General features: G+C 42.9%; 5 protein-coding genes across 9 annotated transcripts; 1 reads left to right on the forward strand and 4 right to left on the reverse strand.

The window, feature by feature from the left end:
• Positions 1–3848: 3848 nt before the first annotated feature.
• znf668.L (zinc finger protein 668 L homeolog) lies at positions 3849–7750 on the reverse strand. 4 transcript variants are annotated; one of them, XM_041577826.1, is made up of 2 exons: positions 7691–7750; positions 3849–6159 (listed from the first exon to the last, which is right to left on the reverse strand). In XM_041577826.1, exon 2 carries the CDS (start codon positions 6145–6147, stop codon positions 4510–4512), a length of 1638 nt encoding a protein of 545 aa, XP_041433760.1. In that variant the 5' UTR covers positions 6148–6159; positions 7691–7750; the 3' UTR covers positions 3849–4509. The 4 variants fall into 4 exon arrangements, with proteins under 4 accessions (XP_041433760.1, XP_018097576.1, NP_001088108.1 ...); XM_018242087.2 differs by having other exon boundaries at positions 7577–7715; NM_001094639.1 differs by lacking the exon at positions 7691–7750 and adding an exon at positions 7318–7344.
• Positions 7751–8149: 399 nt separating this feature from the next.
• LOC108705279 (zinc finger protein 646) lies at positions 8150–21459 on the forward strand. 2 transcript variants are annotated; one of them, XM_018242095.2, is made up of 4 exons: positions 8150–8287; positions 13573–13649; positions 14298–16775; positions 16926–21459. In XM_018242095.2, exons 3-4 carry the CDS (start codon positions 14483–14485, stop codon positions 20804–20806), a joined length of 6174 nt encoding a protein of 2057 aa, XP_018097584.1. In that variant the 5' UTR covers positions 8150–8287; positions 13573–13649; positions 14298–14482; the 3' UTR covers positions 20807–21459. The 2 variants fall into 2 exon arrangements, with proteins under 2 accessions (XP_018097584.1, XP_018097583.1); XM_018242094.2 differs by having other exon boundaries at positions 14298–21459.
• Positions 21460–28269: 6810 nt separating this feature from the next.
• Positions 28270–32377, reverse strand: LOC108705278 (cardiotrophin-1). The gene is made up of 3 exons (XM_018242091.2): positions 32096–32377; positions 29745–29872; positions 28270–29053 (listed from the first exon to the last, which is right to left on the reverse strand). Exons 1-3 carry the CDS (start codon positions 32109–32111, stop codon positions 28625–28627), a joined length of 573 nt encoding a protein of 190 aa, XP_018097580.1. The 5' UTR covers positions 32112–32377; the 3' UTR covers positions 28270–28624.
• A 5747-nt stretch (positions 32378–38124) lies between these two features.
• LOC108705277 (apoptosis-associated speck-like protein containing a CARD) lies at positions 38125–46295 on the reverse strand. Its single transcript, XM_041578693.1, has 3 exons — positions 45903–46295; positions 45500–45543; positions 38125–38489 (listed from the first exon to the last, which is right to left on the reverse strand). The coding sequence occupies exons 1-2, from the start codon at positions 46166–46168 to the stop codon at positions 45534–45536; spliced, it is 276 nt and encodes a 91-aa protein (XP_041434627.1). The 5' UTR covers positions 46169–46295; the 3' UTR covers positions 38125–38489; positions 45500–45533.
• A 7969-nt stretch (positions 46296–54264) lies between these two features.
• Positions 54265–54609, reverse strand: LOC108705274 (histone H2B 1.1-like). The gene has a single exon (XM_018242089.2). The coding sequence runs from the start codon at positions 54599–54601 to the stop codon at positions 54317–54319; it is 285 nt and encodes a 94-aa protein (XP_018097578.1). The 5' UTR covers positions 54602–54609; the 3' UTR covers positions 54265–54316.
• Between the last annotated feature and the right edge of the window lie 8986 nt (positions 54610–63595).

Raw genomic sequence — 63595 nt, forward strand, 5'->3', positions numbered from 1 at the left:
CAGAAACACTATCCAGACTGGGACGTGCAGCATCATTCTCCCATACTTATTTATCATGGACTGGTCATCCCATGCATTATCCTTGTCACATGTGGGTGCAATTTGTTAGCTCTGTAGCACAAGCTGGAAATGGTTTAGTGTTGGTCATTGACATACAGAGAAGCCTCTTTCATTTATTCATGAACTCTCTGCAGCTGTCCATTGTGTGAGTGCTGATCAGCTCCTTATCTATGGCGCCCCCTACTGGCCACTTGTTTCTCACTAGCCCCATTGCTTATGGCATTGATAGGTATTGAAGGTATTTAACGGAAATGCACTGTTTATCCAAGTATGTGTTGCGGGTTAAATAGAGGGTGTATAAGCTGTATGTACTGAGAGATACATAGACTGACTATAATCACATAGAGTGCCTCCCCTGTACCTGTCTGCATGAGATGGAACAGAGAACCTGCTCCTGTTCAAAAGGGGGAGGAAGGAATTCTACAGAATGACAGATGGTACATCTCTGATCGGGCACCCTAGGGTCAGCTGCATATTAATGTGCCAGCATTTCTTCTACAGACATGGGCATAACATTAAAGCGTATAAATCAGGGGGCACAATGATTCATTGTCAAAGTTCTGCCACCCAGCGCCCCTGTGATGGATGGTCTGTGATTAAAGATAAGGAATGGAACGAGACTGGATTTATAATCTGATTGGGAGCCTCTAGTATTGTGTGAGCAGTCGCTCTCGGTTATATTTAATGGGAAAAGTCTGTTACCTGATGTTACCCTGCCAGCACATATATATATAATATATATATATATATATATATATATATATATATATAACCCTGTGTATCTCCTATATATCCCTGAGTGTTTCTGCTATATACTCAAGTATATCTCCTATATATCCCTGAGTGTATCTCCTATATATCCCTGAGTGTATCTCCTATATTTCCCTGAGTGTATCTCCTATATATCTGAGTGTTTCTCCTATATACTCGAGTGTATCTCCTATATATCCTTGTGTGTATCTCCTATGTATCCCTGAGTGTATCTCCTATAATTCCCTGAGTGTATCTCCTATATTTCCCTGAGTGTATCTCCTATATATCCCTGAGTGTATCTCCTATATTTCCCCGAGTGTATCTCCTATATATCCCTGAGTGTATCTCTATACACACGGCCACAAACAAACACAAATTTGTAAAGTGCCACAGAGCCAAACCTGCTCAGGACAATGAGCCAAACATATAAAGAAGCAATGGCAGTGGGTTAACAATGTGAAGAAACAAATACCTAAGAGTGTGTATTGATATACAGACTGGTTTACAGGGTAATGTCATTTACTCAAAGCCCTGATATAACCCAACTGATAATATGTGGGCCAATTAGAAAACAAAGGTATTCAGACATCATTTCACATACCCAAAGAACCTGAAAGAAATCAGCCTGAAAGAATGCGCCAAGATCGTTCCGAAATAAGGTGCAAAACTGATGCCTACTGGGGGATTGAGGAGTCAGAATGGCAGTGCTTCCCATTCTCCTATTGTTTCTTTTTTGTTTGTTAGTGTGAGTATCTCTCCTCTCTGTCCTACAGCACCGGCTGCTCTCTCAGCAATTCACTGAGCTGATTAATCACTGTAACAACCTGCAGACCCAGTACAGAGATAACAACGTGAGTGCGATGGACTTCAGACAATTGTGTGTGAGACACGTATTTGGTAAAGCCTGCTCCATTCGTATGCATTGGCGAAAAACGCCTCGAAATTCAACGTAGAGGGCACTTCTTTACAACACACAAGCTTTGGAACATGGTGAGAATCATTATATAAAGATTCCATTGTATTGTGGGGAATTGTAAGGGCTGAGTGGGAGAGGGAAAGCAATAATACTGCTTTGTACAAGATCCCATGTTGTAGCCTGTACATTAAAGGAGAAGTAAACCTTTAAAATTGATGAGGGGGCTATTCTAAGCACTTTTGTCATTTACATTCATCATTTATTTTATTTTTTTTATTCCAAGATATTAAGGGATACATGTGCTGTTAATATGAATGAATTTTGTTACAACAGCGCCACCTGCTGGTCAGTTTCCCACCAGTCTGACCACCAAGTAGTCAAGGAAGTTGTCAGGAGAAAGAAAGAGGCTGCTCTCATGTTCTTCTGCTTAGGAAAGATGTGAGAAAGGTTTCTAGTTTTATTCCTAAGCAGAAGAACATTATGTGACCAGTCAGACTGGAGGGATGTCATGTTGCACAACTGCCTTCAGCGCAGATATCACCTCCAGAAGCCCTGGAACCTGCAGCAGCCATTGCAATCACTATCTGATAGGTTCTCTCTGCACAAATAATACCATTAAATTCTCATGCTCCAGCCTACAGGGAATGGAAAGTGATTGGTAAGTGCACAAATGTTCCATTTCACACGTCCAATGGAATGCGACTGGACAACTAACAGGTCAATCATGGGTATAGCTTTCTTTAGAAAACAAAAGCACAGCTCTCATTGGTTGCTATGGGCTGAATCATCAGTGAAGTTTGTCTCCAATGTTAATAAATGTGCCCCCTATAGAGACCATTAGTATCTCCCACGTCCCACTGCTGCTTATGACTGTCACGTCATGTTCTCCAACATTTCTATTCATTCTCTTCCCCCCAAATTATAAATAAAAATGATAAACTCCATTTAAACATTGTAAAGATCTTCTGTCACCTTAAAGGGATTCTGTCATGATTTTTATGGTTTATTTTTTATTTCTAAATGACAGTTGACATTGTAAATAATTCACTCTACCATTTATAATGTTATTCTTGAACCAACAAATGCATTTTCTGCTCTAATATTGGTGTATTGTGCCTGATTTGAGCTTTGAGAAGGAGCCAGGACTTCAGGGTGGAACGTCTTTGAGACAGCAATTGTTTCTCCTCTTTCCATTGTATTTATGATGACCTAGGTCGTGCTCCCCACCTTGTGGTAGACATGAGAATAGCACCCAAGCAGGAAAAAGCAGCACCTTTAACAATGAAAACAAACCCTTCAGTAGAGGTGTCAGTGATCTGCTATCTGGTTAGTTACGTACCAGCAGCTTATAATACATGAGTGATACTCAGAGTTCCCTGTATAACTCAGCCTGCAGCCTTGTGCCTTTATATGGTCACAGAACAACCCCTCAGTGACTTCTAATATCCTTATCATTTACAGTAGGGGGTACATTATCCCTTATAATACATGAGTGATACTCAGAGTTCCCTGTATAACTCAGCCTGCAGCCTTGTGTCTTTATATGGTCACAGAACAACCCCTCAGTGATTTCTAATATCCTTATCATTTACAGTAGGGGGTACATTATCCCTTATAATACATGAGTGATACTCAGAGTTCCCTGTATAACTCAGCCTGCAGCCTTGTGCCTTTATATGGTCACAGAACAACCCCTCAGTGACTTCTAATATCCTTATCATTTACAGTAGGGGGTACATTATCATTATAATACATGAGTGATACTCAGAGTTCCCTGTATAACTCAGCCTGCAGCCTTGTGCCTTTATATGGTCACAGAACAACCCCTCAGTGACTTCTAATATCCTTATCATTTACAGTAGGGGGTACATTATCCCTTATAATACATGAGTGATACTCAGAGTTCCCTGTATAACTCAGCCTGCAGCCTTGTGTCTTTATATGGTCACAGAACAACCCCTCAGTGACTTGTAATATCATTAGAAGGTACAAAGTGGCTCCTATGAACTCACCAATGTACACCTACAGTTGTCACCTGGTACAAACTATTGCCCTTAGTCCCAGCCTGGCTGAGAGTCCGTGTGACAGTTGTGAATAAAGGAGAAGTTGCAATTGGACGTGGGTTTTGCAGCTGAACAGTTGCATTTATTTACACAGTGTTGATGCAGAAGAAACACGTAACATTGTGATTAAACAGGACACAAAGCACTTGGCAGGGAGGAAGGAGGAGCCAAATTCAGGTGGGTGCAAAAGCTGCCCATAGTCTCTCATTTGCTGTCTCTGCCTAATGCCCTGCCTTTTGACTGACAAAAAGGGATCATATAGAGGCGGAAGTTCCACAGAGGCTGGATGAAGGCTCGGGGCAATTAATTCTTCTTCCTCTTGCACCTCTTTGCTGTGCGACTGGTGCTTTCCCAGGTCGGAGGGAACCAGAAAGCCCTTCCCGCAATTGGAGCAAACAATAAGGAACAAGTCGCTTTGAATCCACTGATGTTTCTTGAGTCCCGCCTTGTCCACGAATTCCTTCTTGCACTGATTACAGCGGAAGGGCCGCAGTTCCGGGTGGGTTTTCTGGTGGTTGCGCAGGTCCATCATGCTGGGGAAGCTGAGGCAAAATTTCTCGCAAGTGGTGGTCTCTTCTTGGTGGCATCTTGCTCAGGTTTCTGGTGGGTTCTCTCGTGCTTCCGTAGGGCACCACAAAGCTTTTCCCGCACTCTGGGCATTTATAAGGTCACACAAGGTGACAGTTTTCCCGAATGTCCCCCATCCAGTCATAGAATTCAGTTTGAAGGAGAAGGGTCGATCACCTCCATATTTCCCTCTGCGACCTTCTCCAGGAAGGACACCAAGGGATCATAGAGAGGAGGAGGTTCCACAGAGGCTGGATGAAGGGTCAAGGTGGTTATTTCTTCCTCCTCTTTCACCTCTTTGCTGTGCGTCCGCTGGTGCTTTCGCAGGTCGGAGGGAACCAGAAATCCCTTCCCGCAAGTGGAGCAAACATAAGGGCGCACATCGCTATGAATCCTCTCATGTTTCTTGAGTCCCGCCTTGTCCACGAATCCCTTCTCGCACTGATCGCAGCGGAAGGGGCGCAGCTCCGGGTGAGTTTTCTGGTGGTTGCGCAGGTCCATCATACTGGGGAAGCTGAGGGAACATTTCTCGCAAGTGGTGGTCTCTTCTCTCTTCTTGGTGGCATCTTGCTCAGGTTTCTGGTGGGTTCTCTCGTGCTTCCTTAGGCTGGAGGACACCACAAAGCTTTTCCCGCACTCTAGGCATTTATAAGGTCGCTCTCCGCTATGAGATCGTTGGTGTTTACTAAGCCCAGAGCGCTCTGCAAAGCCTTTGCCGCATTCTTGGCACTGGAAAGGTCTCTCACTGCTGTGGGACAACCGGTGGCGTTTCAGATCCCATGATGCCACAAAGCTCTTATCACAGTCTGGGCAGCGGAAGGGCCTCTCGCCCGTGTGGATGCGCTGGTGCATTGCCAAGTCTGCCGGCTGCCGGAAGGGCTTTCCACATTTGTCGCACTGGTACGGTTTGACTCCCTGGTGAGCTCGTTGGTGCCGGCGGAAACTAGATGGGTCAGAGAACATTCTGCCGCACTGGGGACACAAGTAGGGCTTCTCCCCGGAGTGTGTCCGTTGGTGGCTCTGGTATGAAGACAACTGGGTAAAGTCTTTGCCACACGTGGTACACTTGTAAGGTTTCTCTGCGGCGTGGATGCGCAGGTGGCACGTGAGCGAGGATGCCCGTGAGAAGGCCTTGCCGCAGTCCGAGCACAAGAATGGTTTCTCTCCAGTGTGACTACGCTCGTGGTTTTTCAGATCTTTGAGCTCACTGTAGGACTTGTCACACAGCTGGCACTGAAATGGGCGCAAGCCTGCATGGCTGCGCATGTGCTTGCGGAAAATAGAGGGGTCGGCAAAGCCCTTCCCACAATCTGGGCAAGAAAAGGGCCGCTCTCCAGTATGAAGTCTCTGGTGAATGCGCAATTTGGAAGGCGTAGCGTAGGCTTTCCCACAATGCTCACAGGGGAAGGGCAGTTGCCCACTGTGGGTCGCCATGTGCACTTTCAGGCAGATTGGCTGCATAAAGGAACGTCCACACTCCTTGCAAGCAAATGGTTTCTCCCCTGTGTGGCTGCGGGCGTGGTTGCGCAACAATGATGCAGACTTGTAGGACTTGTTGCAGTGCACACACTGGTGCCTCTGCTCGCACTTCGTTGCCCGTTTCTTTGTATTCGGAGAGCTGGGGTCTCTATCGGAATGGTTGGCTTCACAGTGGCGCTGGGCACGGGGCTGGTTAGGGAAAGTCTTATGGCAGGTTAAGCAGCGGTAACGCCGACCGGCCAACACAAACTGGGGGGCTTCAGGCTCATCCTTCACCTCAAGGAAGGTCTCGTTATTGGTGGACGTCATTGTGTAAAGGCTCTGTGGGACAAAAGAACATCAAGTCATTGTTTCTTCCCACCAACTGCATGAAAATTCCCCATCAAGGAAGACTCTGCATTAAATATCATCTGCAGGGATAGGTCATCTAGTGACCAAAGGGAAAGCAAAAACCCATAGTAACATTTCCCCACAGCGACCCAGAAACCTATAGTAACATTTCCCCACAGTGACCCAGAAACCTATAGTAACATTTCCCCACAGCAACCCAGAAACCTATAGTAACATTTCCCTACAGTGACCCAGAAACCTATAGTAACATTTCCCCACAGCAACCCAGAAACCTATAGTAACATTTCCCTACCGGGACCCAGAAACCTATACAGGGTAGTAACATTTCCCTACAGCAACCCAGAAACCTATAGCAACATTTCCCTGCATCTACCCAGAAACTCATAGTAACATTAAATTTCCTTACAGCGACCCAGAAACCCATAGTAACATTTCCTTACAGTAACCCAGAAACCTATAGTAACATTTCCCTGCATCTACCCAAAAACTCATAGTAACATTTCCCTACAGCGACCCAGAAACCCATAGTAATATTTCCCAACAGCGACCCAGAAACCTATAGTAACATGTATTAGTAACATTGTATTAGTAACATTGTATTTGTAAGTCACACCATGTGACCACTGCACTATAGCTGATAAAGCAGGTGATTACATTAGGTAGAATATTAAAGGGATGCCGTATGACTATATTATAGTGCAATACAATAAGAGAATAGAGCAGGGCAGAGGACAGCCAAGGTATAAATCAGTAGTAGAACCTGCATTGTACTTGGTACAGGAGCTTACAATTAAGGGAGCACTCAGCTTCTATGAATAGTCAGCTGTTTGTGGCCCAGGCCAGACTGGGAAGCTCTTCTATACAATCTCCCAGCTGTACCATGAGGAGAGCTCAGTGTGTAACCCAGGAGCTTACAATTGAATAATAACCCCCTAGGAAATAGGCAGTTGAGCCCCAGGCTGTGATAGAGCCTCAGTTACACATAATCCCTGCCCATCCCCAGGAGCTTACAATTGAATAATAAATGGGGCCCTTCCCTGCTACACACACAATCCCTGCCCATCCCATGAGGAGAACTCAGTGTGCAACACAGGCTGCACAATTTAAGGAGACATCCCTGCTACATACCTGGCTCCTGTCACTGCCCAGTCCTGTGTGTAGGAAGGAGACAATACTAACATGGCCGGACCTAGGACCCTGGGGGCGGGAGGCGGGGCAGACACAGGAAGTGAGCGGTGCCACCGGATAAAGCGCTCTCCCGCTACAGAAAATGCCTGCACAAACCCGTGACTCGCGCTTCCCACTGTGCAGAAGATGAAGAAACCAGATAACGAACACGGAAAGGAGCGCAGAACAGAATTGCCGCTTGTCTGCGGAATGTGATCACCTTTGCTATCCTCCCGCTGTCCATGTTGTGACTGGCAGCCAGGCCTAAATCTTCCTTCCTGGCGGCCATCTTGAGACTGGCCGTTTCTCAGCATGGGATATCAATCTCAAATACCTCTTCCGACCCGCTGCCTCTCTTCCGCCATCTTGCAAGCTGGCAAGTCTTCCCTGTCTCTTCAAACCGCGACCGCCATATTGGAAGCGGGCAGCCTTAGTCATTGGGGAGGATACCGCGCCTGGAACGTGTAGAGCAGATTGCAGGGGAGGAAGGGATTCCGCGGCGCACATTTCCTGTTTCCTAGCAACAAAAGGAAGTGTTTTGTTGTGCTGAGAGAGATGCTTTAAATTCGTTTTCTGACCTTTCGCCCCCTGTCGCTGGGGCTGGGAGTCTGTGTGTGAGGATGAAGTTCCCTTGCGGGGCGGAGGATCCCTGCTGTGGGGGCTGTTCTGACCGCCAGTGGGTCCCTCCTCCCTCCCAGGCCTGTGCCTCCCTCTGCCCCTCAATAAACCATTCATAGCCGCCAGGGCCTGTGTATTGGGCTCCTCTCTCTGCACTGCCAGGCGCCCATAGCAACTCACTGGCTACATCTGTCTTCATTTCTTTCCCTCCCCTCAAGCTCTTCCCTGGGACTGACTGGAGCCCTGGCCACACCTGCGTTATTCCACCTGCTGAGGATTCTCCTGCCCTGACTGTCACCTGCCATAGGAATGGGTGAGTATAATCATAATAATAATAATAATAATACAGCTATGGGCACATCCCTGAACTACAATACCCACAATCCCACCTGCACTTGTAGTTCAGCAACATCCACAGGCTCCACATTTAGCTGCCTCTTTATTTCACTGCTGCCCAGTTTTATTTCTCTCTAGAATAACTTCTTCTTCTGACACGTCTGAGACTTGTGGGGCAAATTCAAGGGGAATTCCTCCAGAAAGAAAGAAATATACATCAAGTATAAATTCATCTCTCCCTCGTTCTATAGTGACTTATAAGTGTCATTGCTCTTAGAGGAGACATATAAGATAAATGAAAAAACCCTAATTTTGTAGGCAATTATAAGTAATAGATGGTGTTGCTTTTACCTGGTGCTAAACATTAATATTATCTGTAAAAATAGCCCCTTTATTGGAGCTCCCTATAGATGTTCTCTGGTCCCTGTCTGTGTTTCACATGAGGGGTGGGTGTGTCCCTGCCAGAAGCACAGTAGGAGGGGGACAGCCAATCACAGCCCTGCAGTCACACAAGCACAGACAGGCTTCAGTTCCCTATCAGGTCCTGCTAGCTGCTGATTGGTTCCTGTCCTACAGTGCAGTGAGCTGAGTGCACAGCCTGGGAATTCAGGGAGCAGCAAGTGGAAGAGAAGGGAGGGATTATTAGGGTTTTTGCAGAAATATTCAATAAATCAGCCAAAAACACTACTTTTTTAAGCACAATTCTTCTATATCTAAATGAGTATAATGCACTGGTACATTCTTATTTTTTACACAAAATGTCTCCTTTAACATTAATTAACTTTATTCCATTAAACGTTTCCATTACTGAAATATCCCTTATCCGGAAAACCCCAGGTCCCGAACATTCTGGATAACAGGTCCCATACCTGTATAAGCTTCATCTCACTGAAATAAGAAACTTTCTAAATATAATCAACTAACAATTCGGACCCATTTACTCATCACTTTCCTCATCTCGGCATCCATTTCTCTACATTTTTTTCTTCACAAAGGAGCCTGATTTTGATTGATAGTTAAGTCCAATACAGTCTTTTGGGGGTGGGGGCTCCTTTTGCTTAGACAATGTATTCAAGCTCATTCTTTTAAAGCCACCAGACACCAAGGGGCCGATTCACCAAGGGTCGAATATCGAGGGTTAATTAACCCTCGATATTTGACTGGGAATTAAAATCCTTCGACTTCAAACATTGAAGTCAAAGGATTTTAGCGCAAATAGTTCGATCGTACGATCGAAGGATTATTCCTTCGATCAAACGATTAAATCCTTCGAATCAAACGATTCGAAGGAATTAAATCCAACGATCGAAGGAATATCCTTCGATCAAAAAAAACTTAGGAAAGCCTATGGGGACCTTCCCCATAGGCTAACATTGAGTTCGGTAGCTTTTAGATGGCGAACTAGGGGGTCGAAGTTTTTTCTTAAAGAGACAGTACTTCGACTATTGAATGGTCGAATAGTCGAACGATTTTTAGTTCGAATCCTTCGATTCATAGTCGAAGGTCGAAGTAGCCCATTCGATGGTCGAAGTAGCCCAAAAAAACACTTCGAAATTCGAAGTTTTTTTACTTCGAATCCTTCTCTCGAAGTTAGTGAATCGGCCCCCAAATCTTGTTTCCCTCCATGAAGGGTTTGTGCCAGAGTCGGTTATTTTGTTGGAGACGGTTGTTTGAGTGAGCTCTAATCTCCTAACAAAGGAACCCACCCCCTACTATAAAATATATTGGATCTGTCCATGAATATCTGACACCCAACTCCTGTATGAAGACAGAATGAAGCAAAACTGATGCAGAGGGAGGGATAGTAAAGATAAACTTGATTATTTTAGAAACGGTTGAGAATCTTAACTGTATTTAAAGTTTCTTATGATGATGAGGCTTTTATTCGTTTTTCATTTTCGCAATAGTTCCACTTTAAGGGCTACGCATTACTCATATGAATGGGAAAGATCAATGGCCTTTACATCATATAAAAAACAGTGCTGTCTAGTGCTCCCCATATGTACTAAGAAGACTTAAAGTGGACCTGTCACCTACATATAAAAAGCTGTATAACAAAAGCCGTTTGCAAATTAAACATGGAACTCATATTGTTTTTTTCATTAACGCATGTATTAAAGGCGTTATAAAGGTGTTTGAATATCTGCACTGTCAATCAAATATTACCTGCCCCGCCTCAATTACTTTCACTTTCCATTCAGCTCTTCCTACATGTCACTGCTCTCCTCACATTCCCCTTCCTCCTCACACTCTGTAATTGTGTAGGGCAATGTGTATGGCCATTAGGTCCCCCATTTTGGCGCATACACAAGATTTTTATGTGATACACAACTTGTCTTAATAAGTGTCCACAAAATGGCTTCTGCCTTCGAGCTGTGATTGTGTAATTCCAAGACGGAAGGAAACAACATTTAATAAATATAGTGTAAGTTTTATTTTGCTCAACTAACATGATAAAAAATTATTTGGAATTATTTCTAAGGGTTAGTTCCCACGAGGAGATTCGGGGAGATTTTGTCGCCTGGCGACTAATCGCCTCGTCTTCTGAGCGACTATCTCCCCAAACTGCCTCAGCGTTTTTTCCCTGTGTGAGGCAACTTCGGGCGACTATAGAAAACGCATCACCGCGTGTGCTTTAGCGCAGGCGACTTTTCATTGTAGCCTATGGGAAAAAACGCTGAGGCAGTTCGGGGAGATAGTCGCTCAGAAGATGAGGTGATTAGTCGCCAGGCGACAAAATCTCCCCGAATCTCCTCGTGGGAACTAACCCTAAGGGTGACAGGTCCCCTTTAAAGGGCAACTGTAATACTAGGAATTTGTTTTGTAACCAGCAAATGGAACCTCAGGCTGCAGTGAAACAAACACCCCTCCTTTAGGTTCTTAAGGCACCGTCTCTTTGTTCTGTGACCTGACCCCATGTAGTGCCTGAGGCTACAATAATCACACAGCTATTGTGTGGCCCGTCACTGCAATGGGCTAAATGCTGGGATTAACAGAGCTTGCACTCCATCTACAGCCAGTCTGTAGTGATACATTGTACCAGCCAGTTATGGGTTTAGCTCCTGTGATTAGTGTTTATTTCTATGGGATGCCAATAACCCGCCATTATGAAAATCATTTGCCCACTAGAGGTCACTGTTTCATTCACTTGTTTACAGGAATACGAGAAATGTCCCAATAAAGTTTATTTATATAAATGTGGTATGTTTTGTGTAAAGGGAAAGTGTAGCTGTTTTATGTGCAGGACAAATAGATTATTCACTAATAATAACTAAGGATGTAATCTCATTTTATATTAAAAAAGAAAAGGTTAAAGGGGACCTGTCACCCTAAGGCATAATTCCAAATTCTTATCTATTGTGCTTGTTAAGCAAAATAAACGTTATTTACACTGTATAAGTTATTTAAATCTTGGTTTCAGTCAGCCTTGAAATTCACCACCGCCAGCAGCCATATTGTGGACACTGTTATTAAAACAAGCATTGAAACACTTCAGAATCTTGTTTATACATCAGAATCAGGAATGATGTCCATGCCTTTGCATTGGCTACACAATTATTGACTGTGAACAGGGAATGTGGAGAGTTCAGCAACATGGAGGAAAAACAGAAAGTAATTCCAGTAAATCTTTTAATGCATTTATAACAAGTTTGGATGTTTTAATGGAAAAAAATATTTGTGTTTCATGTCTAATTTGGAAAGGACTTTTTCTATACAGCTTTTTATGTCTGGGTGACAGGTCCATTTTAAGCTAATATTTATTTTACTAGCAGGCTGTATATTTGACACTGGGGTGTGGAACAGACGTACCAAGCCTGTGGCATTTCTCAGACAGAGCAGATATGGATCTGTAGTACAAATGCAACATATTCCATCCCCGGCCCGGTGGAACTTCAGCTGAAAGGACCAGTAATGGGAACAAATGGAAGGGATTTGTATGCGTTGGAATAGAATGTGTTGGGAAGGTGGCAGTTTGTATGTATTGGCTGCCACTCAGATATAGGGCACATGGTTACATAGCAGATAAGTGGTGTAGAATGCAGCCATCTTTGTTTGTACCGGTGCAACTCCTTACAGTAACCAGGCTGTGCTGATGCAAGAAAGTTCTTCCTTTACTGTCATTTCCTATAAAGGGTCTCAGGCTTGGATGAGCTGCCAAGAGACCCCTTTAGATGGGTACCAGAGCATGTGGCCTCCAACTGATCTCCTACTGTCATCCAGTTTACAGTCTTCTGCACTTATACACCTAAGCTCTATTATGTGTTGTCTCTTACTTTGTTCTACCCTCTGATGATTCCTATCAGCAGCTTGCCTACAGAATTATAACCCGACTGTGCTCTTCAAAGGATCTGCCAGCAAACACAAAGCCGTGTCTTCTCAAACATATCACCCTCAAGCTTTGTTGGTTTTCCTCCATGAAGTTGGCTTGTTTGCTTGATCTGCCCCCATCTGTGACAAGGTTCTGAGTGGGGCCTGTGTGCCTGACACTTGCTCTGTTTGCATTTTGTCTGCTGAGATTACTGTACGGGCTCCAATTAGTGTGTGTTTGCTAATTGCTGGTTGTATTTATTGTATTGGGTATGGAGTAGGATACACTGTGCAATACTAGTGTTATTTCTTATTAGAGAGGGCAGCCATACTTGCTCTGATGAGGTAACTTCTTCTTAACATGCTTCTTGTTACGATGTATCAGCCAACTAGTAATGGACTGGTCAACACAAAGTCAGCCATTGCCTCAAACACACCTAACGAGCCATCACTACTGATACACTGGAGTCTGCCCCCCAGAGCTATGAGCTGCAAATAAAATGTACACTGGCCCATTAAACACTTCAGCCAACATTCTTCTCAGGAAGCAAAGCCTAAAGGGAAGTTCATCTTATAATACAGCTTATATGTAGGTTGTGGGGTTCAGTGATGTGCCCAAAATATGTACTGAAAATATTTCCCAACACAATATATTACTACTGTACTTCATTCTGCCGTTCCATAGGGCACAGAGCAATTATGGGTTTTTATTAGCCCAAAGCTCCCTAACCTGCCCTAATCAAACCCGTGTGGGATTCCCATAAATCTCATTAATAAGACACTTTTGGGCATTTCTCCCCAAAGTCTGAGCTGCAAGAAACACAATTCCCTCACAGGAATGTCCCATTACTGTAAGATGGACCATGGATAATAAGTAGCAGTGTGCCTGTATATGTGTTACTAATTACAGTTACATTGCGTGGTTAGTAAAAATGATTTTTTTTCTATATTTAGGGAAAGAACTGTGAGACTGACTTCTTAACAAATGTATCTGGTACAAGAGGAATCCGACATGCTGCTTTGGTGCTCAGGTAATACGACATGCCAACGTTTCCCTTTTGCTTTACTCATAGGGTCAAATGATGATGATAGGGCCGTTACTGCAAACCCCTTATTTTGCTTTAATAACCGCTCTTCATTGGGGCCATGTTGGCTGCCTTCAACTGATCTGATAATGGTCACATGACCTCAAGACTGCCTTACCTACTCACAGAACTAGTGCTTATCCCCAGGATAGTTTGGCCCTGGAATTTCACATACACAGAGGCTCAAGCAGCCCCTCACAACTTCAATAAACAGTGACTGTCAACTGGCATTTTACTGCTGCCCTTATGGCATTTGCCAGAATTTGCAGACTGGCAGTTTGCAGGAATATTTACACAGCATGCTCTGGAACTCTTCCATTTGTGCTGCCATGACTTGTGCTTGAATTTTGCTGTTGTTGCATCTGTATTGATAAGCCAGCAGGAAATTGCTTCACCGTTTTATTCCTATAAGTGAAATTGGACTAGAATGTATGATGAGTTATGCAAGAAACCATTTTGTTTTAGCATTATTGCCCATCCCTAAAATTGATTCTAAAAAAAATGGAATTAAAATTTAACAGATTTTTTTTTATTATTTTTGTTTAAATATCCCTAACTTTTTTTTTTATTTTTTATTTTTTTTTTTCATTCCAGGTCACCAGAGATGCAAATCCAGGAGAGTTCGAAGTGTCATCTTGAAAACCTGCTGAAAATGCACTTTTTCTACCTCAATATTATCGTACCTGAAGTTGGTGACTGCTATATCCTCAGGGCTGAGCAACTGCCTCCGTTGACTGGGAAGGGTTCATGTTAAACATCTAATCTATTCCATCCTCAGTATGAATGAAAGACATTTTGGGTCGGACCAATCGGATGGGGCATCTGACAATCCAATCAACTTCTCTAGCATGCCAGAGCTAGAGAGCCCCCTGCAATCGCCCAAGGAAAAGAGACCTTACAAATGCAACCAGTGTGACAAGACGTACCGCCATGCAGGAAGCTTGGTAAATCATAAAAAGACCCATCAGATAGGACTCTACTCGTGTCTCATCTGTCAGAAAGAATACTCCAACCCGATGGGATTAAAAAATCACCTGCGTATTCATTCGGAGGAAAAACGTTTCAGATGCAGTGAATGCGGAGAGTGTTTTCGTATGGCAAGGGAACTTTCCGCTCATAGCAAAGAAGCCCATGCCTTTAACTATGGGTCCAATGGAGAAAATGTTCCAGGCAGTCAAGAAAGCATGGGCTCCGGTACACCTGTAGTGGCAGAAAACAGCAGCTTGATTAGTAACATAGAGAATTACATTGCAGAGTCCATGGTGCCGGGAGATTTCTCACAACTTATTTCAAAGTATTACCCAGATGTAAACGGTGAAGTGGAGTGTGAAGAAAGCCACAATGAACAACTAGAAACTGCCACGGAGCTAAATGATGTACAGATAACTGACAAGAGCTCAGAGGAACGCCGGTACACATGCAAACAGTGTGGGAAGGCCTATAAGCATGCAGGTAGCCTGGCCAATCACAAGCAGACCCATAAAGTTGGAGTCTATCAGTGTGGCATCTGCTTCAAGGAGTTCTCAAATCCTATGGCAATGAAAAATCATTGCCGTGTGCACTCAGACTCAAGGAATTCAAGGCTTTTTAAATCACCCTATTCTACATCAATGCTAGCTGACCATGCTACATTAAACAATACAGCACTTGCAAAGCCACAACCAGCCATAAATAATTCTAGGCATGTGCAAGAGAAGTGTGATGAACAGCTGGCAATGTTGGATGGTTCAGAAGGCAGCATGTCTGAAGAAGAAACACTAAAAGCACCTCTTGACAAACTTTGCAGTTTGCAAGATAGTCCTCCAAAGCGATCAAGTCCCTCTGGAAAGTCCAATGGGCAACAGACTGGTATAGACACAAGTATAGACATTGGCCTTAAGGATTCATGCAACCATAGCACAGCTTGTGATGATATGAGTGCAGCAGCTCTTACACGTTCTTTTAGACCAGAGGATAAAGCTAGCCAGAGCCAATCAGAGCAACTTGGACAAGAAGGTACAGATGAAGAAGAAGCTAAACCAGGGGAGAGCTTAGAAAACCGACCTTTTAAGTGCCAAGCGTGTGAAAAGACTTATAGGCATGCAGGAAGCCTTATTAACCACAAAAAAACTCATCAAACAGGAGTGTATAGTTGCTCTGTGTGCTCCAAGCAGCTTTTTAACATGGCGGCCTTAAAAAACCATCTCCGAGCTCACTTCAAATCCAGGGTAGGAAGGCGGTTGGGAGACAGCTATTTTGAACCCGCTAGCTTTTCTGATGAACTCTTCCACAGTGCAGAGGAATCTCATAAGTGTGAAGTGTGCAATGAAATATTAGTGTCCAAGAAAGATTTCTTGCAGCATCAAGTGTTTCATCAACAAGAGTGCATAAAAGATGCCTGCAATGATGTCGCTAAGGCAGAAGTTGACACTACCATGGAGAACTGTTGGGGTGAAAATCTCCAGAGTTCTCAAGGCAGCAGCGCACACTCTGCTTATTCAAGTGCCCCTGTTATTCTAGATGTAATCAAGATGGAGATTGAAAATCTATCTTCTCAGCAGCCATTAGAGCAGAGTTCCCATCAGGGCACAATAGAAATGCCTGGTGAAGGCTTTAGGAAAGAAAGTATAGGTGACGGTTTCAAGAATACTTTGGCATGCTTTGAGCAGTCTTCAGAAGATCAGATTATTTCAAAAGAGACAGACTTTTCTGGAGTGGAAGAACATGACCCAACATCTGATGATCGGCCTTATAAATGTGAAGCCTGTGGAAGGACTTATAGACACAAAAGTAGTTTATTGAATCATAAATTAACTCACCAGACAGGAGTTTATAAGTGCTCCATCTGCCCCAAGCAATACTCCAACCTAATGGCACTGAGAAACCACCTCCGTTTCCATTCCAGACGTTCTTCCGGAAAACAAAGTAGCACTTCCCTACAAAGTCATCAGTTTCCTCATCACAAGTTAAAAGAACATCAGAATATGGGAAGTCCTACCCATGTAACATCTTTACAATTGAGTTTAAATGAAGAGGAGGCCTACACAACTCCATTAAATGAAGCTGATGTAGCCAGCACAGAGCAAACAGCAGGTGAGCTGCCCATTCTTTGTTCTTGTGGGAAGTTCTTTAATTGTGCGAAGAGCTTTCAGACTCACAGTCAGTTCTGCATGAAAACAGTGGCTGACTCTAGTTCTACAGTAATCTCCACAGAGTTAAAAAGTGAAACATTTCTGCTTTCAGAGGCCGTTGTTGAAACAAAAGAGGCAACCGAGGCTCATGGAAACATTCCAGAGGCCCAAGAACAACAAACTGGAAGAAAGTTGTACGAATGCAACCTTTGTGAAAAGTCCTATAGACATTCAGGTAGCTTAATCAACCATAAGCGGACACATCAGACAGGAGACTATGTGTGTTCTGTTTGCTCCAAGCATGTACATAACTTGGCTGCCTTAAAAAATCACCTCAGAATTCACCACAATGTTAAAAGAAGACAAGGAGAAAGAAGTGACATTTCTGGGGTTCTCTTTCCTGATATGTATTTCTCCCAGGGAAACCAGGAAATGTTTATCTGTGGGAATTGTGATGAAATGTTCCAAAGTGAACAAGACCTTCTGACTCATCAGGAGATGCACCTTCAGCTGGGGGATAGTTGGGATCAGGGGCAGGATTTAGGCATGATGGAATTGAATGCGACAAGTACAGAAGAAAAAGAATCCAGTTTTATGGGTTTTGAGGGCTATAATGACTGGGAAAGTTTAAAGGTCTCAGAATCTGTTAAGGGGACAGATCAAGATCCTGAAAATGAAGACCTTGATTCTACAGAAAAGGAAAATTGTTACTCCTGTGACGAGTGTGGAGAGCAGTTTAGAAGTGCTGTAGAATTAACTAATCACAAACATACTCATCAGACAGGTATATATCAGTGCTCTTTCTGCCCCAAAGAGTATCCTGACTTGTTATCCTTAAGGAATCATTTTGTGTCCCACACAAAGCTCCAGGTTCTCAGGAATGGTAATCAAGAAGCCTCCGATGGGTCAGAGGATCGGGAACTTGTAGACAGCCTTCCATCATATGATAATCGTTATGACTGTGGTCATTGTGGAATGATTTTCTCAAATGAAGCAGATTTCCATCAGCACCAGGTTGCACATGAAAATCAGGTTATCAGTAGTCTCCCTGGTAACTCTGTTGAAGACGATCAGTTACGAGAGTTTTCGTTCCCTATGCACACATCAGAGCAAGAGCTGTTAAGAAGCATAAATAATGAGATGGAAAGTGGGGAGTCCGGTGATGTGTCTGATGGTGGCCCTCACCTATCCCATATATGTGGCTTCTGTGGCAAAACCTATGATGATTTGGCAAGTTTAGAGGTGCACAGTTTAAGTCATGCTGATGACGTACCTCCTGCAGATAATAGCCACATTGGTGCCGAAGTGGATTTAGTGGATACAAATATGCAAGCAAACACAGATACAAAGCAAGAAGAAGAAGAAACAAATCCTGTTGCGCATTCCAAAAATGACGAAAATCAAGAGTGTCGTCCTTATACTTGTGATAAGTGTGGAAAGTCTTATCGCCACGGGGGGAGCTTAGTAAACCATAAAAAGACTCACTTAGTAGGCAACTTTAAGTGTTTTGTATGTTCTAGACAGTACCCCAATTTAGCAGCTTTTAGAAACCACCTGCGCCACCATCCCAAATGTAAAAAGCAGGCATCATACAGCAATATTCAGGAGCTGCAAGCTCAAAGCCCAAGTGATGGTACACATTCTGGGGATAATGGAGAGATTGTGATCAGTTCCCCGGCTTCTAGTGTCCCTTTACCAGATCCTTATGCTTCCCAGGAAAATGCTAATGAATGCTCAAACCCACTATATAATAATACAAGTTTACAAAACCACACCTCAGTCCACCTTCCTTCCCAACCCCACAAAACCCGTTACAAGTCTTTAAGTAGGCATGGTGGAGTCAGATCTGCAAGAATATCTGGCAGAAGGAGGAGACTAGTTGCAAATCGCAGCTTAGATGATTCTGTTCAGAACTCCTCAAAAAAGGATTCTCAGAATGCATCAGAGGCTTTGGACAAACCTGTTCAAATATGTCCGTTCTGTGGCAAAGTGTTCCTTTTTGTTGATGAGCTCTTGAAACATCTTTCTGAGAGCTGTGATAGCTCCAAGTGCAATAAAGAAACAGGGTCTACAAATACTGTAGACCAAGTGGACATTAAAGAAAAAGCTCCCTTGTCTCTCTGTAGCGTTGGTCAGAATAGGGAGACAGAAGAGACATCTCAGCAACGTCCGTTCCGCTGTGAAGTGTGTGGAAGGAGCTATAGGCATGCGGGTAGTCTTATTAATCACAAACAAACCCACAAAACTGGTATTTTCCGTTGTGCCATTTGTCAGAAGCCCTTTTTTAACCTTATGGCTATGAAAAATCACAACCGCATCCACTTTGAGCTGAAGAGGCACAAGTGTCTGGACTGCGGCAAAGCTTTTCGCCTGTGCAAACAGCTGGAAACACACCAAAGAATTCACAAGGAAAAGGCTTCAGCTAAAAGGCCTGGCCGACGTAATGGTCGAGTTGTCCGACCTCGTAGAGGCTCTGCATTACAAAAGCGAAAGTCACTGTGTGATGATGTCCCGGCTTCCAATGTTAGTAAAGATTCTTCTGTTAAAGACAAGGAAAGAAGAGACCGAAAGAGTCTTGGTGCTTCAGCTAAGAGGGATCCTGACGCCCGGCCTTACCAGTGTAAGGAATGTGGGCGTTCTTATCGGCATGCGGGTAGTCTTTTTAACCACAAGAAAAGCCACACTATGGGACACTACTGCTGCTCCATTTGTGGCAAAACCTACCCAAACCTCATGGCAATGAAAAACCATCAGCGAACTCACTATGAAGCAAAGAGGCATGCTTGTGGAGAGTGTGGTAAGACTTTTAAGTGGAAGCGGCAGCTGATTAGACATCAGCGTGTCCATATTAAAGAGCAGATTAAACAAGAAAATGGCACTTCAGCATTAGAGTCTGCTGCCTTAAGCACAGATCTTCCAGGAGCAATTGTAGCATTTACACAAGAATTTGAGGGCAGTTCCTCCAAAGCTTTTACGGAAGCCACATTACAGCCCAATTGTACCCATTGTGGAAAAGTATTCAGTTACAATGACTTAGAAAATCATGTGTGCATAGAAATCAGTGTTACTGAAGGCCCAGTAAAAGTGGAAAATTGCCAAAATGAAGTGGGCAGACCTCCAGATTCATCACAGGGACATCAGGCAGAGGAGCGGCCTTACCGGTGCAACTTGTGTGGCCGTACATATCGTCATGCTGGAAGTCTGCTGAATCACAAGAACACTCATAAGACTGGGCTGTACAAATGCTCTGTCTGCCTTAAGCAGTTCTGTAATCCCATGGCGATGAAGAACCATTGCCGTACTCACACAGCAGAGAAACGCTTCCAGTGCCTTGAGTGTGGCAAAGCATTTCGCTCTTCCAGAGAGCTAATTTGTCATGAGAGAGTCCACACTAGTGAAAGGCCTTTCCATTGCCCAATCTGCAACTGTGGATTTAGCAGCAAGCTAACCCTTCGGCATCACCAACGGAGCCACTCAAAATTACCTTCACTTAGTACTCGGACTGTTCCTTCCTCACAAGCTGTACCAGCTGAAGGTACGAAGACCTGTGAGGAGGATCCCTCAGGCTCTGCCGAAGTTGCTTCTAATATTGATTCTTCAAATGGCCAAGAGGAACGTAGGTTCAAGTGCAACCAATGTGATCGCTCTTACCGACATGCAGGTAGTTTGCTTAACCATCGTAAAACTCACAGCACTGGGGTCTACCAATGCCCAGACTGCCACAAAGAGTTCTTCAACCTCCTTGCTCTGAAGAACCACCTCCGTATCCATCGATACCCATGTCCAGACTGTGGTAAAGCCTTTCGTATTGCCAGCCACTTAGCCACTCATCTTAAGATCCACGAGCAAGGAGGACCATTCACCTGCCAACATTGTAGCAAACGTTTCTTCTGCCTCTCCACTTTTGAACAACATCAACTCACCCATAACACCCAAGACACGGACGTGCTAGAGCCGCCACCCATGGGCAACTTGAAGGTGGAAGTCACATAAAGGCAACTGAAGCTGGTCAAACACTCATATAAGCGCACACCTTCTGACTTAAAGACTGAGGATCCTGCTTATTTTTTTGTTTTTTCTTCACGTTTATCGTGCCATAAACACTTTAAAAGACTGTCCGCCTGTAAATAAGAAAGCTTAGTAATGAATGGACACCAACACTTACTAAATTGTAAACAAAAGTGGTACAGGTTTTCTTTATTCCTTCACTTTACTGCTTTTCTTTTACATTTTTGTTTTTTATAAAAACTGCAAAAAATAGGGAAAAAAATAAGGAAAATAACCTTTTGAGCAGATGCACTTCTGTGAAATATAATGGTGCTTTAACAGGACTTTGGACACTGTTCGGAGTGTCTCTTATAGAGATAGGACGTAACACATCAGCCCTTTCCCTAGTTAGATGATCACCGCCCCTTTTACTAGTATTATAAACATTCAGGTGGGGGATAAACTTTAGGGGCAGCATATTAGCTTGAAACGAGTTACACCACCTAGCTATAAGGCTGTTATTGGAACTCATTCCCAGGGCAGGCTCAGCCTGCAGCACTGTGCAGCCATGGGGTTAATTTATCTTGTACAGTGTTCTGGGAACATGTATGCTCACAGTGAGGGATGGGGGTGATACACATAAATTAATATTGAAAGTCCATATGCGTGTGCTGTCTTCTTCTTTCTCTCCAAAAGGAGTGAACAAGCTCTGGTTTGGAAATGTGTGTGTAAGTGGGATGGTATGGTCAACAACCTTCTTAGTCTTTCCTCTCTCCTGGGAACTCATGGGCGGGGCTAGTGAAGGTGATCATTTTTTTTTCTACTGAATTTGTCCCCTCACTTTGCATGGGAAAGTCCATATCTTATACCAGTGATCCCAACCCCTTGGACGTTGGTCCCAGTGGCCTCAAAGCAGTTTCTTATTTTTGAATTCCAGGCTTGGAGGCAAGTTTTGGTGCATAAAAACCAGGTGCACTGCTAAACAGAGCCTCAACGTAGGAAGATAAACAACATAGGGGCTACCAAATGGCCGATCACTGCACTTATTTGACACCCCAAGAAAATATTTCATGCTTGTATTGCTCTTCAAATCCTTTTTCTTCTGAATGTTGCTCATGGGTTCAAAAGGTTGGGGATCTGCCTGTTTGGCAAGGTCACCAAATGAGTGGACCTTTTTCCTCGACATGCTCACCAAAGGTGATTGGATTACAACAACCGAAATAGGGGCTGGTGCGGGCAAGGACTGCATCAATGAGTTGAAGCAGTAATCATGAAAATCAAATCTGGATGATTTTTGGTCAGTGATTGGTTGGCTGTAAAACTCTACTTGGCCTTTGTGGACCCCACATTCCTTAGTTTCATCAAACATGAACCCACAGTGCAAAAAAATTCTGCTTGAGAATAAAAATGGCAGTAGAAGAAGAGGTAGGGTTATTGGGTCCATTTAATGTTCATCTTTCCTTGGCCTGGAAGGGAGAGTAGCAATTAATTGATCTCTCAACCATTATGGTACATTCTAGTTGTATTTTAGGTTTCAGCCCCTTATTCTCAATGATGGCGCAGAACATGAAAACATGAAACTCTTCTTCCCAATTTGTTTTAAAATGTCATTATTATGTGCATCTATTTAGCTTTTATTTCCATCCAGGCAGATGCATTGGGAACACTCCACATTCTATTCCAAATCAAAACATGAAGAAAAAGGTATCACATTTGTGTTATTCCTTTACAGAAAGGGAAGAAAAGGGAATATTAGGCTGTTCCAGAAAAAATAGTAGTCGCTACATTCTTCTTTACAAACTCAAACATTCACTGTATAAACTGAAACATTTTTCTAGATGTTTTCCTTTTAATGAGGGAACTAATATTTAGTTGTATAACATTGTTTCTATGCTGCACATCTGTGTTGTGTGGACTCCACCAACTTCCAACAACCCACAATTCTTCTGCATTTCTTGCTTTTGCCTCACAATCACCAGTTTTCATGTCACCCCACAAGTTTTCTATTGAATTAAGGTGCAGGGATTGGGCCAATCTTGTTGGTGTGGAGCTGGTTTACCGGTGTTTGGGCTCATTGTCTTGTTGAAACCCCCATTACAAGGGAATTTCGACTTCGACATAAGGCAACATGAGCTCTTCATGTATTTTGATGTATTGAAACTGATCCATGATCCCTGGTATAAATTGATAAATAGGCCAAAACCATAGTATGAGAAACATCCCCATATCACGATGCTCGTGCCCCCGGCTTCACTCTGTACTGGGGCTTCAATTCAGTGTTTGGGGGTCGTCTGACAAACTGTCTGTGGCACCTACACCCAAAAAGAACAATCTTGTTATCATCAGTCCACGAAATGTTGCGCCATTTCTCTTTAGGCCAGTCAATGTGTTCTTTGGCAAATTGTAAGCTCTTCATCACTTTTTTTTTTCAACAATAGGACTTTGCAGGGGCTTCTTGCCGATAGCTTGGCTTCACATAGTCACGTCTAATTGTAACAGTATCACAGGGAACTTTACTCCTTCTTTCTGGAGCTGATCATTGGCGGAGTCTTTGCCATTTTGGATATTCTTCTATCCATTCCAAAGGTCGTTTTCCCCTTTCTTCCACATCTTTCAGGTTTTGGTGCCATTGTAAAGCATTTGAGATCATTTTAGCTGAGCAGCCCATCATTTTCTGCACTTCTTTATATGTTTTCCCCTCTCCAATCAACTTTTTAATCAAGTCCCCTGTTCTTCTGAACAATGTGTGGAAGGTTGACAAAGGGGATCACACCGAAACGTTGCATCACGCAAATAAAATACAGCAAGGGTTGTCCCTGCTTGCAAATAAGACCTGTGTGCCGGTAGAATTACTTATTCTGAAAGTTTGTGGGTTTCCGAAGCCCTCTCGGCCGGGCACCGGGCAATATACGATTTGGAGAGCCAGGGTGTGCAAGCTGGTAACTATATCTGTTTCTACAATGTGTGGAAGGAGCCATTTGAGTAAGTGTTTCAGAGAGAAATACACTATAACCAGCAGCACAACATTTGCTCTTTCCTTCCTTAAATAAGGGCCCCAATTAACTCCTGTTTTTGAGCTCACTAATTGACTCCACACTGCTATTATTATTATTAGGGTTATTATTATGTGGGACACTGATATTATTTGGAACAAGCCTGAATGAATGATTTAATGACACAGAATCAGCAGCATGTCATGACTGTTAGGTTTCTATTACTCTACTACAACTACTAATAAATTATTTGCCATGTAGAAATAGAATTTCAACCCAAAACAAAAGTGATTGATCAAGTTAGTGATGTATATATGGAAAGCCCTATAGGCAGTACTATGTGGTGGAACTGGTGGTTCCCTGAGTACCTATGTACAAGCCAAATCATACATGGGGCTAGTAGTGAAAGTGTTCTCTTCTTGTTCTGTAAATATAAATATATCCGTTTTATACTGAGATGGGAAGAATTGATCATGGCTCTTTATGAAGATTAAGACGATTAAACATGACTTTCGAGGTACAAACCTTGGAGATATTTTCTCCTGTAGAATGAAGAGAATGGAGACCAGTGCGGGGAGCCCAAATGAGTTCATGCAGAGCAATGTGAGAGTTTATATTCCTTGGCCAGACTTTAGCCGAGAGTAATGGCGGCTGCTGATTCATAGGCAGGTCCATCACATGATACAGGTGCCTAAAGGGTTTGCCAGTAAGTCGTATCATGGAGTGGCCAGTGGATACTTGGAGCTATGGATCCTTCTTACAGTTGGTTGGAATGTATATGGTTTTCAGTGCAAAAGAATGGATACTTACCCAAATTATGAATGTGCCACTTAAATGAAAAAGGGTCGTATGTTACGCCTTTATTTGGATAGTCCAGCTAATGAGTGGTAGTCTCATCTTTCCTAGAGACACTGTTGAATGTCGATATCCTACGGGGCTTCACTACAAATCTGGAAGTAGCCACGACTGCCCCTAAATACGCACCCTACCCAGTGTTACTGGCTGTATTGCCCACAGGAGATGCCATCACTCACCCCTAGCAATGGTTATATTGATAAGGCTTATGTGTGCTCCTTACCTTTGGCCGCGGAACTTTGCACCTAAGGAATGGTTGGCTGCAGAGCTTACAATCCTGTGTCATGCGTGTCTCATGGGTGATGGCACAGACCAGTTTAAGCCAATGCAAGAAGCTGATGCCTTGGGTTTATGAATGGGAATCTGGTGCCTTATACACCTTATAGGGATCATAGAAAGAGGGTAACCGGGCAATGACAGAAAGCTGAATGTTGGGGTACATATATCATATATGGATTCTCTACTACAGCTCTGTTCCTATTCTGTAGCAGTTCATGATGAACATCTGTATGGTTATAACAATATCACAATCTGCCAGTTGTGCCAACTGCCTGAATACACTTAAAGGTGTTGTTTAAACATTAAATTAACTTTTTAGAGAGGGATATTCGAATAAAGTTTGCAATTGGTTTTCATTGTTTATTATTTGTGGTTTTTGAGTTATTTAGCTTTTTATTCAGCAGCTCTCCAGTTTGCAGTTTCAGCCGTCTGGTTGCTAGGGTCCACATTACCCTAGCAACCATGCATTGATTTGAATAAAAAACAAATCTGAATAGGAGAGGCCTTGATAAAAAGATGAGTAATAAAAAGTAGCAATACGAATACATTTGTAGCCTTACAGAGCATTTGCTTTTCAGGTGGGGGGGGGGGTCAGTGACCCCAATTTGAAAGGTGGAAAGAGAAGAAGAAAGCAAATAAATAAAAAAATTAAAAAAACAAACAAACAAAGACCAATTGAAAAGTTGCTTAGAATTAGCAATTCTATAACATACTAAAAGTTAACTTAAAGGGGAACCACCCCTTAAACTGATATAAATTATCACTAGAGATACACGTCCATTCCGATTGCCACCACTAGGGGCCACCAGTAGGGCAGCGCTCAATCAAAGGACAAATTATCTGGATTTTCGTGTGCTGGGAACACCGTGATCCCGGAATCTGCTTTGTTATCCATAAAAGAGGGAGATTCCCCACTTGTCCTTGTTCTTACACAGCCGCTGCCTTTGTACTTAGCCACATTCCTTAGTCGCACCTTTGTAAATATTTATCTCCCTATTTAATGAAATAATGCGCTGTATATATATGTAACAAAGCCTATTGCAGCATCAATCCAACTCTGTACTATAAAGAACATCATAAAATAAGTAGTGCGTGCATGGAGCTGCCTCCCGGGGTGGGAAGGATAATCACTGCAATCGGAGGCTTTCATGCATAGGACAGAGGCAGGAGGCTTGTGTTTATAGGTTCAAGTGATAAGTGTTCAACCCTGACTGCACATTGGGGGTCATTTATCAACACTGGGCAAATTAGCCCATGGGCAGTAACCCATGACGACCAATCAGATTGCTGCATTCATTGTTCTGCTTGCAGCTGGCTTTAAAAAGCCAATCACTGATTGGTTGCTATAGGTAACTGCCCAGGGGGCAAATTTGCCCAGTGTCGATAAATGAGCCCCACTGTGAGCTAAAATCACAAGATTTCGGGCAATCCCAGAAACTTCTATAGTAGATGAGGTTAAAAAAAAAAGAGACACTTGCGTCAAGTCCATCCCTTGGCTGAAAGGATCCCTGCAGGGCTTCCAGGGGAGAGAAGCGTTTTGGCTTTGGTTCTATAGTAGTATCGGCAGGTGCAGGGAGGGGTTGGCTGCCAGCCTATCACACATAGATAAAGTCCCACAATAAAACATCATTTCACAATGGATCTTCATGCCGGATACGAAATGAATCTGCTCTGCGCCCAGGCTCTGCTTATGCCTTACCTTCCTACATGTGCCGCTACTAATGGGTTAATCTATTGCCATTTTGTATCTACCTTCACTCCTGGATGGTCTGTAATAACGATTAACTGCCAGCTACACTACAGTTCCCAGCATCCTCCAGCAGTCAGTAGGGAGGGTGCTGAAATGAAAGAAACTATTTCCTGGTTACTCTATACAGGGGGGTCATAAAACAAGACATGGGGCTTTTTATTGCATCTTCCCAATGGCCGGCTGCACAGTGACTGTCAGCTATGGGAGACGTCAGCCCGGGTTGTGCAACTGCCACTTAGGGGAAATACGGAGTGAAGCAGAGCCAAGGGTTATACAATGGCTTTATCTGGAAATGTTCTGCCCCAGATGTCTTGCTGCTTTGCATATTGGGGTTATTGCGCCAATGCAGAACAAAGTGAAGTCATATATTAATAGAAAATATGTTGTGGTTTTTTTTTTTATTTAGGAAAAAATAAATCTAAAAACAGCATTAAGTACACAGATAAAGGAGTGTGTAAATACATTTCTGTCCCTGGCAGGGGATGCTGGGAGATGTAGTCTAAGAAATTTTGGTTCGTCAAATCCTTCTCCTTTGGTGTTTTAAACAATCTACAGTCTTTCAGGTGTCGTTGGCCTGCATCTCCCAGAATCCCCTCACAGCCACTGGCAGCTGCACTCTAATCCAATCTGCAACAGAGCTTAGGAGTGTCCTTTGTAAAATTGCTCAAAGTGCTGTTCTGAGCTTTTTTTTGCACCATACTGAGCTTTTTTACAACATTCATTACTTATATTTTTATTTTTTAATTTTCATGATATTAGCAGTTTCTATACTAAACTCTGTCTCAGCTTGACTAGACGGATACGATTGAGCAGAGGAGCATCCGGAAACGCTTCCTGCATCAGAAAACTAAGCTTTTGCTCTCCTGTCCTGTCAGTACCTGAACAGAACAGCAGGGGTCAGTCCTGTCAGCATTCATGATATTGGAAGTTTAAAAAAGCGAAATTCATGAAAACAAAATTCATATCAATTGCAAAAATTAGGGATGCACCAAATCCAGGATTCGGTTCGGGATTCTGCCTTTTTCAGCAGGATTCGGTCGAATCCTACTGCCCTGCTGAACCGAATCCTAATTTGCATACGCAAATTATGGGTGGGGAGGGAAATTGTGTGACTTTTTGTCAGAAAACAAGGAAGTAAAAAATGCTTTCGGCTTCCCACCCCCAATTTGCATATGCAAATTAGGGTTCGGTATTCGGGCCAAATCCTTTGCGAAGGATTCGGGGGTCTGGCCGAATCTAAAATAGTGGATTCGGTGCATCCCTAGCAAAAATGCTCAGAAGAGCAACTTGAGCACTTCCAGACTGGAGTTGGAAATGATGTTAGACAGTCACTGTATTATGCTAAAAGTTTATAAAAGAAATATTTCACCTTTCAGCAGGCATCTCTGGGTCTAGGGTCACCATCACTAGAAACCAGGCAGGGGTTGTATGACCATCTGAAAGATGAATAAAATAGGACCAATAGCATAATATTCACCTCTTACATTATGATCCCAAACCAGGGGCCAGTGAAAGCCAAGGCCAGGTCTGCTTCCAGTGAGCATGCTCCACCTCATGGGGGAAAGTGGTGTAGGGTGATCAGTGTAGAAATAGTAAAATAGGGTTTACTTCTCCTTTAAGTGAACAATCCCTTTATTAGAAGCTGGTGGAAGCGGATAAATCTGAAAAGTTCGGGAGCTGCCGACATGCCTGTGTCTGTTGGATAATTCGAATATGAAGCCAACGTGGATAAGTTTCCCTTTGAGAAGGTGGTTAAAAGAGCGTTGCAGTTAGTTGGCATGGGGTTCCTTCCAGGCTTGCTTGTCCCTTCTATTCAATGGTGTCCAGTGTTCATATAGCTAAAGTCATTGCTAAAAACAAAGTCCTCTCTGAGGTAGGTTAGTTGTCGCTGGCTATCAGGAAATATTAAAGGAACATAGTGAGGGAATCAGACTCTACTTGCCATATCTACACTGATGTCTCGGCCACCAGGATCTCCATATCTCGCTTGGTTTGTGCCAACCACTCACAGAAACACTGGCACACGGCATAACCAGTGATCTTCTGTGTGAAGACCTGCTTGACCTCAGGCACAGCTTTGGATGTTGGTATGGGCTCCTGTAGGAGTGAGGACAAGCTGGAGCTCAAGACCATCACGTGTTTGTAAGAAGCCTCTAGACGCTTGAGGAGCAGAGGAACTCTTGAATTTAGTTTCCTTTGCCACTTGAGGGTCGATGTGAACCATCCAATCAGAGTGGAGTAGGCCGAGAGGCTGAACACCAAGCTTTTCCATGGGGATGAAGGGAGCCGGGTGATGTCCAACCATGGAAGATCTTTAAGCTGTTGTAACGGGTAGGTGAAGCCATCACGATTGAAGGGGGCACCTTGGTGACTGAGCTGTAGGAGAAGACAGAAAACAGATATTGATCAGGCTGGTCTAAAAAATCTTTGTGTGTGAGGGGGTGTTATAAAGGCCCTCTCCCAGTAGGTCTGCCAATAAGTACTTCAACCTTATTTGGTTACAGCCTTGGCAGTCTATTCTGACAAAGATCTGCTTGTGTGGTGACCTCACCAGACAAGTGGACCATCCAGTATTTGGCCACAAGTGGACTATACAGAGTTGCCTGCAGTACAAACTGCTTTTCTTGGACAACCTACCTGCTCCACTTCCTGGTTTGGTGCAGAGACAAGCCCAGGAGACAGGGGCAGTAAGTGATTGGCTGCATTCTGAACATGGAACATCTACCATTAGCTAAAGTCATTGGTGAGGATTTTGGTAGGGCTAAAAGCAGATTAGATCTCATTCTAATTTTCTTTATGTCTTTATATTTTACACTATCCCCAATTTTTCCTCCAGCCTCTCATTTACACCACTGCCTAGTCATGGGGGCAGCTGTCAAAATTCCAAACTGAAGAACAGCAAGTGCATAAAAGGTGATAGTACTCAAACGCCACCCCTAATGGAGAATAAAAACCGACAGCCGGTTCAGTTCACACAAAGTTAAGCAGAGGTGTGTCCTTAGAATTGCCCCTTCTACTTGCCCTATAATAACCCAGCTAGAGGGGGTGAGGGCTGAATGTCACGTACATATTCTTTCACTAGGCCGTCTGACAGTTCATGGATACTGGTGACCAGGTTCAGGACTTGCTGTTTGGCTGCCAAGGTTTCTTGCTCTTGCTGCATGGACAGAATGTCTGGTGAGGCCTCCACAATGGCTGAAAGAGAAAAGGCTTGGATGAATGCCCATAAACGAATGCAAACAATGGTATGATCCGAGTCAGGGGTGGCCAATCTGAACAACAATGCCTAGTACTGCATGGATAACCGAAGGTCACCCGATACTCTTAGGGGTGTATAATTTAACAATGGAGACAATCAGCAATTAGATTTGAACCGTCACTTTACAAGTTAGAAAACAAAAGCAATGCTATGGGCAACATCAGTGGTGATTTTGGTCTCCAATGTCAATAAATGTGCCCCATAGTAACAGCTGAAACTGTAGTACGTAACCCATTGCTTTGGAACTCGGTCATGCTACCAAAGCATAGTTTAACTGGCACACGGTAAGATTTGGGGGAGATTAGTTGCCCAGCGACATCTCCTCTTCGGGCAACTAATCTCCCCTCAATGCCTTTCCTCCAGCAAGAATGTGAATCGCCGGCGGGATGGCATATGTATCGATTCGTTTTCCTAAGCTGCATCATGAAGAAACTTTGGGCGACTTCAGAAAACCGAAGTGATACGTTTGCCATCCCACCGGTGATTCACATTCTTGCCGGCGGAAAGGCATTGAGGGGAGATTAGAAGCCCGAAGAAGAGGTGATTTCTAGCTGGGCAACTAATGTCCCCCGAATCTTACCATGTGCCACCAGCCTTACAATCATGGTACCCAACTCACTGTTTTGGAACTCTACAATTAGGGTACCTAACCCATTGCTCTGGAGCTCTTTAGCAGTCATGCTACCAACTCATAGTTTAACTGGAACTCTTACAATCATGGTACCCAACCCATTGGAACTCACACAGTCAAGGAACCTTACCCATTGCCTTGGAATGATTACAGTCTTGGAAAGTGGCCTCTTGTTTTGGAATGAGCACAATGATTGAACTTGTTCCTTGGAAGTCGGAGGCATGCAGACTCCGCACGGAAACCAAACATCCCTTATAATGTCCCCATTGATTATGTCACCCTTGAAACCCCCCCCCCCCTCGCCTGTTCCTTTATCTCAAGTGTTGGACTGAGACAGTTCTGTGGGTTTACGGCGTCTGATCCAAGAAATGTCTCTCTTGTTCCTCACCCACTGCCTCATCTTCCAGTAAAGAGCATCACTCCCTACTTGTTCCATCACAATCCCACCCCAGTTCTCTCTTATCAACATGATGATGATGGTGCATTCCTTTGCCAAATTCCAGGAATGATCACTACACGCACATCTCTCACTCTCCCTCTGACCCTTCCATCATAGCCACCTTCTCCAGTAACAATTCTACTCATCTCCTTATGCCCCAATAATGATCCTTGCCCCAAATTCTTGTTATCATAGGAAGCCACTTTGTGTAGGAGTCATGAACTTGTGTTACATAAACTTCCTGGCTCGTCTCTCAATTTCCACAAACTGCCTTCCTCCTCTTTCGAGATTTCCCCAAATTCTCTTACTCTGATATTCCAGTAGCCACCTAAAGGCTAATATTGTAGGCAAGGTCCATGTACCTTCAGTCCCGAGACTCCCCACATGTTCACTACACAAGTGGGTATGACATAGTGACACTGCACACTGTTAGTTCTCTGATCCCCAGCCTGTTCATACTGCTGCACCCCTACTTCTGCTGCACCCCTACTTCTCAATACCCCTCCCATCATCAGCAAGTCACTTCCAGGGTTACCTCTCTGCCCAGTTCATGCCTCCCCCAAGCCTTGCTGGTGGCATTGTGCCCATTAACGAGATTCTAAGTGGCCGTGATAATTACAGTGGCACCTGCTTACTGTTCACATGGTGCGGAGATGCAGCTACGCAGTTGGTCAGCTTTACAAAGCTGCTCTGTTCCCTTTGATCAGGATTCTCAGGCGCTGAGTCAACAATGTGCTGGAAATGAGGGACAGGTGGTGGGTATATTTATAACCAACTAAGGACCCTATACCCCTGGCACTGCCCAGAGTCCTTGCTGTAAATAAGAATAATATTGGCAGAGTATCATTTGATTAAATGCCAGTCTGGGGATAACCCCCACCTCTGATCCTTACACTTGCCCACGTCTCCCTGCGTTGTGCCCGGGAATCACTAGCACTGGGCTCCCAGCGTAACAGTCATGTAACAGTTTAACAAGCACCTGTGGATTCAGCTCCCTATTGGCCAGTGACGTGTAGCTACAGAGAGAAGAAAAGTGTGGCCCCAGGCCCCGCAGTCCCCTATCCCAGAAAGTGTTTGGGCTCCTCTTACCTCTGAGCACTTCCATGGTCTCTGAGCACTTGTGACAAACTGCAGCTCTCTCCTTGTGCTGCTCCTGCTCCTGCTTGTGCTGCTCTCCTCCCCTCGCTCTCCTCTCCTTCTCTCCTCCCCCAGGAGCTTGGCCCACACACAAATTCCCTGAAAGTTCCTTCTCTCTGATGTCAGAGCTAAATACCTTCCCGTCCCCTCCCCCTGCCAAGCTCCACACAAGGCTGCCTCTCACTCCCAGCACCTGTAGCTCTGCTGGCCCCAAGAGCTGGCACTCTAGCCCACATCACTGAATCCCAAGCGCAAAGGGATTGAGGTTATTAAGATTATTTGCAGCTAATACAAGAGAAATAAATAAAAAATAGTGTATTACAGTCATTGAGTTGTAGTTCTGCTGCCTATTCCCATGCGCTGATCACAATTGCATACGAGATCATGGAGTTGGCTGATTAGTTGTATGGAGTTGCTCACCTCACCCATATAGGAACCAGCCACCAGGAAAATCCATAAGCCAACGGAACTTTATTTGTCAATGAGTAGAGTGCACGGCGACAGAGAATTCAGTGCAGGCTGCAGCATGCATTTAAACGAGCTGCTAATTAGCTGTACAAGATGGGGTGAGGGGATCCTTGCACTTGGGGGCAGATCACTGGGAGGGTTGGCCGCTAACCAGAAAAGTGCGGATGCATCTGGTCCTTATCGGGGGCCATAGAGAGCTTTTCTATGAACCGGGGGCCACAGGAAGTGGTTGGGCTCTTTTTTAACCCTTTCACTGCACATTTGTCACCTTAATGCCAGACAGCTTGAGTTCTTACCCAGGAGAGGGAACTACAATTCCCAGCATCCTCTGAAAGCCTATGGCTAATGGTGGGAATGACAAGGCAACATCCAGAGGAGACTGTATGAGCTGCTACTTCATCTTGTCTTATTATACCCACCAGCCAATAGTTACAGCCCCGGTCTAGCACAAAGGCCTGTGGGTTGTAAGGAGATTCTTTTCTTTCCTTGTAGAAAATTCTACTGCTCTGTGGGACCCTGACCCCTCTTTTCTTACAGCAGGAGCCAATAGAAAGCAGCAGAAGCACAAGCTGAACCCCAGATAAGGGACACTCTACAGCTTGTTACTGAAAGGGTTAAAGACGGCTGCCCCGGGCGTTGGTTACGGACACTGCGGATCAGTATTGGGCTGGTGCATTTCATTGGATAACGAGGCTCCTGGGCTATTACATATCTGCCCCACTGCTCCCCACAATAAACTTTATTCCCTGTGTCACATAATAATAATAATAATAATAACAGTAATAAAAATAATAATAACCTTAATAATAATAATAACCTTAATAATAATAATAATAACAATAATAATAAAAATAATAATAATAACAATAATAATTATAACAAAAATAACAATACTAACAATAACAATAATACCATTAGTAACAATAATAATAATAATAACAACAACAATAATAATGATGATAATAATAATAATAATCCACCCCCTTGTGGTTAAGTGAAACCAGCACTGGAATATGATGCAACTCCCTGCAACTTGCCTGCAGCCCAACCACATCCCTTTATTAATGGGGGGGGGGGGATTTAGCAGTGGAAAATCAGATGTGAACTGGCATTTGTCCTGCAGTTTATACAGAGTGGCATCTTTAGGTGTTTAAGGGGTGCAAGAGCAGAGGGTGCCATATTGAGCTTGTGCCATGGGGACCCCTCAGACCTTTGTTTCAATGTTGTTATTCGGTCCAAAGGCAGAATACTAAGGGCCACAGCCTGGCACAGTACCCATGGGTGCCAACTTCAGATCTGCACCTCAATCAGGACCCCACAGGACCCTTGTATCCCTCTGGGTGCCCTCTGTGTACCCCCTGCTTGCACTGAATATTTAGGGGCTGATAATGTGACCCGGAGGAGTTTGGGTGGATTTGGGCCCCGTGTATAACTGTTGGCTCAGCCCAGGCACCCGGGAGTCTCCATTATTGTAGGGAACTTTGCACGACACAAAGAAAGAGTTTTATTGGGATACTGAGCCTGGTTTCCAGTGATACTCACGGCTCAGACAGTCCCCCCCCCCAGTCTTATTATAATGGACAGCAAATATGGCCGACCCCTCGCTGCCTTGTCATGTGCTAATGGGAATCCACAACTCCCGGGCTCCCTGTGTCTGGATCTCTTTCCAACCACATTGTGACCCTCCAGCCTCGTTACATGTCTGTGCTAATGAGATACAACTAATATTGTATTTCTGTACTTACTGTATGTGACTTTGTATAACATCACTGGGGATATGATGTGACAGAATGGGCCTATGGTCTAAACAGGGACCCAGTGGGAAACTGATAAACACTTTCTATATCTCTTTATGAAAAATGAGGGGCCCTAAAATCAATTTGTTGTGGGGCCCTGTAACTACTAGTGACACCACGGCCTTGTTGTACAGAAAGTGCCTTTATTTATTTGTTAAATCCATCATATTGCCTCCAAATTATATTTATTCACTTGAATCCCTGGTATAACTAAAGCAGTGAAATGAATAGTAACATAGATGCACAATGAAAATGAATTGTAAAGTGAACTTCCCCTTTAAACGTTGCAAAGCAGAAACACATGGCCGGGCTCTACAATAACAAGGCCCCTCCGGGCATCTGTACAGCTGCTGCTAATCAGCAACTCCCAGAATTCTTCTCAGGGGTTGCTGGGAGTTGTAGTTCAGCAACTCCTGGACTAGGTCCCCTGTGCATATGTGGCATATAAGTGGTGTGTACGGCTCACTGAGAGGAACAAGAGTAGGGCACAAGCTTTGCCCCCAGTAAGGAATAATAGAGGGGGTTATCCCTCCGGAATACACCAAGTGGGTGCTGGGACAGGGGTGGGAGGGTTTACAACTGAATTACTATGGGTGGGGGGGGGAGAATTTCCTGGAAGGGGGTGTGAGTTCCACAAGTTTCTATGGCACACCAGGGGGCAGCAGAGACCTCCAAGAGACATGAGCAGTGTGACGGCTGGATATGCAGAGACAGGCACGAGAGTGAGGGGCAGACAGAGGCAGAGACTCCAGAGAGAAAGAGAACAATAAAGAAATGAAAGAGAGCCGAGGATATTACAGGCCAGAGAGACACAACAGGACAAGCCGAGTAGAGACCAGGAGCCGGGCAAGAGATGATAAAGAGAGCCATAGAGCATGTGAGACGGTGGTATGGCAGCACCCAGTTCTATGTGAGGTGTAGGGTGGGAGGCAGAGGCCGGTACAATGGGCTACTAATCCATGGGCAACTGCTGCCCCTGTTTGTTACAGTTGTGCACCAGCTCATGTGCCTGTTGGGTTGGTCAGTGAGGAATGCAGGAGGCACAAGTGGGCAAATAGTAGATGAACTCACTTATACATTAGTGCACAGAGGCAGGAGAGGAAGAGCAGTCACCAAGTGATGGAATTGTGCATTACTGTATGGGAGGTGCAGGGAGTCGCTGGACCAGGGAGGAACCAGATGGGGCAGGTAATGTCACATTATAGGTACAGAGCTGTCTTGATTAGGGCGGAGCTGGTGTAGAAGCATCACTATATAAAATAAGAGAGGGTTGTGGGTCAAGGTGGTGCCATCCAATGGCAGGTAAGCTTGATAATGTTGAGAATGAGCCTGTCCCACAGGGAGGAGCATTGGGTGACAGTGGGAGACACACCTCACTCCGGATTTTTAAGTGGGTGCTTATTGTGGATCCCAGGGACGAGGTGAGCCACCTCCAGAACAATTTGCAACTTTTATTTATTTCCAGAACAGCTCAGTCCTTTTTTGCACCTCCAGAACTCCCAGTCCCTTCTATTTACCTGCAGAACATCTCATCCCTTGCTATAAATCTCCAGACTATCTCAGTCCCTTCTATACATCTCCAAAACATCTCAGTCCTTGCTCTAAACCTACAGAATATCCCTCTATAAAAATCTGGAATATCTCAGTCCTTGCTGCAAAGCTCAGACAATATATAACTCCTATACACCTCCAGAACATCTCAGCCCCTTCTATACACCTCAAGGACATCTCAGCCCCTTCTATACACCTCCAGAACATCATGGCCCATTCTATACACCTCCAGAACATCTCAGCCCATTCTATACACCTCCAGAACAGCTCTCCCCCTTCCATACACCTCCAGAACGCCTCAGTCCCTTCTATACACCCTAGAACATCTCACCCCTCTATACACCTACAGAACATCTCAGCCCCTTCTATACACCCCCAGAATAATTCAGTCCCTTCTATACATCTCCAGAACACCTCAGGCACCCGGGAGTCTCCATTATTAAAGGGAACTTTACACAAAGAGTTTTATTGGGATACTGACCCTGGTTTCCAGTGATACTCACGGCACAGACAGCCCCCCCCCAGTCTTATTATAATGGACAAAAAAAGAGTTTTATTGGGATACTGAGCCTGGTTTCCAGTGATACTCACGGCTCAGACAGTCCCCCCCCCCAGTCTTATTATAATGGACAGCAAATATGGCCGACCCCTCGCTGCCTTGTCATGTGCTAATGGGAATCCACAACTCCCGGGCTCCCTGTGTCTGGATCTCTTTCCAACCACATTGTGACCCTCCAGCCTCGTTACATGTCTGTGCTAATGAGATACAACTAATATTGTATTTCTGTACTTACTGTATGTGACTCTGTATAACATCACTGGGGATATCATGTGACAGAATGGGCCTATGGTCTAAACAGGGACCCAGTGGGAAACTGATAAACACTTTCTATATCTCTTTATGAAAAATGAGGGGCCCTAAAATCAATTTGTTGTGGGGCCCTGTAACTACTAGTGACACCACGGCCTTGTTGTACAGAAAGTGTCTTTATTTATTTGTTAAATCCATCATATTGCCTCCAAATTATATTTATTTACTTGAATCCCTGGTATAACTAAATCAGTGAAATGAATAGTAACACAGATGCACAATGAAAATGAATTGTAAAGTGAAACTTGCCCTTTAAACGTTGCAAAGCAGAAACACATGGCCGGGCTCTACAATAACAAGGCCCCTCCGGGCATCTGTACAGCTGCTGCTAATCAGCAACTCCCAGAATTCTTCTCAGGGGTTGCTGGGAGTTGTAGTTCAGCAACTTATAGGAGTGTATGGGAGTTATATATTGTCTGAGCTTTGTAGCAAGGGCTGAGATATTCTAGATTTTAATAGAGGGACTTGGATATTCTGTAGGTTTATAGCAAGGACTGAGATGTTTTGGAGATGTATAGAAGGGACTGAGATAGTCTGGAGATTTATAGCGAGGGATGAGATGTTCTGCAGGTAAATAGAAGGGACTGGGATGTTCTGGAGGTGCAAAAAAGGACTGAGCTGTTCTGGAGATAAATAAAAGTTGCAAATTGTTCTGGAGGTGGCTCACCTCGTCCCTGGGATCCACAATAATCACTTATTTATAGGCAAGTACTTTACAGGCTATTTATTGTGTAATATAAGAGTAACAGTTCGTTGTCGGATGCCTCTGGAGCGAGGGGAGTGACAGCCCAATTCAGACCCCTGAACTCAGCTATAATGTCAGCCCCTGCCCATCTACCAAGCCAAAGACTAAAGACTTCCAACCCCAGAGTTGGGCCATTAAAGGGGTAAGAACTTTACATACTGTACATGGGGATTTGTGTGTGTGGGGGGGGGGCAGAATTGTGAGAGGCTGATTGGTGTATTTGTACTCTCTGCCCCTTCTATACACCCCTGCTGAGCACATTGCAGATTATACTGATTTCCCTGCAGCTTGGGCTCCTGTATCTAAACTCTGCACCAAGTACATTTATACCCATTTTCCTGTAGATACAGAGAGGGTCAGTAGAAGCTGCAGTTCTGCACAGGATTGGCTAATGAAGCTGTGATGTGATTGGTTTGTGCAGCTACAGTACAACCCACACCACCCAATCACATCACTGCAACATGGAAATAAAGCCAATCCCAATAGTACAGGGCAACCCTATGCTGTGGGCAGTAAAGAGTTAAACTTGCAGCAAATAAAATACACTGGGTTCATTTCTGTCTTTATTTTTTTTACAGAAATAGATTTTTTTCTTACAAAAAAGTCAGTATAAAACAATGGGTGCCACAAGAGCGGGTCCCTCCCATGAGGAACAGGGATGGGCCAAGGGACATCACTGTATGGAATCGGCCACAGATCCAGAAACCTGGCTGAAGAGCTAACAATCAGATGCACTGGAAGAGGGTGAGAATGGAAAGTACTAGGGAAATAAAGACTTTTTGTTGGTTATTGGGGGAATGGGCCAGTGTGTTGCTGGAGGAGTGCACCCTCCTCAGTCTTCCCCTGGACACAATGCCAGGCCTCTGTTATTTCTCCCGCGAGTGCATCTTAGTTCTGAGGTCTGAACAACTCAATCTGTAGGGATAAAAACAAACCATCAAGGAACATTACATCACATCGCTAAACCCTCTCTCTACATTCTCCTCACCCAGCACCCCTCATCCCCATAGTCTCTCCCACATTCCACCTACTCATATCAGCTCATTTATTCCTACCCCTTCCCCCTCCACCAGAACCTCTTCTACATTCCTCTGCCATGTCCTCTGCTTCTGTCCCTCTTCTTATCCTTTGCCTCAATGATCTGACTCTTACCTGAACTACAACTCCCATCATCCGCCAGCAGCCAAAGCCATTTCCAAAAGTCTGTAAGCCAATAAGGGGGACTTTAATAAGGGATTGCACCAGAGAGAACAGGTCCCTGTGCTGTTCATCTACTGGCGGCCTAAATGTTATGGCCCCTGTAACTACATTAATTTGTATGTATGAATATTTTTATTTGTGCTCCTTGAGAGAAAAGCACTGTACAGCAAACCATCAATTAGTAGAAGAAACGGGGGCATTCATTATTAAATGATTATTAAAATGAAGTGCTTATTGTCAATGAGACAAAAAGATTGACCTGCCCTGACAATCAGAGGGATAGTAAGTACTGTAGGTTACAGTGGGTGAGACTGTCATATACAGTAAGTGTCAGTTCCCAGTTCAGGTGTTATCCAGGTGCTCCAAGAGGGAGTCTTTGAGTTTAGTTCTGAAGGCACTGAAGGAGGATTCTCTCCTGAGAGATTCAGGAATGACAAATATAAGGAGTCGCAAGAGAGAAGGGTTTGATACGGGAAACAGCAGTAGTAGTGGGGGTACAACCAAGCGGTTGCTCTGAGAGGAGCGGAGGTTTCGGGCAGGAACATATAGAGAGACAAGAGATGAGATGTAGTGAGGTGCAGAGGAATGAAGGGAAGGTTATAAGGAGGAGTTTATAAGTTATTCTTTGTTTTATAGGAAGCCATGATAAGGACTTCAGCAGCGGAGGGGCCTGTACCTTTTGGATGAGAGGAGGAGAATTCTGGCAGCAGTGTTTAATACAGACTATAGAGGGGAGAGATGGCAGTTAGGTAGGCCAGTTAGTAGAAGGTTACAGTAATCTAGTCGGGATAGTATGAGAGCATGCATGAGGTGGGAAGATGATTAGTTCAGTTGTTGGGTTGAGTTGGAGGTGGCGCTGGTTCATCCAGGAGGCAGTTTGAGATTTGAGCCTCTGTTTCAAGTCAAGTGGATTTTATTGTCATTTCAGCCCTATACAGTAAATACAGTACATAGTAGAAACAAAATGACGTTCCTCCAGAACCCCCCGGTGCTATACAACAACTCTAGTACACGGTCATGCTGGGCAAAGTGGACATTTCAGGTCCTTATGAATATTATTATTATTATTATTATTATTATTATTAACATGTATTTATATAGCGCTAACATATTGTGTAGCACTGTAAAGTAAATGTGATTATACAACTACATCACATGAATTACATACATAGAATATATGGAGTAACAAACATCACAGTCAATACAGGTACAAAAAGGTGAGGAAGGCCCTATGCATAGGCATACAGTCTAAAGGGAAGGGAGTAATACACAAGGTGTGGGAGTGGGCAAGATCGAATTAAGTGGGTGAGAAATGTGGTATTGCGTTTGGTAGTTAAGCAGAGTGAGGGGAGGCTTCTCGAAAGAAGTGCGTTTTCAGAGATTTCTTGAAAGTAGAAAGGTTGGGAGAAAGTCGGACAGACCGTGGGAGAAAGTTCCAGAGGAGGGGTGCAGCCCTTGCAAAGTCTTGAATGCGAGCGTGTGAGGAGGTAATGAGAGAAGAGTTGAGTAGCAGGTCAGTAGAGGAGCATAGTAAGCGATTGGGTGAGTATATAGAGATGAGTTCAGAGATGTAGGGTGGGGCACAGTTTTGAAGTGCTTTGAAAGTCAGTGTCATTAATTTGAATTTGATTCTGAAAGGTAATGGAAGCCAGTGCAGGGATTGACAGAATGGCAAGGCAGAGGAGGAGCGGTTGCTGAGGTGTATGAGCCTCGCAGCAGTGTTCATTATGGACTGGAGAGGTGACAGTCTCTGGAGGGGGAGGCCAATTAAAAGAGAGTTACAGTAGTCTAGACGCGATATGATGAGAGAGTGAATAAGAATTTTGGCAGCGTCTTGGGTGATAAATGATCGTATTTTGGATATGTTCCTTAGGTGGAAGTGACAAGATTTAATAAGTGACTGGATATGAGGAGTGAATGACAGGGCAGAATCTAGGATAACCCCAAGGCACCGGGCCTGGGGAGAGGGGGTGATAGTGGAATTGTTAACTATGATGGATACTTTGGGGATGCTACTGGTGTTAGTTGGAGGAAAGAGAACCATTTCAGTTTTAGAGAGGTTTAATTTAAGGTAGCGTTGTGACATCCAGGAGGAGACGCGAGTTAGGAGTTCTGGGTTGAGATCAGGAGATGAGAGATAGATCTGAGTATCGTCAGCATAGAGGTGGTAGTGGAAACCATAAGAATTTATTAATTTGCCAAGGGAGGAAGTATAGAGGGAGAATAGTAATGGTCCCAGGACAGAGCCTTGGGGAACTCCAACAGAAAGAAGTAGGGGAGAAGATGCTACTCCATTGTAGGAGACACTGAAGGAACGATTGGTGATGTAAGAAGAGAACCAGGACAGGGCTGTGTCACGAAGGCCAAGTGACTGGAGGGACTGGAGGAGGAGAGGGTGATCTACAGTGTCAAATGCGGCTGAGAGATCAAACAGTATTAGTAGTGAGAAGTGATTGTTGGCTTTAGCGGTTAAAAGGTCATTAGTCAGTCGAGTCAGGGCAGTTTCCGTGGAGTGTTGTGGCTTAAAACCAGATTGTAGGGGGTCCAGCAGGTTATTGTCAGAGAGGAATGAGGTAAGTCGGTTGTAGACTAGGCGCTCAAGTAGTTTAGAGATGAAAGGTAGCAGAGAGATAGGTCGGAGGTTGTCAAGATTGGAGGGATCAAGAGAGGGTTTTTTCAGAATGGGGGTGACAAGAGCATGTTTTAGTTGAGAAGGAAACAGTCCAGTTGAGAGGGAAAGATTAAATAGGTGAGTTAAGGCTTTGATTAGACAAGGATTGGTATTGCGGAGAAGTTTTGAGGGAATTGGATCAAGCGGGCAGGTGGTAAGGTGAGAAGAGGCCAGAAGCTTTGAGATTCCTCATCAGTGACAGGGGTGAAGGAGCACAGGAGAGACTGGGGAGTGTGGAGGGAGGGTGGTGGAAGTCTAGGGGGGTTGAGTAGTGTAATGTCCCTTCTGATAGTGTCAATTTTGTTTTTGAAGTGCTCAGCAATATCTTGAGCAGAGACAGATGTGCATGGAGGGGGTGGAGAAGTGGAAAGGAGAGTGTTAAAGGTGGAGAAAAGTTGTGCTGGTTTTTTAGAAAGGGAGTTAATGAGTGAAGTAAAGTATGTTTGTTTGGCTTGGAAGAGGCTGGTGTTAAAGGAGCGCAGGGCAGATTTGTAGCTCCAAAAGTCTGATTCTGAACGGGATTTGCGCCAGCGACGCTCAAGTGCACGTGAATGTCTTTGGAGCGCTTTTGTATGAGCAGTATGCCAAGGTTAAAGTGGTTTGGGTCTAGAACGTTTAGTTTTTATAGGAGCAAGCTCATTTAGGGCAGTGGTGAGAGGACTATAGTAGACAGAGGTAGCCACATTAGGACATGAGATGGCTGAGATATTAGAGTGAAGAGAGTCAAAGGAAGAAGAGAGATGAGACTACAGCTTGCAAGTCACGGTAAGTACGTGTTTGGGGAATAGCAGGGGGTGAGGAGGGAGTTAGTGAGAGTTGAAATGTGAGCATATTGTGATCAGAGAGGGGAAATGGTGAGTTAGTAAAATTGGTGGTTGAACAGAGTCTGGTAAATATGAGATCCAGAGCATTACCATTGGAGTGAGAGGGGGAGTCTGAGCACAAAGATAAGCCTAGGGAGGAGGTTAGTGAAAGAAGTTTAGAGACAGAAGAGTTGTTAATGTTGTTAACGGGTATATTAAAGTCACCTAATATGATGGATGGGATGTTAGATGAAAGAAAGTAAGGAAGCCAGGCAGCAAAGTTGTCCAGAAATTGTGCAGTTGGTCCTGGTGGTGGATATATAAGAGCAATGCAGAGTGAAACAGGAGAAAAGAGCCTAATGCAGTGAGCCTCAAATGAGGAGAATGATAAAGAGGGAACAGGTGGAAGAACTTTAAAAGTACAGCGGGAGAGAGAAGCAAACCTACCCCACCTCCAGGTCTGTTACCAGGTCTGGGAGTATGAGTAAGTATGAGTAAGTATGAGTAAGTATGAGTAAGTATGAGTAAGTATGAGTAAGTATGAGTAAGGTGTAGCCCCCATAGGACAGGGCAGCAGGTGAGGCAGTGTCAGTAGGAGAGAGACAGGTTTCAGTAAGTGCGAGTAGGTTAAAGGAATTTGCAATGAAATGGTCATGTATAGCGGTGAGCCAGTAGCTGCCAGCAATAGAAAGGAAAGAAAGACTAAGTGAGAGTGGGATTTATAAGTCCTTGGTTTGTATGAAAAGGAGGAGTTTTGTGGAATAGCTAAACAGAGTACTTTATAAACTTCATGTGTGGAGAGGGAAGGAGAGGAGAGTAGAGAGGCTGAGATTTGTATAGAACTGGGACTTGCCGGAGGAGGTAGTGAAAAATGTTTTATGAAACATGAGAGTGAGAGGAGGAGAAATGCAGGATAAAGCGTGTTTGGAGTAAGAAGTTACAAACTAGCAGGTACAAACAAATCTGTTTTCTTCTTATCCCAGATGGTTCACTGTTGATTGCAGGGGAATCCGGTTCCTTTTGCCTTGTCCTACTGCCTTGTTTAACTGTCTTGTTTAACTGTCATTTCTAAGCACTTGTGAAATTTTAGCACTTAGGAAAGGTTAGCACTCGTGCCATCCCCAATACTGGGTCTGAATTTATATGTAGCTGATTGGGAAAACCAGAGCCTAATTAATCAATTAATCAATTAAATAGCTAGCAAAGGGCAGAGTTTTACAGACACCAGAACCAGGTTTGGGGCTATAAAAATATCTCTAGTTCACTGAGGAGGGGACACAGATGTGTGCTTGAGATATTTATCAAAGAACTAAAGTAGAATAGGCCTGACAGACAAAAGTTATTGGGGTTAACAAATATAAGTATGGATATAGCAGAATTACCAGAATAAACAGTTGCAGTATATGGATATGGCAGTGTATGGATATAGCAGAATTACTATATTCAGTTTCAGCTGTTAATGAAGGGGTGGATAAATATATTTGAGTATCATCAGCATAAAGATGATAATTAAAGCCAAATGAGCAGATGAGATCTTCCAAGCAGGGCTGTATTTAGGTCTGATGCTGTGAGTGTGATGTCACACACCGTGCGTCACTTCCACCAACCCCCCCCCCCCCATCTCTTTCACCGGATTTGGAGTGGGAGAAGCTGGCTGATTTTTATTTTATTTTTACATTTAAAAAAAAAATTATAGGCACCCAAGGCCCCCCCCCCAAAAAACTTGCTACCCTAGGCACAGGCCCTTGGGTGCCTTAATACACCCCTGCTCCCAAGGACAGATTGTACATGGAGAACAACAGCGGACCAAGTACTTTAAGTGGAACTGGAGATGAGGTTTCCTTAGCATAAGAGACAGTGAGTGAACAATTAGAGAGGTAAGAATGCAGCCTTGTCACAGATGCCAAGTGAATACACAAAGCAGTCTCAGTAGAGTGACCAGGCCAGAAACCAGATTAAAGAGGGATAGGAAAAAGTTTGAACCAACTTTGAGAGGAGAGGAGAATTCCAACTCCAACTTCAATGGTTCAGGGGGTGTGAGAGAAAGAGAAACCACCATGAGAAAGTACAGCCTCAACTGAGGCATCATTCTGTGACAGTCAGGTTTCTGTTAGTGCAAGAAGACTAAGTGAATTAAAGCAAAAAAGATCATGGATAAATGTAGATGTGTTAGTTAAAGAGCGGGTGTTAAGAAGGGCACAAGAAAAGGGAAGACAGGAAGAAGGAAGAGTTGGAATCTGAATAAGGTTAGAGAGAATAGAGGAACGAGAAGATTTGTGCAAGGGGGCAGGAAGGTGAGAATGAATGAAAGGCTGTGCACTCAGCTCACTGCACTGTAGGACAGGAACCAATCAGCAGCTAGCAGGACCTGATAGGGAACTGAAGCCTGTCTGTGCTTGTGTGACTGCAGGGCTGTGATTGGCTGTCCCCCTCCTACTGTGCTTCTGGCAGGGACAGTTAGGACACACCCACCCCTCATGTGAAACACAGACAGGGACCAGAGAACATCTATAGGGAGCTCCAATAAAGGGGCTATTTTTAAAGATAATATTAATTTTTAGCACCATGTAAGAGTAACACCATATATTACTTATAATTGCCTACAAAATTAGTTTATTTTCATTTATCCTATATGTCTCCTCTAAAGGAAGTAAGTCCATTAGGGAGCACTGTGCCTGCAAACAGAACAAAGGTGATTAGCTTTGCCATTGCTGTTACTAGCAGGTAAATTGTAGTAATAGTTCCTCAGTGGAGTATGACTGGTGGGTACTTCATAATCAATGTTTTCAAAGATTTAAAGCAGTTCTTTTATTGTAGTAACAGAGTCCTCTGTGTTGTCTCTCCTTGTTAATCTCATCCAGATGAATCACTTAGAAATGAATCCCCCCAGTAATTGCTCTCCCTTAAATATGTGTAACTGGGAGAAAAGAATCTGCTACTGCTGCACTCGTGGCTGGGGAATCACAACTCATTCTAATTGATCTAATTTTTCATTTGCAGGGGTTAAACTTGATGGACTTTTTTTTAACACCAAACTGATAAACCAGCTTATAATATATATATATATATATATATATATATATATATATATATATATATATATATATATATATATAAAATCTGTATTTCTCAGAAAGGACTCCTATGTATGAGTAATGTAATTCCTACTGTACCTACAATATGAAATGTGTGCACATGCTGCCACCTGCTGGTAGATAAAATATTGTAATGGCTGCAATTCACACACTCACCTGTAGATGTCGCCCTTTCATCAGCTCTTGTTGGCTATTGTGACCTGTAACGGCAAGAAGAGAGAACAGACATGAGACAGACAGAGAGAGAGCGAGAGACTCATGGGGGAGGGGATGATTGTATTTGTGAGTGATGAGAGTGAACAACAGCCAAGCATCAAGGAGAGGAATACGGTATTTAACAACAGAGATTTCTAAAAATAGGGTGTTTGAGATATGGAAACCAACCAGAATGGCAGGACGGATCAGGCAAGAATATAAATGACAAGGGATATCCAGTCTGTGAACCTCCAGCTGTTGTGGAACTACAGCTCCCAGAATCCTCTACCAACCTTCAGCTGGGAGTTGCAGTACAGGCCTGGAGCTGCAGGTTCCAATAGGAATAAAAGTAAGAGTCACTTACCACCTCTTCAGCTTCTCACAGGCCTTCATCAGCCCAATAGCAGCCAGCACCCCCTGTGCCACCTCAATCCCATAGGATTCTGTATAGAAACTGATAATGAGATCAGCGACATCCTCCTCATCTGCCGTCTCCAGGCGACACTTAGGGATCACTTTATACCCGGCATTGACCTCCCAGTCATTCAGTTTCCCCTTAAAGCTCTTCAACTGGCTCTTCTCTAAATCCTCCAGGGTCTCCAGCAGCAGGTCCCTGACAGTCTTGCCCATTGTTCCTCACCGAGCTGCTCTGTACATACAAGTAGTGATCCTACAGAACCTTCTATACATTACTACCCCCCCCCTCCCTTTCCTGCTGGGCCGCCCTGTAGCCGTTTCCCTCCTCCCCTGGAACAAAGATCATTGTTACACTACTGAGGGCCGAGTCACGTGAAAGTCAAAGTGAAAGTGAAAGCGGCAGGCACCCAGCAATGTGCTTTATTGGCAGAACCAAGGTGCTTAAAGGGATACTGTCATGGGAAAACATTTCTGTTTCAAAACGCATCAGTTAATAGTGCTGATCCAGCAGAATTCTGCACTGAAATCCATTTCTCAAAAGAGCAAACAGATTTTTTTATATTTAATTTTGAAATCGGACATGGGGCTAGACATATTGTCAGTTTCCCAGCTGCCCCCAGTCATGTGACTTGTGCTCTGATAAACTTCAGTCACTCTTTACTGCTGTACTGCAAGTTGGAGGGATATCACCCCCTCCCTTTTCCCCCCAACAGCCAAACAAAAGAACAATGGGAAGGTAACTAGATAAGAACAACACTCAATAGTAAAATCCAGGTCCCACTGAGACACATTCAGTTACATTGAGTAGGAGAAACAACAGGCTGCCAGAAAGCAGTTCCATCCTAAAGTGCTGGCTCTTTCTGAAATCACATGACCAGGCAAAATGACCTGAGATGCACCTACACACCTATATCCCTCTTCTGCTACTGCATGAGATCTAGCACGCATTTAGTTGCATGTGGCGCTACAGGAGTCCTGTGCCTCCGCTATATGGGAGAGCAGCTTCACTTTAATATGGCGTGCCTCCACCCAAGGTCAGGACAGGCTGAACTGTTATACCCCTCCCTGGGAACTTCTCTGATATACACATACTCAGTGGAACGGTTGATGGATTTATTTGGCAGGACACTATAATTATGTAATTAAATTACAGTGATCCAGGTAGACTGCCAGCCAGGAGCAACTTCACTCAAATAACACAACTATTGATCTCTGGACTGAGGGGAATCCCCACTTATGTGGCAGTTGCTTCAAAGTCCTGAGAAGGAATCCCTTTGGCTCTCCGTGCCCTGAGAAGAGCAGCTTTGTTCTGCAGAGCCCTGACAAGGACCCCCTTTCCTTCCGCACCCTAAAGAGAGTGAGCTTTTCTGCCACTGGGTTCCCTATTAAGTTTCCCACACACAAACTCTGGGAGTATCTATGTCATTTAGAAATAAAAGCTACACCATAAAAATCATGACAGAATCCCTTTAAAGGGCGGGTCACCTTTAAATTAATTTTTCGTATGTTATACAATGGCTAATTCTAAGCAGCTTTTCATTTGGTCTTTATTGTTGTATAGTTTCCAAATTATTTGCCTTCTTCTCTATTGTTACTTTTTATTCCTAATCTTTCTATTCAGGCCTCTCCTATTCATATTCCAGTGTCGTATTCAAATCAGTGCATGGTTGCTAGGGGAATTTGGGTTCTAGCAACCAAATTGCTGAAATTGCAAACTGGAGATCTGATGAATAAAAAGCTAAATAAGTCAAATAATAAAAAACCAACTGCAAATTGTCTCAGAATATCCCTCTCTACATCATACTAACAGTTAATTTAAAGGTGAACAACCCCTTTAAGGAAGACATTGTCCGTTTGCAATAAAGCAATTGTGATGGTTTGAATACAGTGACGTGACTATGGAGGGGTCGGATCCTGCAGCAAATTCAATGTAGGGCTTCGAAACATTCATAAATTGACCAGTTTAACCAAAATATTGTGAAATTGTCTCATTAATTAGGATTAGGGCCTTGCTGCCCCCCCTACACTCCTGCTCCCATACTGGTAGTTTCAGATAAAGGAACAGTTAATTAGCTATAATGATATGTGTTTTGATCGATTTGTGTGTTTATATTATTAGCCTCTTTGTTGCAGTTGACATATTATAAGTTGAACTTTTACGTTTAGAGACATTTTGTGTAAAAAATAAGAATGTACCAGTGCATTATACTCATTTAGATATAGAAGAATTGTGCTTAAAAAAGTAGTGTTTCAGTCTGATTTATTGAATATTTCTGCAAAAACCCTAATAATCCCTCCCTTCTCTTCCACTTGCTGCTCCCTGATGTCACAGTCGGCACCCTAAATTCAGAACCGATGCTAAACACCCTGTTCTCGGCTCTTACTTCCGCCTTTAACAGCCGCCTTTCACCTCGGGAGGAGCCCTCGGCTAATCAGATGCCACCAGGTCTTATTAAGAGAGGAGCAAGGCAAGGGGTTCTGAACAAGCAAAGGGGCACAACTGTATCAATCAGAAGGGATACAGAATAAGCAAAGTCGAATATCAGGTAGGGGTCAGGATACAGATGTCAGAATCATCAAAAAGCCAGGCAGGGGTCACAACAGGAATCAGAATCAGATATACAGATAGCCAAACGCTCAGAAGCACCAGGAACAAAATCCTAAAATGGGCAATGAGAAAATGTAATTTGGCTCTTTACTACTTTTGAATTCCGGGGCATTGCGCTTTGGCGTCAATATGCTAGTGCGCATGCGCCTACAATAGAAGCAGATGCGCACCGCGCACGCCCTAAGGAAAACCGGCCTAAGAAGAGGACGCAGCTCACGGGGGCGTCCCTGCCGTCCCCCCACTAGACCACCACTGTACATTAAACCTGAATTCCCAGGCTGTGCACTCAGCTCACTGCACTGTAGGACAGGAACCAATCAGCAGCTAGCAGGACCTGATAGGGAACTGAAGCCTGTCTGTGCTTGTGTGACTGCAGGGCTGTGATTGGCTGTCCCCCTCCTACTGAGCTTCTGGCAGGGACCGTTAGGACACGCCCACCCCTCATGTGAAACACAGACAGGGACCAGAGAACATCTATAGGGAGCTCCAATAAAGGGGCTATTTTTAAAGATAATATAAATTGTTAGCACCATGTAAAAGCAACACTGTATATTACTTATAATTGCCTACAACATTAGGTTTTTTTCATTTATCCTATATGTCTCCTTTAATAATAAAATATGGCCTCTAGCTTTCCTGCGCTTGACTGAGTCTCTGCTCCTATAGACGACTGAATGTGCTGAATGTGAATCAGGGGAACACTGTGGCTATGGTGTCACTGATATCATAGAAATAACAGGGTACATATGTCACAATTAGATCGTTGCCCCCAATATTTGGCTACTCTTGACTATAAGGGATTGCTGTGAGTAGTAGAGACAGTACCCGACACATGACATATTACCTGAGTAGAAGAGCTGATTCCATTTTGCCGAACAAAGTCCCTTATGGGGCATCACTTGTTTCACCCGCCAGCATTTAGAATTTCTCAATATTTTCCCTGTACCAACATTGAGATCATGTAAAATACATTACACATGGTGATTCAGTTTAAGAAGAAAACGATTCCCACCCATGAATAGGGTTGATTTTCTGAAGGCAACAAATCTCCTCGTGTACCAGGGAGAGTAAAAGATGGTCCTGGTACTTTTGGCTGTTTGGTGGTTGGGGGGATGTTGGATTTTGCCGGATTTAGGAGCTCAGTGCAGCATTGCCCAGGTGGGTGCACTCTTGGGGGGCTGTAAATTGGCCAAACATTTTCCTTATTTGTCTTCTACCCCAACTGTGCATTAGCGTTACATCTGTCACGTCCTTGATAACAAAGAGGTTCCTCTTCCCCTTTATTTGTATGTTCAATAAATCGAATGCTCGTGATGAACAACCAACAGTTCAGTAAAAGTTCACAATCCTTATTGTTTCGGGATCTTTCTGTAGCCATTTTGTTCTATTTGCTTTAGTGATGGTCCAGGCACCTATGATTGGGTTCAAGGCCTGGTGACGTTTATCTTATTTATCATTTTTATAAACATCAAAACATGAGATATCTTGATATAACCCTCTGGAAACAGGAGCTGAATCCAGACTCTTCCCTTATCACCAGGTACAGACGGGCTCTAAGGACTCCTGACTGCTGCTGAATGGGAATTTTGGAGAAGATTTTCACACAACACCAATTTTGTTGCAGGTGGGGGTCTTGCCTCTTTTATTGTCACACCCTGTGCATCAATGTTTCAGGGGGGTTTCACCCTCCTTTCATCAGGATAAATAAAACAAGTGCTACCTTGGCATTTAAAGCATTATTTAACACACCCAATTACCCATAGGTCCCAAAGTTCTTTGTGAATCCAAAGTGAGGCTTGACACTCAATAATTATTGTTGCAGGTTCAAAGTCCCAAATATTTCCTTATGTAGATATATTAAGTTTGCAATTTACCAAATACTTTGTGTACTTAATCATAACATATCCAAATGTATCACGTTTTGTTGTGTATATTTAGTACAATAAAAAAATATATATATATAGTTACTTACAACCAGCAGGGTTTAATTATCATTAACTCTATCAATCTTTATCACTCTGGCCAGATTATCTGTGAAAAAATGATGCAATATTAGTGTCCCCATAAAAGATACTTTATAAAAAACTATTTAGGCTAAAATGCTAATTGAGGCCTTTTGGATGTAAAGTTTCCAGCTTCCAAATTCAGAATGCGTCTCTTTTAAGAAAAGTCAGTTTCAAATCATTACTGGATTGTGTTACAACTTCATCCAGAATTGAAACGGTATGATTTTGTTCAAAAAAATGTTTGGCCTACATAGCCATACCCACAGGGACCCTTGAACAAATCGACTACCCCCTCTGGGCTGCGAGTTGCAAAGCAGCGGAGTTTTACCCTGTGCCCCTTGCTTGGATGGGTATCAACATCCCCTTTGTTAATTCCACTACAATGACTGCCGCATGGGAACGTCCCCACCCTTTCAGAATGTTTTTTCCTGGTGTCCCTCTCTCACATCCGCTCTAGTTAGTTGATCTCCTATTGTTTTACCTTAACAGTGGTTTATGCACTAATAGTTTGCCAAAAACCTTGTTATTTTGTAAGATCGGTCAGTGTTTTTTTATCACCTTTTTAATAAAGGCAGTATGTGGGCCATATGTGGTGACACAGGGAATGCTGGAATTTTTTTGTTGTTGATCCCTTTTCCTATCCGACTGGTCCTGCCTCCTTAGGTCCCCTACTTCCTGTGTAAGACCCTCCAGTTCAGCTTTATTGTTTCCTCTCTGTCTGAATTTCTCTACAAGTCCTGGCGCCTGTTTCTGATGTAATTCTTCTGGCTCTTACAAACCGGCTCTTAGGGAGCCTTTCACTGCCCCTGTTGGGTGAAAACCTTCGTAGTGTATTATTTCTACCTGTTGGTTTTGTGAACAAGTCCATTATAAAGGTACCATCACTGTAAGTTACCTGTACGTCAAGATAGCTGACACTTAGGGGGCCAACACTCATGGTAAATTTAATTGTATCATGTATATTGTTAAGGTATGTGAGAAAGTCAGATAATAACTCAGGGGAACCTATCCAAATTAGGAACATATCATCCACATTGCAATGTGTTCTTAAAGGACACATGTTCCAAAATCAAATTTCTGCATGAATATGTTAGAATATGCTGGAGACATATTAGCACCCATACTGGTGCCCTGGATTTGTAAGTAAAACGAAAGTAATTACGCTTCAATACCATCTCAAGGCAGTCACATGTAAAGTTCACTTCATGTGTTGGTAATTCATATTTAAAGGAGACATATAGGATAAATGAAAAACCCTAATTGTGTAGGCAATTATAAGTAATATATGGTGTTGCTTTTACATGGGGCTAAAAATTTATATTATCTTTAAAAATAGCCCCTTTATTGGAGCTCCCTATAGATGTTCTCTGGTCCCTGTCTGTGTTTCACATGAGGGGTGGGCGTGTCCTAACGGTCCCTGCCAGAAGCACAGTAGGAGGGGGACAGCCAATCACAGCCCTGCAGTCACACAAGCACAGACAGGCTTCAGTTCCCTATCAGGTCCTGCTAGCTGCTGATTGGTTCCTGTCCTACAGTGCAGTGAGCTGAGTGCACAGCCTGGGAATTCAGGGAGCAGCAAGTGGAAGAGAAGGGAGGGATTATTAGGGGTTTTTGCAGAAATATTCAATAAATCAGCCTGAAACACCACTTTTTTAAGCACAATTCTTTTATATCTAAATGAGTATAATGCACTGGTACATTCTTATTGTTTACACAATATGTCTCCTTTAAGTAAATATTCTCTAGTGCACTCGACTCCTTTGTCATGTGGTATTGAAGTGTACAAATCCCTGACATCAATGGTACACAGTATCGGTGGCTCCAAGATTTCTGAAAAACATTTTATAACCTGTAAAAACTGTGTTGTGTCCTTTAAACAGGTTAGTGATAATTAAACCCTGCTGGTTGTAAGTAACTATATATATATATTTTTTTATTGTACTAAATATACACAACAAAACGTGATACATTTGGATATGTTATAATTAAGTACACAAAGTATTTGCTAAATTGCAAACTTAATATATCTACATAAGGAAATATTTGGGACTTTGAACCTGCAACAATAATAATTGAGTGTCAAGCCTCACTATGGATTCACAAAGAACTTTGGGACCTATGGGTAATTGGGTGTGTTAAATAATGCTTTAAATGCCTTGGTAGCACTTGGTTTTTTAATCCTGATGAAAGGAGGGTGAAACCCCCCTGAAACGTTAATGCACAGGGTGTGACAATAAAAGGGGCAAACCCCCCATCTGCAGCAAAATTGGTGTTGTGCGACTCTTCTTCGAAAATTTGAATTGCATGTGATTGACGGTGCCGAATGTCTAGAGGGATCAGCACCATCAGCAGGAGGATCAATTATTATTGACAATTATTATAATGGTGAATGGGAACATCAGAAAGCCCATTCACCAGCACAATAATGGAACATCTATTCGTCTTCATCAAACTGAAGTATATTTTAATGATGTATCAGTATATCAATTGTTTGTGCTTCAGGACTGGATCAAATAAATTGTAAATCTTCTATAAAATTAATTGTACAAGGAAAAAGCTGCATTTCCCTGCCACAATAATGGAAATAACTGTAAGGAGGTGCATGAATGCTGCCTGGAAGGTAAGAAAATGGATGTTAATAATAATAATAATAATAATAATAATCATAATGTGTCCATTCCGATTTAACACAAGTTTAAAGGATAAGTAAACCTTTAAAATAAGTCAGTGTAAAATTGACGAGGGGGCTATTCTAAGCACTTTTGCTGGGAGTGACTGAGCCCTTTAGCACTGAGGAGAGACATCACTGTATATTTAGTATTATATATACGTACATCTAATTATTTGTAAATTTAGTAGTATATATGTACATATATTTAGTTGTATATTTAGTATTATATATACGTACATCTATTTATTGGTATGTTTATTAGTATATATGTACATATATTTAGTTGTTTATATATTACATAAATCACATATGAATTGTTCAAATGGAATCTCTAAAGTGGGACGTAGTCTGTTCTTAAAAGGCAGCAAAGCTCCTGAAATTCACATCTGCCTATTAATACCTTAATCTAAAAGGGGGGGCACATCTAATATGTGAGTTGTAGAGAAACCCCACCCTGTACTGACAGATCTACAGTGTACTGAGGCCTGACAGTGATTTCCCTGGTTAGATACTGAAAGTGGCCACAAGGGGGCAACATTGCGCTTCCATTCCAATTTGTGTTTTGCCGCTAAAATAATTGGATTTACAAGAACGAGGTGATAGGAATTCACAGCACAGTCGCTCTTATATGTAAATACACTGGACCTGAGAGGGAACTTGAATAGGAGCGGACATTACAATGTCTGGGTAATACGGCCCTTGATTGGCCAACACAAATATTCCTTTGTTATCTCCAAGCCAATGACTGATGCCTCAATAAAACCATCAATAATTCACATCACCCGCCAACATAAACTTCTCAGAGCTGTTACTACAGACACAGGGAATTGTATGAGTTCCAGTATTAGAATGAGGTTTATTGGGATATGATCAACCCAAATCTAATTTATCCTGTGACACTCGATCTATTGTTCTACTGTTTGTTGTTCTGCCATAAAACACTATTCCTTGATCAGATTTTATTCTCATTACACAGAAACCTACAAACTAATATTTAGTGCCAGATCTTTGGGGGAGAACGTGGGTGGCTCTTAGAAGAGCCTTTGTGTTGGAGTCGGACAGGGGTCGGGCAGCAGTTACTTGGCGCTGGTGTACTTGGTGACAGCCTTGGTGCCCTCGGACACGGCGTGCTTGGCCAGCTCCCCAGGCAGTAGCAGGCGGACCGCGGTCTGGATCTCCCGGGAGGTGATGGTGGAGCGCTTGTTGTAATGAGCCAGGCGGGAGGCTTCCCCTGCGATGCGCTCAAACACATCGTTGACAAAGGAGTTCATGATGCTCATGGCCTTGGAAGAGATGCCGGTATCGGGGTGCACCTGCTTCAGCACCTTGTACACAAAAAGTCGATTTGCCTCCACGTCCATAATTTGCATATGCAAATTAGGATTCAAATTCAGTTTCGGCCAGACAGAAGGATTCAGCCAAATCCTGCTGAAAAAGGCCGAATCCTGGCCAAATCCCGAACCGAATCCTGGATTCGGTGCATCCCTACACATACTGGATGTGCTCCCCCTTTCAGAGTAATATTATTAGGCAGATGAGAATTATAGGAGCTTTGCTGCCTTTTCAGAACAGACTATGTCCCACTATAGAGATTCAATTTCTAAAATATGTGATTTATGTGATATATAAAGAAATAAATAGATGTACATATATGCTACTAGGGATGTAGCGAACGTCGGAAAAAAAGTTCGCGAACATATTCGCGAACTTGCGCAAAAATGCGAGCGGTTCGCGAACGGTTCGCGAACCCCATAGACTTCAATGGGAAGGCGAACTTTAACATCTAAAAAAGACATTTCTGGCCAGAAAAATGATTTTAAAGTTGTTTAAAGGGTGCAACGACCTGGACAGTGGCATGCCAGAGGGGGATCAAGGGCAAAAATGTATCTGAAAAATCTGCCTGTGTGTGCTTGGAAGAGATAGTGTAGGGGGAGAGCTGTTAGTGATTTCAGGGACAGATGATAGTAAGTTTGCTGGCTAGTAATCTGCTTGATACTGCTCTGTATTGGAGGGACAGAAGTCTGCAGGGATTTGAGGGACATTTTAGCTTAGGTAGCTTTGCTGGCTAGTAATCTACTGTTCTCTTTAAACAACTGCCATACGTTGACCTTGTAGGCATTGTTTGCCCAGTTTTTTGGACGCAGCCACTGAAGCACAGTTGCCAGAAAAAATATGCCATATAAATGCTGAAAATAGTAATTTTTTGCCATATACGTTGAGTCAACGTATGGCAAAAAATGACTATTTTCAGCATTTATATGGCATATTTTTTCTGGCCTCTGTGCTTCAGTGGCTGCGGCCAAAAAAAACTGGGCAAATAATGCCTAAAAGGTCAACTTATACACTACTACAGCGGTAGTAAAATAAAAAAAAGTAAAATAAAAAAAAAATGAATATTAAAAAAAAAAAATTAAAGTTGGTGCTGCTGAACTACTAGGAGCAGCAGATTAGCACACCAGTCCCACTCCCCAACACTGCTAGACTAATAGCACTGGGCTCTTATAGTAGTAGTAGTAGTAGTAGTAAAACAACAAAAAAATAAATAAAAGCAGTCCTTACAAGGACTACTGTTATTGCAGCAGTCAGCAGATGAGATCAGAAGCAGGACAGCTGCCCACTGCAGCTACATACAGAGCACTGCAGTAGAAGGTAGATTACTAGCCAGCAAAGCTACCTAAGCTTAAATGTCCCTCAAACCCCTGCAGACTTCTGTCCCTCCAATAACAGAGCAGTATCAAAACGATTACTAGCCAGCAAACTTTCAACTGTCCCTGAAATCACTAACAGGCAGCAGCTCTCTCCCTACACTATCTCTTCAGCACACACAGGCAGAGTGAAAAAACGCTGCAGGGCTTCGGTTTTTATAGGGAAGGGGAGTGGTCCAGGGGAGAGCTTCCTGATTGGCTGCCATGTACCTGCTGGTCTGGGGTGAGAGGGCAAAAAAAAGCGCCAACAATGGCGAACCCAAAATGGCGAACGTCGCGCGACGTTCGCGAACTTCCGGCGAGCGCGAACACCCGATGTTCGCCGGCGAACAGTTCGCGCCATCTCTATATGCTACTAAATATACAGTGACATCTAAATATACCAATAAATAGATGTACGTTTATATACTACTTAATATACAGTGATGTCTCTCCTCAGTGCTAAAGGGCTCAGTCACTCCCAGCAACTCCCAGCACAACGGCAACTGTATCTCAGTGGGCCCAGCATTTAAAGACACAGTGACTCCCTTCATTACAAATGATTTGCCCTGGCATTTGGCAGCGCCACCAGTGGTGAAACTACTAGGGGTGCAAATGGGGCCCTAGTACAGGGAGGGAAAGTACGAAGCAAAAAGAAGTGTTTTTCTCCTGAAAAAGATACGTTTCTAAAACTTAATTAAAATAAGAGGCCTTTTGGCAGGGAGCCCAGCACACCAAGTTACTGCAATTTAAAGGATAAGTAAACCTTTAAAATAAGTGAATGTAAAACTGATGAGGGGGCTATTCTAAGCTCTTTTGTCATTTACATTCATTATTTATTTTCTTTTTTCATTACAAGATATTGTTAAAGGAGACATATATGATAGATGAATAAACCCTAATTTTGTAGGCAATTATGAGTAATAGATGGTGTTGCTTTTATGTGGTGCTAAACATTAATATTATCTATAAAAATAGCCCCTTTATTGGAGCTCCCTATAGATGTTCTCTGGTCCCTGTCTGTGTTTTACATGAGGGGTGGGCGTGTCCTAATGGTCCCTGCCAGAAGCCCAGTAGGAGGGGGACAGCCAATCACAGCCCTGCAGTCACACAAGCACAGACAGGCTTCAGTTCCCTATCAGGTCCTGCTAGCTGCTGATTGGTTCCTGTCCTACAGTGCAGTGAGCTGAGTGCACAGCCTGGGAATTCAGGGAGCAGCAAGTGGAAGAGAAGGGAGGGATTATTAGGGTTTTTGCAGAAATATTCAATAAATCAGCCTGAAACACTAATTGTTTAAGCACAATTCTTCTATATCTAAATGAAGATAACACAATGGTACATTCTTATTTTTTAACAATATGTCTCCTTTAAAAAAGTGGTACAGTGGTAAACTGTATATTAATTATAATCTAACAGCATTGTATAGCGGAATCAGTGCCCATTGCCAATAACTCTGTGCTCGGGTTGCCAATATCCACTGTTTTTCAACTGTATAACATTCCACAGTCTACTAACTAATTATTCTAATATTTAATGTGCTTGGGGCAGCGCCCACTGACTTTCTATATAAAATGTTTGGTCTCTTGTCTCTCGCTCTACAATGTGTCACTATCCACTGCCTTTCACTGTGTATAATGTGTTTGGGTCTCTAGTACAAAGTGTCTTTACTGTATAATGTAGTGCCAGTTATCACTTCCTCTCACTTTACAACATGTTTGTGGTATAAATAGTTTCTCTCTTTTTGTCTCTTTATCAGTTGCTTCCTATATAATGAACCAGTGCCAGGCCAGGATTAGCAATCTAGATATTCACACAGCACCTTAATACCCCTCTGAATTGTGTCTGTATGTTACCCTCCCATTTAGACTGTAAGCTCTACGGGGTAGGGTCCTCTAGCCTTTTGTTTCCTTGACACTGAGCACTTAATCTGCATTGTAATTATATTTATGTAAATTGTATTTCTAATAATGCACTTATTGTTACTTTTTATTCCAATGACCCCTTGTTTGTTACTACTAATTTATTGTTTTGCTGTACAGTGCTTTGCCCTCAAGGAGCGCTCTACAAATAAAAACATACATACATACATATTCTGGCAAATGTCAGAGGGGCTGTTGTAAACACTGTGCTTTATTTTGGGAAAGCACTGCCTGGGCACCAGAGAAAATCTATGTTTCCAGCTTTCGGTTTACCTATCAGTGCTTTCAGAACATACTGCATGTCTATAGCAGTCGTATGGAAAGAGGCTGCTCTGATGTTCTTCTGCTTAGGAAAACAATTAGAAATTTTTCTCAAATCTTTCCTAAGCAGAAGAACATCAGAGCAGCCTCTTTCTTTCTCCTGACAACTTCCTTGACTACTTGGTGGTCAGACTGGTGGGAAAATGACCAGCAGGTGGCGCTGTTGTAACACAATTCATTCATATTAACAGCACATGTATCCCTTAATATCTTGGAATAAAAAATAAATAAATAATGAATGTAAATGACAAAAGTGCTTAGAATAGCCCCCTCATCAATTTTACATTCATTTAATTTAAAGGTTTACCTATCCTTTAACCTCTCATGATTTGAAATAAGCCTGTGTGTGGCCATGTTTACCCTCCTCAAACCTAAAAATCACCCTGCTACTGTGGCAATTTTCTATTTAGGAATATGGCACATACTGCTAGGAAAGTATATTTATTATGAAAATGGCTCATTTAGCTGAAGCAGGGTTTTACATATGGACTGTTTCATGCAGTATATATATATTGATATTGTTTGGGTACATAGTTTTGTTTTAAGTTTTCCTGTGTTAAACCTCCTACAATCTTAGATCTGTCTTAACCACACAGTGATGACTTCCGTACAGGAAGAGTTGCACCTCTACTGCAATTCTTACCATCCCCCTTATCTGATTCACAGTACACCAAAAGGCCACAATACACTCAATACACCAAAAGACCAATTCTTGAGACTTAGACATCTATGTTGAGATCACAAAGATTTTGTGCAGATGTTGTGGGACCTGAGGGATAGTTTACTAGCACTTGTTTATTCAATGCCTATTTTGTCTAGAGCTTTCCATAGAGCGATACAGATCCCCTTTGAGACTTTATTCACTAATGTATTATCCCTGAGTATGATTCTTACCTGGTTGGAATACAGGGGCTCTTTTAAATGTGGGGCACATAAATGTATCCCCTGCTAATATGTAACAGAAGGGGAAACATTTTCATCCGACACCACTGGTAGGATCTTTAAAGGGATACTGTCATGGGAAAAAACATTTTTTTCAAAATGAATCAGAGTTCAAAATAATAGAGCTACTCCAGCAGAATTCTGCACTGAAACCCATTTCTCAAAAGAGCAAACAGATTTTTTTATATTCAATTTTGAAATCTGACATGGGGCTAGACATTTTGTCAATTTCCCAGCTGCCCCTGGTTATGTGACTTGTGCCTGCACTTTAGGAGAGAAATGCTTTCTGGCAGGCTGCTGTTTTTCCTTCTCAATGTAACTGAATGTGTCTCAGTGGGACATGGGTTTTTACTATTGAGTGTTGTTCTTAGATCTACCAGGCAGCTGTTATCTTGTGTAATGGAGCTGCTATCTGGTTACCTTCCCATTGTTCTGTTTGGCTGCTGGGGGGAAATGGAGGGGGTTGATATCACTCCAACTTGCAGTACAGCAGTAAAGAGTGATTGAAGTTTATCAGAGCACAAGTCACATGACCAGGGGCAGCTGGGAAATTGACAATATGTCTAGCCCCATGTCAGATTTCAAAATTGAATATAAAAAAATCTGTTTGCTCTTTTGAGAAATGGATTTCAGTGCAGAATTCTGCTGGATCAGCACTATTAACTGATTCATTTTGAAAAAAATGTTTTCCCCATGACAGTATCCCTTTAAAATTGAATGTAAGATTGAAAAGTCTATAAATTGTAATAGCTTTTATGTGATTTATGTTATTTCTTGGACCTTAACCCTTTAAGTGCCAGCAGAATTTCACATTTCATTTGCACTCATTGAGAGATGTTTTTTGAACTCTCTCGATTTAGAGACATTTCCTGGGGGGGAGGGGATTTGTTTACCTAGGAAATCGATATATTGTTTTTTTAGGGAGAACCTGAACTTTCTAAATTTAGAGCTCTAAATACCAAAAAAAGAGTCTTGAACATGCCAATACCAGATATGTATAGTTTTATGGAGATTTCTGACTTCTATAGATCAAAAACTTTCAGCAGTAAATGGCCACATTTTCAAAGCGCTACAGCAGAGTATGGCATATGTTGGATCCCGGAGTCCTGGAACAGTAAGTTTAGCCCAGAAAACCATGTATTTTTGAAAAGTACAAATTCCGCTGAATCCAAAATTGATAACCATGTCTTTATAATCTAAAGAACCAAGCATCAAAGCTTTTCTGAACTTAGCAGTTTTTATAAAAATGTATGAACATTCTGAAAAACTTCACTTTGCAAGTTCATATCTCCCACAAAGCATAAGGTGCCAAGAAAAAACATCCTAAATATGAATGCCAGGGGTCCACTGAAAAGTTTGATGCCCAATGTGCATAGGATCACAAAAGTATATGGCACTTAGAGACCCCAAAATGAAGTTAGCGCATGCAAATTGTCCCAGAGGTCACTTCATCTACTGAAAACTCAACACATTTCCTGCATTTTTTGTGGGGTAAAAACACAAAAATATATATTGCCCCCCCAAAAACATATGGGAAACCATGCCTTTCCCAAATTTGGTACTTTGTATGAAATCCCAGAAAATCACCTCAAAGCTTCCACTTTCTAGCGTCCTATCTCCCACATAGCATTAGGTACAAACAGACAACATCCATAACCATATATTTTTGGAAAGTATATATTCAGCCGAATCCAAAATGGGTAGGCATGTCTTTATACTCAAAACTAGTTGCAATGCTTTCCCAAATTGGTTGATTTTGATGAGATACCTGAAAATTGTGTCGAAGCTTCACACAGCATTAGGTAGCTAATGCAGTTTTGCAAATTCACCACCAATTTGCGACTGGCGAATTTTTTCACCCATCACTAGTAAGCATGTCTTTTACTCAAAACTCAATGCTTTCCCAAAATTGTCAGCTTAGATGAAATACCTGAAAATTGCCTCAAAACATAGCATTTAGAGACCAAAAGTTAGCTCGTACAAATTGTAAAAACAAAAACACAAAAAATACATTGACCCCCAAAACCATATATTTTTGGAAAGTACACGTTCAGCCTAATCCAAAAATGGTAAACATGTCTTTCTACTCAAAACTACTGAGTCGCAATGCTTTCCCAGAATTGGTGCTATTGATGAGATACCTGATGATTGCCTCAAAGCTTCCACTTTCTAGCACCCTACCTCCCATATACTGTAGCATTAGGTACCAAGAAAAAATATCCTAAATATGATTGCCAGGGGTCCACTGAACAGTTTGATGCCAATTGTGCATAGGTTTACTAAAGTATCTGGCATTTAGAGAAAATTAAGTTAGCGCATGAAAATTGTTGATGGAACTCAGCTACTGCTAATCATCAAATTTATTGAATTTTTTGGGGGGTAAAAACATTAAACAATACACTGACCCCCCAAAAACATATATTTTTGTACACATTCAGCCAAATCCAAAATGAGTAACAATTTCTTAAAATTGTCAGTTTCAAGGAAATACCTGAAAATCGCCTCAAAGCTGCTACTTTCTAGCATCTTATCTCCCACATAGCATTGAGCTCCAAGAAAAAAACATCCTAAATATGAATGCCAGAGGTCTTCTTTTGTTAAACTTAAAATTTTTATTAGGTTTTAACAATCAAGTTTCCATACATCACAATAGTTGACTTATATGACATTTACAGAAAGGCATTTATGCGTTATATTTTTTCTTTACATAGACCCTTTTATAGTGGGAATATGCACATTTATGTGAAGTAAAAAAAATTAAGAGAAACAAAAAAAAAACATAAGTCAAGTACACACCCAGAATTAAGGGTCTTTCTTTGATCTCTTTTTGCGGGGTCCCTGAAGCAGTCCCATTGTAGGGAAAAGAGCCTCTCCTCCCACCCGTGGGGTTGAGTAGCCTCCACTGCTGGGCGGAGCTAAACAATTAGCAGGGTTTATTTTGGGATATAAAATAATCCCACTTTGACCATATTTTCTCTTGTTGGGGAACAGTTCCTCTAAATTTTTCATCTCCTCAATCTGTCTCATCTCAGAAATATGGGAGATGACCTCAGCTACAGTTGGGGCTTCTAGCGCTTTCCAGTTGGAGGTGATTGAGAGTCTGGCAGCTGTGTATATGTGTTTAGGCGGTTCGGTTCAGGTGGAAGGATATCTATATGAAGTAAACCCAAAAAGGCATTGGTGGGCAGAATGAAAATTTCCCATAAAAAGATTTTGTTAATCAAAACCTTAGTGTCTCTCCAAAATGCCGACAGTTTTGGAGGCTACCACATAAAATGGGAAAGGGTGCCCTCTTGTCCACAAGCACTCCAACACATTGCCAAGGAGTTATTTATAGGATATATTTTACTAAGCTTCACTGTGGTGTAGTACCAAAGTATAGTCTTATGGAGGCTTTTGTTCGGTCTTATACAGGTAACACTCCATCTGGTATTGTCCGAGATGGCTTCCCATTTTTCTAATTCTAGGGTTACCTCCAGCTCTCTTTACCACCTTAACATATATGAGTGTTTGGGGAACGTGTCCCCCATTTCTGTGTTCAAGATAATGTATATGGTGGATATGAGGGCTTTCTGAGGTAGACCGTCAAAGGGAGTTAGAGAGGGATGGAAGGGGACATTTTAAAAAATGAACCTTGGATAAAGTGTGCAATTTGAACAAACTGTATTCATAATGCCAACTTTGTGGAAACTGGTATTTCTCTTGAAGCTCTGTAAATGAGCTCAGCTTGCCATTTAGTGGGTTAATAAAGTCATATACTCAAAATAGATTTATTGAGCCCCGATGACCCTGGAAAGTTGGAGAAAGACTAGGGCAAAACTGAATACTGGCAAGGATGGATTCCAAAATATGGGAGGGCCCTTCAAGGGTGCCTTTCCACAACAATGTTCCCAGATCTTAAAGGTAAATGTCGCCTGTAGGATATCTGGCGGGAGTTTAAATGGTTGGGTTTGCCAGATGATGGAATTTAGATATATTGGGGCCAGAGTTGAGGATTCAATAAGTGCCCATTGAGTCATTTGGGTTTAGACAGTCCAGCCTCATAATATCAAAGAATTTTTGGTACCAAATCTGCTCCTCATCATTACCATTTTGGTGCACTCGGTGCATAGCCTTTGCCCAGATAAACTTAAAGAACATAGATTGGATCCTCCGCAAGGTGGAATTTGGTACCTGTATGGGCAGGGTTTTGAATGAGTAAAGTAATTTAGGAAGGATTCACATTTTAATAGCTGCAATCCTGCCAAGCCACGATATGGTATAGGTGCTCCACTTCTCTAAAAGAGGGGTGATGGATCTTAGGAGTGGACTGCAATTATACCTATAGAGCTGAAAATATGATTCTGTGAGATGGATACCTAAGTAGCATAGAGAGCAATCCTTCCATTTGTATTTAAAATCATCTATTAATGTTTCCTGTATATGGAGAGGGATATTTAGAATGAGGGTCTCATTTATAACCTGAGTGACTACCATATTGGGAAAGCAG

The sequence above is a fragment of the Xenopus laevis genome, chromosome 9_10S (assembly GCF_017654675.1).
Source record: "Xenopus laevis strain J_2021 chromosome 9_10S, Xenopus_laevis_v10.1, whole genome shotgun sequence".
Taxonomy (NCBI): Eukaryota; Metazoa; Chordata; class Amphibia; order Anura; family Pipidae; genus Xenopus; species Xenopus laevis.

Excerpts from the sequence above, each read along its gene's own strand:
- znf668.L (XM_018242087.2), bottom strand. The coding sequence starts at position 7,645 with ATGGCCGCCAGGAAGGAAGATTTAGGCCTGGCTGCCAGTCACAACATG. Across the intron at positions 6,160-7,576 it reads ACAGCGGGAGGATAGCAAAG|AGCCTTTACACAATGACGTC; the intron begins GTGATCACATTC and ends TTTGTCCCACAG.
- LOC108705279 (XM_018242094.2), top strand. The coding sequence starts at position 14,483 with ATGAATGAAAGACATTTTGGGTCGGACCAATCGGATGGGGCATCTGAC.
- LOC108705278 (XM_018242091.2), bottom strand. Across the intron at positions 29,054-29,744 it reads ACGGCCTAGTGAAAGAATAT|CTCAGTCACCAAGGTGCCCC; the intron begins GTACGTGACATT and ends CTTCTCCTACAG.
- LOC108705277 (XM_041578693.1), bottom strand. The coding sequence starts at position 46,168 with ATGGGCAAGACTGTCAGGGACCTGCTGCTGGAGACCCTGGAGGATTTA.
- LOC108705274 (XM_018242089.2), bottom strand. The coding sequence starts at position 54,601 with ATGGACGTGGAGGCAAATCGACTTTTTGTGTACAAGGTGCTGAAGCAG.